Source organism: Metopolophium dirhodum, chromosome 1 (assembly GCF_019925205.1).
Source record: "Metopolophium dirhodum isolate CAU chromosome 1, ASM1992520v1, whole genome shotgun sequence".
Classification (NCBI taxonomy): Eukaryota; Metazoa; Arthropoda; class Insecta; order Hemiptera; family Aphididae; genus Metopolophium; species Metopolophium dirhodum.
The window spans coordinates 25,146,869-25,218,957 of NC_083560.1; the positions used below are offsets into that span (position 1 = coordinate 25,146,869).

Consider the following 72,089-nt stretch of genomic DNA (forward strand, 5'->3'; position numbering starts at 1 on the left):
CTTCTTCGTCTTCTTCTTTCTCTGTATCTGTGTCACATAAAATCAGCGATTTGACATCATCTGACAGCTCACTTATTTGTTTTTTTGGTAGTGTTCATATTGAGGACAAGTATGGGTCAGAAGCTACCAAAAGCATATGGATTAAATCTTCATTTATACTAGCATGTACATTTTTTTGGGTGTGGTGTTCTCTGAACTTTTTATATTCTTTATTATTTGCTAAAATATTCGCAGATTTTTTTTGCCACTTATCGAATATTTTTATATTGTTTTACACTCATTTTGTTGTCAATTAAAATAGCTAAACTTTCTTCGGCAGTATATTTTTCTACTTTTTTTCAGTTTCATAAGCTCTTTTAACTCTGCGTATTGATTTTGGTGTTGATGTTATAGTTTTTTAAATTATTTTTGATGCAGTTCATTTTCCGGACTTATACATTCTCATATGAGTAGCAAATACCATTTCTGGAGTTGTGTTCCCGGGTGCTAAATATTCAATTTTTCGTTTTTTAGAACGTTCGGAACATTCAGAAAATAGTTTTTTTGGACGACCCCTACCAGAAATAGTTGATGGTTGTAGTATATTTTCAATTTTTCCAAATATATTAAAACTTAGCTCTAGCCAGTTATTGTTTTTTATTTGAAATCTCGTTAGACTCTTACCTGCACCAGTCCACTTTTTATGAAGAGTGGTAACAAAACCTTTTAACCTATATTTAATGATATTTCAAACTTGTCAGCCATTGTAGCTTGTTTATTACCAATTATTTCACAGACATACGAAAAATTTGCTTCAAAACACTCGATCGAATTTGAAATATTCATTGATTTGCTTCTCAACATTTCAAAAATGTTTTAATTTTTGAGTAATATACTATTATCTAATACATTTTAAAATGTATAATAATCCAATAAATATATAATTATGCTTGAATTAAAGTTAATTTTTTTATCATTTGGTTTTATTGTGAAATATAATTTTTTGACGAATTTGAAAAATATAATATTTTTTTAAATTTAATAAGTGCTATGTATTGTGCAGCAACTTGCTGCAACCAAATTATATAATATCGTTTAGAGAACAAGTTAAGCTAATAGAAAACACTGAGTTCAAACCTCTACTATCCACTACTTTTTTTTCTGCATCCTTAAAAATCAAAAAAAAAATAATGTTTTTTACATATTTAAATATTTCTATATATATTACTTAAATTGTAAATGCAAAACTTAATAAAAAAAAAATAAAAATGTATACATACCACTAGTGTATCCATGATATTGAAGATAAATAAACGAACTAACTTCATTCAACGAACGACGCTAATTATATAATAACTAAACAATTTGATTTGTTATTGAAAATTTTATCACAGACTATTAGTACAATCAGTACACTATTATAACTCTACGCAACAGCGTAAAGATTTAAGAACCTAAATTATATAATCAGTCACTGATATCCAAAAATTAAATTCAGTCGTATGCTCAATTATTGACTATGAAAATTCTAATTTTGTCCCCCTAAATCAACTTTCTGGAACACTGTGAGCCGTAGTGGAATGGATGGACACGACAGAACTTTCACTGACAGTTGAAAAGACGGAGGCCATCATTCTTACAAACAAAAGAGAATATGCGTTGCCTGAATTCAAAATACGTGGCACGAGTATCCAGGAAAGGATCAGATCAAATACTTAGGAGTGGAACTTCACAAAGTTCTCGGTTTCCGCGCACACCTTGGAACAGCAGATTCAAGGGCGCAGAGCCCAGTGCAGGCATTATGGAGAGAAATGCTGAACGTAGGAGGCTCCAGCCAAAAAAAGAGGCGCCTACTAGCTACAGCCCTAATAAGTAAGAAAATGTACGCAGCACCAGTCTGGTCGGCGACCCTAGAGTTCAAGAGAACGTCCGAACCATCCTGAGGCCTCAAAGGACTATTATGCTGAGGACAAAGATGGCATACATATATAGGTTTCAAAGTGGTGATCATGGTTGTGGCTGGGATCATACCTAGGGAAATCAGAAGTGAACCTCATAAAGAGTCAATGAAGAAGGAAATACGCGATGAGGTATTCAGCAAATGGCAGTCAGAATGGAACCAGAAACAAGACACGGGAAAATGGACCTGGAGACTTTATTAGGGATGTGAAAACCTGGTTTGACCGAAAGCCGGTACCGTCGACTTCCACCTCACACAAGTGCTAACAGGAAACAGTTGTATTAGGCAGTATTTCCATCGGATGGGGAAACTGGACCACTCGAGTAACACTACGATGGCACCCGCGTTTTTGTTTTGAATTTGGTAGTGTTTGGAAGGTTGTACAAATTAAAATGTTGTGGTTAAAAACCTGTACAAATGATTTAGCAATAGTTAACGCAGATTTCAGGTTAATGAGGTAAATAAATAAAAAAGCGGGTACTAAGGAAACATTACGCGTGCACTCAAGATATTGTTATGGATGTTGTGGTGTTTTAAAGGTTGTACAAATTAAAATTTCGTGGTTTAAACCTGTACAAATGATATAACTAGCTTTGAAGCAGATTTCAGGTTGTTTATTTAATTAACTAAAAAAACGGGTGCTGGTGTTACGTTATGCGTGTACCCAAGTTTTTGTTATGGATTTTTTGGTGTTTGAGAGGTTGTACCAATTAAAATTTCGTGGTTACAACCCTGCACAAATGATTGAAGAGTTGTTGACGTAGATTTCGGGTCAATAAGTAAAATAATTAAAAAAGCTGGGTGCTGGTGTAACGTTATGCGTGCACTCTAGTTTTTGTTATGGATTTTGTGGTGTTTGAGAGGTTGTACAAATTAAAATTTCGTGGTTACAACCCTGTAAAAATAATATAACAACAATTGACGCAAATTTTGGATGTTTAAGTTAAATAATTAAAAAAGCGGGTGCTGGTATAATATTACGCGAGCATCCCAGTTTTTGTTATGGATTTTGTGGTGTTGTGGAGGTTGTACAATTACAAATGTTGTAGTTTGTAGCCAAACATTATTAAAATGTTGTGGTTATAAAACTGCACAAATGATTTAACAGTCGTAGACGTAGATTTCGGGTAAATAAGTTAAATAATTAAAAACGCGTGTGCTGGTGGAACCTTACGCATGAGTTCATGTTAATGTAAAGGATTTTGTAGTGTTTGGAAGGTCATACAAATTAAAATGTTGTGGTTTCAAACCTGTATAAATGATATAGCAATCGTTGACGCAGATTCTGGTTCAATAGGTTAAATAATTAAAAACGTGGATGCTGGTGGAACGTTACGCATGCATCCTCGTTTTTGTTATGGATTTTGTGGTGTTTTAGAGGTTGTACAAATTAAAATTTTGTGATTACTAACATGCTCAAAAGATTTTACAATCGTTGACGCACATTTCTAGTCAATGAATTAAATAATTAAAAACCGTGTTCTGGTGATGACGTAACGTTACGCTGGCACCCACGTTTTTGTTATGGATTTTGTGGTGTTTGGGAGGTTGTACAGTTTACAATGTTGTAGTTTGTAGCCAAACATTATTAAAATTTCGTAGTTATAAAACTTCACAAATGATTTAACAGTCGTAGACGTAGATTTCGGGTAAATAAGTTAAATTATTATAAACATGGATGCTGGTGGAACGTTACGCATGCATCCGCGTTTTTGTTATGGATTTTGTGGTGTTTAAGAGGTTGTACAGATTAAAATATCGTGGTTACGAACCTGCACAAATAATATAACATTAACTGACGCACATTTTGGATGTTTAAGTTAAATAATTATATAGTTAGTGCTTTAGTAAAGTTACGCTGGCAACAACGTTTTGGTTATGGATTTTGTGGTGTTTGGGAGGTTGTACAAATTAAAATCTTGTGGTTAAAAAACTGCACAAATGATTTTACAGTCGTATACGTAGATTTCGGGTAAATAAGTTGGACTAACGTTACGCATGCATCCGCGTTTTTGTAAAGGATTTTGTAGTGTTTGGATGGTTGTACAAATTAAAATGTTGTGGTTAAAAACCTGCACAAATGATTTAGCAATAGTTGACGCAGATTTCCGGTTAATGAGGTAAATAAATAAAAAAGCGGGTGCTAAGGAAACATTACGCGTGCACTCAAGTTTTTGCTATGGATTTTGTGGTGTTTTAGAGGTTGTAAAATTAAAATTTCGTGGTTACAAACCTGCACAAATGATTGAAGAGTTGTTGACGTAGATTTCGGGTCAAGAAGTAAAATAATTAAAAAAGCTGGGTGCTCGTGTAACGTTATTCGTGCACTCTAGTTTTTGTTATGGATTTTGTGGTGTTTGAGAGATTGTACAAATTTAAATTTCATAGTTACAAACCTCTTAAAATAAGATAACAACAATTGACGCAAATTTTGGATGTTTAAGTTAAATAATTAAAAAAGCCTGTTGCTGGTGATGGCGTAACGTTAGAATTCAGGTCAAGGAGTTAAATTTTTAAAAACGCGGGTGCTGGTGGAACGTTACCCATGCATCCACGTTTTTATTATGGATTTTGTGGTGTTTGAGGTTGTACAAATTAAAATATCGTGGTTACGAACCTGCACAAATGATTTTCGGGTTTTCAGGTCGGAAACACTTTTGTTGTGTAAAAACAAACATAAATAAAACACTTAGCAAATTCAGATCGCCTAGCCGGTTAGGTTACGATCGGCGTTTCACACGCACGAATCACTCAGCGACAACAGGGGGGCTGTGCCTTCGCGTACGGCGGTGTTATATAGAAAATATTATCGTCGCCTCAGCACATATTGCTTCGCTGGCCTGACCTATGTCAATAATTTACAATTTGAAATATTCCCACCTATATTACATATATATTAAATAATATTATTTTGACGACTGTCTACAATATACGACAGGTGTTTGGGAGGTTGTACAATTTAAAATGTTGTAGTTTGTAGCCAAACATTATTCGTAAATTATAAATTTCATAGTTATAAAACTGCACAAATGATTTAACAGTCGTAGACGTAGATTTCGGGTAAATAAGTTAAACAATTAAAAAGGTGGGTGCTGGTTTAAAATTACACGTGCACTCAAGTTTTTTTGTTATGGATTTTGTGGTGTTTTAGAGATTGTACAAATTAAAATTTCGTAGTTACAAACCTGCACAAATGATTTAGCAATCGTTGATGCAGATTTCGGGTAAATGAGGTAAATGATTAAAAAAGCGGGTGCTAGCGCATTATTACGCTGGCACCTACGTTTTTGTTATGGATTTTGTGGTGTTTGGGAGGTTGTACAATTTACAATGTTGTAGTTTGTAGGCAACCATTATTAAAATTTCGTGGTTATAAAACTGCACAAATGATTTAACAGTCGTAGACGTAGATTTCAGGTAGGTAAATAAGTTAAATTATTAAAAACGTGGGTGCTGGTGGAATGTTACGCATGCATCCGCGTTTTTGTTATGGGTTTTGTGGTGTATTAGAGGTTGTACAGATTAAAATTTCGTGGTTTCAAACCTGCACAAATGATTTAACAATCGTTGACGTAGAATTCGGGTCAATGAGTTAAACAATTAAAAAAGCGCGTTCTGGTACAATATTACGTGAGCACCCAAGTTTTTGTTATGGATTTTGTGGTGTTTGGGAGGTTGTACGATTACAAATGTTGTAGTTTGTAGCCAAAGATTATTAAAATTTCGTGGTTATAAAACTGCACAATTGATTTAACAGTCGTAGACGTAGATTTCGGGTAAATAAGTTAAATAATTAAAAAAGAGGGTGCTTGGATTTTGTGGTGTTTGGAGGTTGTACAAATTAAAATGTTATTGTTAGTAGTTGGTAGTAGTTGGTAGTTATATTTCCACCAAATTTCCAAAATAGTTTGTTAGGTTAACACTGTGATAGCTATCTATAGTTGGTAACATGGCTAAATAATTTTGAAAACTTGATACCTATGTGCATTTGCCCTTAAATGTTGTACTTTTAAACTACTTAAACTACCTTTTTTTACCATTTTAAATTATAAAGCTATGATGATTAAAAAGTATGGAAACCGAATTTACTCAATGTTGATTAAATAAACTTAATTCAATAAGCACGCAAGCAACTGGCTTATAATGAAAAAAAATGATTCACTATTAAATAAAAAAATATTAATGATTTTTTTACATAGAAAATGACATAGACATAAAAACTCTTCTCTTCTTAAAAGAAGAAAATATGATCAAAGAACTTATTTCTCCGGTTGGTCATAGAGCTCGCTTTATATCAAACTTGGAAGATTGAAGAGCAATTATATTAGGAATGCCGTATACCTCAAGCGTCTCAAACATAGTTATAATTTCATTTCATTTTTTCTATTTCTCAACTAAACCAGTACCACCCTCCGCACATTTTTACAAATACATGGGTACAAACTAATCACTTATTATTAAATTAGTAATTGCTTTTATTGCTTTGGCACTAATTAAAATGTAATAATATAACTGTTATAGCACCTAAATAGATATACACCTAATAGATTTAATTTTAAGATTTGTTTATTAATTTAGATACCTAAAGTTTTACATTTCCTTTTTTTTAAGAAATTATATCTTGTTGATTAAATCTTAAAATGTATATCTTAAGGTTACTGATTCAAAAACATCTAGTGGTCGTTTAGCTAACAGTAGGTACTGTAACAGTTGAAGACAATTGCAGCTTCCAAACAATAGGCAACAGTGGTTTATCTCAGGTATGTTAGCTTTTGTCAGAAAATTCCTACTAAATTATATTTATTTTATACAAAAATGTCTAGCTCTGACAGTACAAAACACTTCTAAAGAAAGTATTTTGCATTGTTCTATACATACTAAGGTTCTATTCATATCCTTATATTGATTTAGTTAATAGCTAAATTAAATTATTGAAATAATATTTGCCAATAATTTAATTTAATATTTTTAAAGTTTATTAGGCATTGCCATTTTTCTTTACTTCGTTTTTTTTCTAAATTTTTCCAAATTTTTCCAAATTTAGTCTAATTTTGATCAAAGATTTTATTTAATGGGGAATATACACATTTAAAGTGTACCTATTTAGTTTTTCACAGTAACTTATGTATCGTTACACTTTAAATACATTGTTTTATTATTATTATTATTTACTAAATTTAACTTAAATTTTTACATTGATCAAGAATAATATACTCGACTTGTTAGTGTTGTTTTTAAAATGTATTACTAAGAATCGAATTAATGTAATTTTTTTTTAGATAGCTAACTGTAGTTTACAATTTTATCCTTAGATTTTTTCACCGCAATCTCTTGAAGATAATACGTTCAGCAATACAGTATATCTTCAACTTGATGAATTACCTATCAAAGAAGATAGTAGTAGATCTCAAGATGTATCTGAACTGAGCCATTCAACTCAGTAAGTAAAAATTGTAATCTAAATTATCAAGTATACAATGTATTCAATTTACTATATGCATTTAATCAAGTAAATTTTCAATACTTTAAACTCGTGCATTATTACTTAAAACTTAAATTTTAAGTTAATGTAGACTATTGTTTGAAATTCTGTTAAACTTTCTCATTTTGGATTATATTTTTTAATTTAAATAAAACTTAACTTTCAAATTAGTGATAATTCTATTTATTTTTTTTCTCAGGAGCTATTAGATTTGGTCAAGAGTGCAAATGCTGGTAGAGCGTTACTGGCAACTTACTCACAAAGTGGACTACTTGATAGTATTGGCCGAAAGCGTCTATGTAATATAATAATCAACAAAGAACTTCAAGATGATGTTAATCGCAAAGTACCATCATCAAGATTACAAGATTTGGCATACCAAATAACGACAATTTTTAATAATGAACATACTGCCACATATTTCATACCATATATATCTTATGGGCCAGGACTTAAAAGAGCAGCGAAAGGGAAACTACTCGATTGTCTTTATAATAAAAGAAGAGATCACCATAAATCTGGATTAATCAGTCCATCTAGAAACAGTACTTTATCTTCATCAGGACATTCATCTCCCATTCTGTTACCAGAATCATTACGCTCATTAGATGACAAAACAGAAAATAATGAAGCATTAATTGAAGACAACTTGAATTGGTTGCACAACTCAAACGATCCGTGGAATATTGTTGAAAACAACTGGATCATTACTGCTAATACTCGACTAAAGAAATTTTATTAATGTCTCAAGATGGTCCAACTATTGCTGAGTATATGGCGGAATTTCCATCTTTAAGAAAACCTGCTGGGTATACTCTTGTGAGTATGGGAAATATTTTAAATATGTTAGTGTCTTTTATCATGAAAATAAAACATTTTTTTCAGATTTTGAAGGACTTTGATGTGGCTTATCCTGGATTTAGTGATCGATTGTATCAAACTTTACCTCCGTGCAAAAATTAAATTTTCGAATTGGCAACAGAGAAATTTAATAAATTCAAGGACCTTTCAACCAAACAACTTTTGAAGGAGTATGTGCAGTTGAGCTCTGAAGGTACATTGTAAAAAACAAATTGTTTTTAATGTTAATCGTAAATAATCATTTTTGTTTTAATCTGATTTTAGAAAAAAATATAAATTATCAAATTATAGGTAGGTATTCAAAAAAATGGTTTTTAAATGTTCTCAGTAGGTAGTTTGTTTTAAAGGTTAAAAATATAATAGTATAAAAAATAGTTAATGTTTCTTGGTTTTTGTTTGACAATTTCTGTTTTAAAATAATAATAATACTTTAAAAAGTAAAATTTAAAGAATCCATAAATGATTAAAATGATTAATAGGCATTTTTTAAAAAAATTATTACTTTAAAGTAACTATTAAAACTTGTATTTATTTTTTTTAGAAAACGAGGAAATTTCAAATCTTGCTGTGTTACTGTGTCTACCATTTCTAATTGGCATATCCATTTCTAAAGGGAAAAAAGCAAAACTGCAATGCAGACCATCGAAAGTAGAGATGAGGGATGGTTTCATAACACACGTGTTGAGTAGTGCTGAAGTAAAAGAAACAATATCAAGAAGAAGAGATAAATTGGTCGGATTAGGCCAAACTTTACAGCCGTTTGTATTAATAGTGGGTTCTTCTTTAAAAGAGATTTCTAATTACTTTGTGATAGTTGATAATACATTTTATCGTTTAAGTTCAATACTTCCAGCAGTCGATTGCTGTTTCAAAATTATAATCACACTTAACGCTAAATATCCATCAGAGAGTGAAGCTATTTGGTATTTTATTCAAAAAGGGTTATACAAATTAAATACACCGTTAGATAAAATCTTTACGCAGTAAATGCTTTTTTATCAGATGTTGAAAAAACTATTTAAAACTGTATATTTTCATTTTTTAAATTTAAAGAATTCTCTGCTTCAAATTACATAGTTATTATTTATAATTTTTATATTTAAAGTTTTGTAAAACAATATGTTTACGTGTTTTTTATGTAAAAAAACTTTTATTAATACTAATACTCTTAAGACATTTTGATTTTCAACATTCTGATCATACATTTGATGTGTATAATTGTGCTGAAGGAGAATGTAGTAGGTCATTTTACTTAAAAAATTCATATACCAAACATTTAATAAAACATAGAAAAGATTTAGTACAGATTTCATTACATTCACAAGTATTACTCGAAGACAATACTCTCTTAGAGTCTACAGCAACTACTAACGCTAATTCTGATTTTTTGCCTCCATCTAATGTGAGTAGTAATAGCAAATTTACCATAGAACCAGTCGAAATTTTGAACCAAACATTAAGTACATTTCTAGCATGTTTGTATGCAAATCCTATAATGCCCAGAAATGCTGATCAAATTGTTGTTGATGGCATGGAAACAGTACTTTCAGAAGGTATTGGTGTTTTTGTTAAAAGTAGTGCACAAAAATTGTTGTCTGAAGGTAAAATGTCAAAAAAATGTTTTGGTTCTTTTTTTAATGTTGTAAAAGATATTGAAAGTGCATTAATCAATTTTAAAACTGAACATAAAAGGTTTTCGTATTTTAAGAAGCAAGGTTCTTTTATAGAACCAAAAGAAATGGTTATAGGTCAAAGACTCAATAAAGTTGTTAAAAGTGGTATATCCATTCTAGAACCTTCTACCTGTACACAACAATTTATACCACTACGAAATGTTCTAAAAAAACATTTTTTCATTACAAAATGTACTTTCTGAAACATTAGACCATATGAAAACTTTAAAATCAGATAATAAAATTATTCAAAACTTTATTCAAGGCACATATTGGCAATGTAGAGCTGTTAGTCATGGGTAACGTGTTGTCTTTCCACTTTTTATTTTTTTTGACGATTTTTTTCATTATCGTATTAACCTGAAAACAATAAACCGTGTGCACTTACAGAAGATTATATTAAACAAGGAAATATTAGATAATCTGCTTTCGAAATGTTGACGTTAATTAGGTACTTTGGTCTACTAGTTGGTAATTTTGTACCCTCAGAAGAACCAGTTTTGGGTCTATATATTGCTATGCAGAGAGTTATAGATGTTATATTATTAACATCACTTGAATTAGACAGTTGTTCAAGGCTTCAGACCTTGGTTGCTAAAATGAATGTACTGTATTTAAACTATAGAAAAAAACGTTTAAAACCAAAATTTCCTTTTTTAACGCACTATCACTCATTTATTAAAAAATTTGGACCTGTAATTCACTTATGATCTATGAGATATGAAGCAAAGCATAAAGTATCAAAAATTTCGGCTAGGTCTTCATTCAATAGGCGTAACATTTGCAAGACTTTGGCAATCAAACATCAACTTAAATTGAATGAAACATTTATTAATGGTAAATTATGTAATAATATTAATGTAGGACCTCAAACAGAATTAGACTCTATAAAACAGCATCAAATTCTAAATAAACTAAATCTGAATATAGACGAAAAACTAATTCAAGTAAATTGGGCTGAAGTGGGAGGAACTCGTTACAAACCTAAAACTATATTGACATCCTCTTATTTGCAATTATAAATAATTTTTTTCTTTATGCGCAAAACAGGGTAAATTTTGAGTGCAACATTTTAATAACAATAGGTTTCGATTAACATGTTTACTGTTATGAAATAACATTACCAGAAACCAATAATATTAGTTATGTATTTCAGGATTTACTTCCTTCTCATGTACCAAATACTTTAAATATTGTATCAAATGGAACAAAATATATAACTCTAAGAAGTCCTTTATAAATTATATTGTTGCTTTATTTATATAACAAATGTATTTTATGTACCTACTTAGGTAAAACATTAAAATACCTAAAACTTATTTGTTAAAAAAATTTGTTTTAAAATATATGTAAAATAAACAGTATAAGAAAAACAAATTTGGCGGTTGTTATTTTATTTCAATAGTTCTTCACCTAATAAAAACTATTATGCTTACAGTATCAGTGCTCAAACTGGAAAAATGAAAATATGGGGATGAATTTAAATAAAAAGTAAGTATTGATCAAATTTTCCTTTACCTGATCATAAAGGCAATTAGGAAAAAAATTTGAGGGGTAGTGCTTACATATTTTGGAAAAGGGGGCTGTGATTCCGTTGGTAGGTACCCCCCCCCCCCCCCCCACAAAATTGAGCACTGTACCCACTGAAAATTTAGTAATTGTAACAGAAATAAAATTTGTATACCATTGTCTGTTTTGTAGAGATAACAGATCTTAACAACAACGTTAACTAAATTGCATTGTTGTATTAATCATTGAGTATGTACTTACTACAAAAGAATTCTGTATTGGTATCAAAATAACTTGTAGACCAACAAGAACTTCCATTGTCATAGTAACTTATATCGAACAAATTTAAAAACCAGAAACCACGAAATTTTAATTTATACTACCTCCCAAACACCACAAAATCCATAACAATAACGCAGGTGCAAGCGTAATTATGTGGCAGGAACCACTTTTTCTTTTATTTAACTTATTAGCCCAAAATGTACGTCTACAACTGTAAAACTGTTTGTGGGTGCCAGTGTAATGGAGCGCTAGCAACTGCTTTTTTATTTATTTACCTCATTAACCTGAAATTTACTTCAACGATTGTTAAATCATTTGTGCAGGTTTGTAACCACGAAATTTTAATTTGTACAACCTAAATCACCACAAAATCCATACCAAAAACGTAGGTGCAAGTGTAATTTCGGGCCAGGAACCACTTTTTAATTTATTTTACTTATGGACCCAAAATATACGTCTACAACTGTAAAACAGTTTGTGCAGGATTGTAACCACGAAATTTTAATTATTTTTGGTTAAAAAAACATAACAAATTAATTTGTGCAACCTCGAAACACCACAAAAACCGTAACAAAAACTTGAGTGCACGCGCAATGTTTCCTTAGCACCCACTTTCTTAATTGTGTAACTTATTGACCCAAATTTTACGTCTACAACTGAAAAAAAAACGTGGGCGCCAGCGTAATGGTGCGCTAGCACCCGCTTTTTTATTTATTTACCTCATTAACACGAAATCTGCTTCAACGATTGTCAAATCATTTGTGCAGATTTGTAACCACGTAATTTTAATAATTTTTGGTTACGAACGATGACATTTTAATTTGTACAACCTCTAAAACACCACAAAATCCATACTAAAAACGTGGGTGCCAGCGTAATGGTGCGTTACCATCCGCTTTTTTATTTATTTACCTCATTAACCCAAAATCTGCTTCAACGATTGTTAAATCATTTGTGCGGGTTTGTAACCACGAAATTTTCATTTGTACAACCTCCCAAACAAAACAAAATCCACAATAAAAATACGGGTGCAAGCGTAATTATGCGGCAGCAACCACTTTTTCATTTATTTAACTTAATGGGCCAAAATGTATGTCTACAACTGTAAAACTGTTTGTGCAGGTTTGTAACTACAAAATTTTAATTTGTACAACCTAAAACACCACAAAATCCATAAAAAAAAACTTGAGTGCACGCGTTATGTTCCTTAGCATTCACTTATTTAATTGTTTTATTGGTTGATCTGAATTCTACGTCTACAACTGTAAAACTGTTTGTGCAGGTTTGTAACCACGAAACTTTAATTTTTCAACCTCCAAACACTCAAAATACATAACAAAATCTTGAGTGCACGCGTTATGTTTCCTTAGCACTCACTTATTTAATTGTTGAACTTATTGACCCGAATTCTACGTCAACGACAGTTAAATCATTTTAGCAGGTTTGTAATCATAAAACATTAATAAATTTTGGTTACCAACCATAATATTTTAATTTGTACAACATACCAAACACCACAAAATCCATAACAAAAACAGGGGTCGAAGCGTAATTAGACACCAGCAACCACTTTTTAATTTAATTTAACTATTGACCCAAAATATACGTCTACAACTGTAAAACAGTTTGTGCAGGATTGTAACCACGAAATTTTAATAATTTTTGGTTACTAACATAACATATTAATTTGTACAACCTCGAAACACCACATAAACCGTAACAAAAACTTTAGTGCACGCACAATGTTTCCTTAGCACCCACTTTCTTAATTATTTAACTTATTGATCTGAATTCTACTCAATGACTGTTAAATCATTTGTGCAGATTTGTAACCGCGAAATTTTAATAATTTTTGGTTACAATCTATGACATTTTAATTTGTACAACCTCTAAACACCATAAAATCCACATTAAAAACGCGGGTGCAAGCGTAATTATGCGGCAGCAACCACTTTTTCATTTATATAACTTAATGTGCCAAAATGTATGTCTACAACTGTAAAACTGTTTGTGACGGTTTGTAATCATAAAACTTTAATAAATGTTGGTTACCAACCATAATATTTAAATTTGTAAAACATACCAAACACCACAAAATCCATAACAAAAACTTGAGTGCGCGCGCAATGTTTCCTTAGCACCCACTTTCTTAATTGTTTAACTTATTGTTCTGAATTCTACGTCAACGACTGTTAAATCATTTGTGCAAATTTGTAACCACGAAGTTTTAATAATTTTTGGTTACAAACTATGACATTTTAATTTGTACAACCTCTAAACACCACAAAAACCATAACAAATACACAGGTGCAAGCGTAACCATGCGCTAGTGGCTGTTTTTTTATTTATTTAACTTATTGACCCAAAATCTGCATCCATGGCTGTTAAATCATTTGAGCAGGTTTATAATCACAAAATTTTAATTAGTACAACCTGCCTATCACCACAAAACCCATAACAAAAACTTTAAGGGCACGCATAACGTTCCACCCGCGCTCGCTTTTTTAATTATTTTACTTATTGACACAAAATCTGAGTCAACGATTGCTAAATTATTTGTACAGGTTTGTAATCACAACATTTTAATTTATACAAGCTTCCAAACTCTACAAAAACCTCAATGACTGTTAAATAATTTGAGTAGGTTTGTAACCACGAAACTTTTAATTTTTGTACAATCTCTAAAACACCACAAAATCCATACTAAAAACGTGGGTGCCAGCGTAATGGTGCGTTAGCATCCGCTTTTTTATTTATTTACCTCATTAACCCGAAATCTGCTTAAACCGCTGTTAAATCATTTGTGCAGATTTGTAACCACGAAATTTTCATTTGTACAACCTCCCAAACAAAACAAAATCCATAACAAAAACAGGGGTGCAAGCGTAATTAGGCGCCAGCAACCACTTTTTTATTTATTTACCTCATTGACCCAAAATGTACGTCTACAACTGTAAAACAGTTTGTGCAGGTTTTTATCCACGAAATGTTAATTTGTACAACCTAAAACACCACAATATTCATAACAAAAACCTGAGTGCCAGCGTAATGGTGCGCTAGCATCCGCTTTATTATTTATTTACCTCATTAACCCGAAATCTGCTTCAACGACAGTTAAATCATTTTAGCAGATTTGTAATCTTAAAACTTTAATAAATTTTGGTTACCAACCATAATATTTAAATTTGTACAACCTCCCAAACAAAACAAAATCCACAATAAAAACCCGGGTGCAAGCATAACTAGGCGCCAGCAACCACTTTTTAATTTATTTTACTTATTGACCCAAAATATACGTCTACAACTGTTAAACAGTTTGTGCAGGATTGTAACCACGAAATTTTAATAATTTTTGGTTACAAACTATGACATATTAATTTGTACAACCTCGAAACACCACAAAAACTGTAACAAAAACTTGAGTGCGCGCGCAATGTTTCCTTAGCACCCACTTTCTTAATTGTTTAACTTATTGACCTGAATTCTACGTCAACGACTGTTAAATCATTTGTGCAGATTTGTAACCACGAAATTTTAATTTGTACAACATCTTAAACACCACAAAATCCATAACAAAAACGGAGGTGCAAGCGTAATTATGCGCCAGCAACAACTTATTTATTTATTCAGCTTATTGACACAAAATGTACGTCTACAACTGTAAATAGTTTGTTCAGATTTGTAACCACGAAACAACCTCCAAACACCACAAAATCCATACCAAAAACTTTGGTGCACGCATTTTTCTTATGGATCCAAAATCTGCACCCATTAACTCGATTTATTTACCTCATTAACCAGAAATCTGTGTCAACGATTGTTATACCATTTGTTCAGGTTTTTAACCACAAAATTTTAATTCGTACAACCACTTGAGTGGTTTTCTAACAAAAACTTGAGTGCGCGCAATATGTTTCCTTAGCACCCACTTTCTTAATTGTATAACTTATTGATCTGAATTCTACGTCAACGACTGTTAAATCATTTTAGCAGGTTTGTAATCATAAAACTTTAATACATTTTGGTTACCAACCATAATATTTTAATTTGTACAACATACCAAACACCACAAAATCCATACCAAAAACGTGGGTGCCAGCGTAATGGTGAGTTAGCATCCGCTTTTTTATTTATTTACCTCATTAACCCGAAATCTGCTTAAACGATTGTTAAATCATTTGTGCAGGATTGTAACCACGAAATTTTATTAATTTTTGGTTACAAACATAACATATTAATTTGTACAACCTCGAAACACCAAAAAAACCTTAACAAAAACTTGAGTGCACGCGTAATTTTTCCTTATCACCCACTTTCTTAATTGTTTAACTTATTGATCTGAATTCTACGTCAACGACTGTTAAATCATTTGTGCAGATTTGTAACCACGAAATTTTAATAATTTTTGGTTACAAACTATGACATTTTAATTTGGACAACCTCTAAACACCACAAAAACCATAACAAATACACAGGTGCAAGCGTAACGATGCGCTAGTGGCTGTTTTTTTATTTATTTAACTTATTGACCCAAAATCTGTGTCCATGGCTGTTAAATCATTTGAGCAGGTATATAATCAAAAAATTTTAATTAGTACAAACTGCCTATCACCACAAAACCCATAACAAAAACTTTGGGGCACGCATAACGTTCCGCCCGCGCTCCCTTTTTTAATTATTTTACTTATTGACACAAAATCTGAGTCCACGATTGCTAAATTATTTGTACAGGTTTGTAATCACAACATTTTAATTTATACAATCTTCCAAGCTCTACAAAAACCTCAATGACTGTTTAATTATTTGAGCAGGTTTGTAACCACGAAACTTTTAATTTTTGTACAATCTCTAAAACACCACAAAATCCATACTATAAACGTGGGTGCCAGCGTAATGGTGCATTAGCATCCGCTTTTTTATTTATTTACCTCATTAACCCGAAATCTGCTTAAACGATTGTTAAATCATTTGTGCAGGTTTGTAACCACGAAATTTTCATTTGTACAACCTAAAACACCACAAAATCCATAAAAAAAACTTGAGTGCACGCGAAATGATTCCTTAGCACCTATTTTCTTAATTGTTTAACTTATTGACCCAATTTTTAAGTCTACAACTGAAAAATAAACGTGGGTGCCAGCGTAATGGTGCGCAAGCACCCGCTTTTTTTATTTATTTACCTCATTAACACGAAATCTGCTTCAACGATTGTTAAATCATTTGTGCAGGTTTTTAACCACGAAATTTTAATTTGTACAACCTCCCAAACACCACAAAATCCATAACAAAAACGCGGTTAAAAGTGTAATTAGGCGCCTGGAACCACTTTTTCATTTACTTACCTCATTGACCCAAACTCTACGTCGACGATTGTTAAATCATTTGTGCAGGTTTGTAACTAAGAAATTCTAATTCGTACAACCTCTAAAACACCACGAAATCCATAACAAATACGCGGGTTCAAGTGTAATTATGCACCAGCAACCACTTTTTCATTTATTTACCTCATTGACCCAAACTCTACGTCGACGATTGTTAAATCATTTTTGCAGATTTGTTATCACAAAATTTTAAATTGTACAACCTGCCAAACACAACAAAATCCATAACAAAAACTTGAGTGCACGCGTTATGTTTGCTTAGCACCCAACTTTAATTTGTAAAACCTGCTTACAATATTAACCATATTTAACTAAAACATATTAACCATAAACCTTATTAAGGGGCAGCATCCACTTTTTCATTTACTTAACTTACTGACCCAAAATGTACCTCTACAACTGTAAAACAGTTTGTGCAGGATTGTAACCATAACATTTTAATTTATTTATTTAACTTATTGAAATCTGCGTCAACGATTGTTAATTAATTTGTGCAGATTTGTATCCACGAAATTTTAGTTTGTACAACCCGCCAAATACCACAAAATCCATAACAAAAACTTGTGTGCACGCTCTATGTTTCTTGAGCACCCACTTATTTAATTGTTCAACTTATTAAACCGAATTCTACATCAACGACTGTTAAATAATTTGAGGAGGTTTGTTATCACAAAATTTTAAATTTTACAACCTGCAAAACACAACAAAATTCATAACAAAAACCTTGGTGCACGCATAACGTTCCACCCGCACCCGCTTTTTTAATTATTTTACGTATTGACCAAAAATCTGCGTCTACGATTTCTAAATTATTTGTATAGGTTTGTAATCACAACATTTTAATTAAACATAAAACCACGTGTAACCACATGTAACCACGAATATTTAAGTTGTACAATCTCCAATCACCACAAAATCAATACCAAAAACGTGGGTGCCAGCGTAATGGTGCGCTAGTACGCGCTTTGTCTATTTATTTACCTCATTTACCCGAAATCTGCTTCAACGATGTTAAATCATTTTTGGAGGTTTGTAACCACGAATTTTTAATAATTTATTAGATACAAACCATAACATTTTAATTTATACAACCTTCCAAATACTACAAAACGTCAATGACTGTTAAATCATTTGTGCAGGATTGTAACTACGAAATTCTAATTTGTACAACCTCTAAAACACCACATTAATCCATAACAAAAACTTTGGTGCACACGTAACGTTCCACCCGTGCCCGCTTTTTTAATTGTTTTACTTAATGAACCAAAATCTGCCTGTACGATTGCTTAATTATTTGTATAGGTTTGTAATCACAACATTTTAATTTATACAAGCTTCCAAACTCTACAAAAACCTAAACGACTGTTAAATAATTTGAGCAGGTTTGTAATGACAAAATTTTAAATTGTACGACCTGCCAAACACAACAATATCCATACCAAAAACTTGAGTGCACGCGTAATGTTTCCTTAGCAGTACCCACTTTCTTAATTGTGTAACTTATTGACCCAAATTGTACGTCTACAACAAGCGTAATTATGCGGCAGCAACCACTTTTTCATTTATTTAACTTAATGGGCCAAAATGTATAACTACAACTGTAAAACAGTTTGTGCAGGTTTGTAACCACGAAATTTCAATTCTTATAACTTTCAAACACCACAAAATCCATAACAAAAACTTTGGTGTACGCATTTTTCTTATGGATCCAAATTCTGCATCCACGTTTGCTAAATTATTTGTACACGTTTGTAATCAGAACATTTTAATTTATACAACCTTCCAAACACTACAAAAACGTCAACGACTGTTAAATCATTTGAGCAGGTTTATAATCACAAAATTTTAATTTGTTCAACCCCCAAACACCACAAAATCCATACCAAGAACGTGGGTGCCAGCGTAATGGTGCGCTAGTATTTGCTTTTTTATTTATTTACCTCATTAACCCGAAATCTGCATCAACGATTGTTAAATCATTTGGGCAGGTTTGAAACTACGAAATTCTAATTTGTTCAACCTCTAATACACCACAAAATCCATAACAATAACGCAGGTGCAAGCGTAATTTTTTGGCAGCAACCACTTTTTCATTTATTTAACTTATTGACCCAAAATGTACGTCTACAACTGTAAAACAGTTTGTGCAGGTTTATAACCACGAATTCTTAATTTGTACAACCTCTAAAAAACCACAAAATCCATAACAATAACATGGGTGCCAGCGTAATGGTGCGTTAGCATCCGCTTTTTTATTTATTTACCTCTTTAACCCGAAATCTGCTTAAACGATTGTTAAATTATTTGTGCAGGTTTGTAACCACGAAATTTTCATTTGTACAACCTCCCAAACAAAACAAAATCCACAATAAAAACGCGGGTGCAAGCGTAATTATGCGGCAGCAACCACTTTTTCATTTATTTAACTTAATGGGCCAAAATGTATGTCTACAACTGTAAAACAGTTTGTGCAGGTTTGTAACCACGAAATTTCAATCCTTATAACTTTCAAACACCACAAAATCCATAACAAAAACTTTGGTGTACGCATTTTTCTTATGGATCAAAAATCTGCATCCACGTTTGCTAAATAATTTGTACATGTTTGTAATCAGAACATTTTAATTTATACAACCTTCCAAACACTACAAAAATGTCAACGACTGTTAAACCATTTCAGCAGGTTTATAATCACAAAATTTTAATTTGTTCAACCTCCAAACACCACAAAATCCATACCAAGAACGTGGGTGACAGCGTAATGGTGCGCCAGCACCCGCTTTTTTATTTATTTACCTCATTAACCCGAAATCTGCATCAACGATTGTTAAATCATTTGGGCAGGTTTGAAACTACGAAATTCTAATTTGTTCCACCTCTAATACACCACAAAATATATAACAATAACGCAGGTGAAAGCGTAATTTTTTGGCAGCAACCACTTTCTCATTTATTTAACTCATTGACCCGAACTCTACGTCAACGATTGTTAAATCATTTGTGCAGGTTTGTAACTACGAAATTCTAATTTGTTCAACCTCTAAGACACCACAAAATCCATAACAATAACGCAGGTGAAAGCGTAATTTTTTGGCAGCAACCACTTATTCATTTATTTAAATTATTGACCCAAAATGTGACTGTTAATTCATTTGAGCAGGTTTATAATCACAAAATTTTAATTTGTACAACGTGCAAAACACCACAATATCCATAACAAAAACGGGGGTGCTAGCGTAAATATGCAGCAGCAACAACTTTTTCATTTATTTACCTCATTGACCCAAACTCTACGTCAACGATTGTTAAATCATTTGTGCAGGATTGAAACTACGAAATTCTAATTCGTACAACCTCTAAAAACCACAAAATCCATAACAATAACGTGGGTGCAAGCGTAATTTGCGCCAGGAACCACTTTTTCATTTATTTACCTCATTGTTTACCTACCAAAAACGTGGGTGCCAGCGTTATGGTGCGCTAGCACCCCCTTTTTTTATTTATTTACCTCATTAACCCGAAATCTGCGTCAACGATTGTTAATTCATTTGTGCAGATTTGTATCCACGAAATTTTAATTTGTACAACCTGCCAAATACCACAAAATCCATAACAAAATATTGAGTTAACGCGTTATGTTTCCTAAGCAACCACTTATTTAATTGTTAAATTATTTGTGCAGATTTGTAACCACGAAATTTTAATTTGTACAACATCTTAAACACCACAAAATCCATAACAAAAACGGAGGTGCAAGCGTAATTATGCGCCAGCAACAACTTTTTTATTTATTCAACTTATTGACCCAAATGTACGTCTACAACTGTAAATAGTTTGTTCAGATTTGTAACCACGAAATTCTAATTTTTTTCAACCTCTAATACACCACAAAGTCCATAACAATAACGTGGTGCAAGCATAATTAAGCGCCAGCAACCACTTTCTCATTTATTTAACTCATTGACCCGAACTCTACGTCAACGATTGTTAAATCATTTGTGGAGGTTTGTAACTACGAAATTCTTATTTGTTCAACCTCTAAGACACCACAAAATCCATAAAAATAACGCAGGTGCAAGCTGTCGTATATTGCAGACAGTCGTCAAAATAATATTATTTAATATATATGTAATATAGGTGGGAATATTTCAAATTGTAAATTATTGACATAGGTCAGGCCAGCGAAGCAATATTTGCTGAGGCGACAATAATATTTTCTATATAACACCGCCGTACGCGCAGGCACGGCCCCCCGTTGTCGCTGAGTGATTCGGCGAGGACGTAGCTACGACGTGCGTGTGAAACGCCGATCGTAGTACGGGCTAGGCGATCTGAATTTGCTAAGTGTTTTATTTATGTTTGTTTTAAATACAATAAAAGTGTTTCCGACCTGAAAACCCGAGTTAAACATTATTTTAGTCATTCTTACGTTCTTACCTTTTACAGGAACAGCGCCGGGATATACGTACTATGTGTCAATGAAGTTTTATTAAACTGAATAGTGCCAAGGTATATGTAATCTTTGAGTCATTTCAACTAGATAGGAACGAACTAAGAATTGACAAGCGCCTACCATCGTACCTCAACGAGTTAACAGTGCCATTCTAATTAACTTTAGAGAGTGTCATTAACTAGAGAATACGAGGGTAAGGCGTATAGTTGGTTTACCGCGTTTTGTCTAATACGGGTTATACCATAGAGTGGCGCCCAACGGGGTTCTTATTCACGGGCGGAGACATTTTTTTTCTGTGCGTATGCCCTGGTACCTCAACCTTGACACGTTTAATTTTTCGAAGTGTTTATGTACGAGAAGTACAACAGTTTTTACGTGTGGTCTGGGAAAAATTCTCTTGGCACACCAATTTTTTTTGTACAAGTGAAGTGCGACAATTGTGTACGTTTTGGGTAGTAAAACCCGGAGCAAGTTTAATGTTTTTACCTGTTAAAGTAAAATATACTTTTTGTGTATGTTTTGGGGTGCAGTAGTCACCCAGAACGCAATTTTGTGCGTGTGTATACCGAGTGAGTAACACATACGCGTTCGATAAATTTTTCTTACGGAAAAAGAAACGCTTGTACCTCGTGAGTACACCAATATATAATTTTTGTTTTTTTTTTGTACAAGTGAAGTGCGATTAATTGTACATTTCTGGTAGTGTAACCGGGAGCAAATTTTTAGTGCTTTACAAGTTAAAATAACAGTTATAAGAGTTTTGGGTACAGTAGAAATCCAGAACGCAATTGTGTGCGTGTATACCGATTAACTAACAAATACGCGTTCGATTTTTGTCTTACCGACAAGACAACGTTTGTGCCGCGTGAGTACAATTTTGCTAACCGTGCGTCTACACATATACGCCAAGGTGAGCAACGTTTTGTAATATACTTAAATATTAATATTAGGATTGTAGATTAGTTTTTTTAATAATTTAAATAATTGTTTATTAGTTTAATTTTCGTTCGCCCTTCAAAATTGTATTTAGTTTATTTCAAAAAAAAAAAAATATATATTTTAATTTTAATTCTTAAATTATTCAAAAATTAAGTAGTTATTGTTAAGTATAAATATATTAATAAAAATCAACTTCTTTCATTACAAAATTTTTCTTAATTCAATTAAATCTTAATATGATATGAATGACGAAGAGCTTATAGCCTTGCCTTAGGTTCAAAAATTACTAAATTAACAGATATTTATTCACACAAAAAATCAGAACTTATTGAAGTATGCAAATCTAAACAATTAAAAAGCGTAGGAACCGTAGATAATCTAAGGGCTAGATTATCAAAATATTATAAAGGGATCACAGAATTAGACGACATTGAAGAAACCTTAAACGAATTACAAAAACACGAAGTTCAAAAAAAAATCCATAACACAAAATGGAAAAAATGATAATTAAACCAGATAGTTTTTCCGGACAAGGAGACATCAAAACATTTCTTAGACAGTACGAAAAAGCAGCAAAAATAAACAATTGGGACGACAATGAAAAAATGAAATTCTTATCAATATTTCTGAAAGATACTGCCAACAAATTTTTACAAAACTTGGAAAACAAAGGAAGAAACTGGTCATGGGAAAATCTAAAAAGCGAGTTCATAAACGAATTTCAACCAATAGGATACTCTATAATACTGAAAGACAAATTAGAAAATAGGAAACAAAACGACTTAGAGTCAATTTCTAGTTTTGTTACGGAAATAGAATATTTATGTAGTCAAGTAGACAAGGATATGAAAGAGGAAGATATTTGTGTTTACATACTAAAAGGTATAAGGGAACCTATATTACACGCAATTTCACTTCACGACAACAGTAACTTAAAAAAGTTAAAAGAAAATTTAAAAAAATATGAACTTATGCAATTTAGAATTAATTCAAGAAGCTCAGGACTTAGCGAATACACAGAAATTTTGAACAAACAAGTAATGCAATTAAATACCGAAACAAAAGACAGCAACCAAGAAATTAAACGTTTAAATACAAAATTAGAAGGAATAGACAGTTATTACAAAAACAAAATTGATCAACTATGTACCGAAATGAACAATTTAAAAAAATACGACAATCCAGTAAATTTTGAAGATAGACCACGCAACAGAGACAAAAGTCCATATCCACACAAATCAGATTACAAAGGCAAGAGCAATTATAGGGAAAAAAGTCCTTATCCCGATAGGTACAACGACTATAAGTTCAGAGAAAGTAGTAAAGATAGATATAATAACCATAAATACAGAGATAACAGCAGAGAAATTAGCAATAATAGAGATAGGTCTTATTCTAGGGATAGGAAAAACTCCTACGACAGGTCCAGAGATACAAGCAGAAATAGATATAACAACAGAAATCGTGGAGATGACGCAAATAGAAAACAGCACAGTAGGGACAACAGCAGAGAAAGATACTCAACACCGGAAAAATTTAATGGAAGAGAAAACATAATATGCTACAAATGCAATGAAAAGGGACATTATGCAAACGATTGCAATTTTTCAAAAAACGAATAGCACCCGAGTTAAGAGAAAAATCGGAATATCTACCTCGGGGAACAAATAATATTAATTTAAAAATCGACACCTCTAAATTTAACAGAGAAAAAAAAATTGAAAAAAATAATTATATTCATTTTGTAGAAAATTGGTACAAATCAAAAAATTCAAATAAACTAATAACTAATGAAGTAAACGACGATGACGAAAAAGCTGTAGAAAACATCGTAACAATAAGTAGTTTGAACCCACTAAACGAATTTCAAAAATTCCTACTCAGCAATAACGATAGAACCGACTTCCTATGCGATTACAGTGAACAGACGGTAAATATTTTATCATTACGAAATGATATCGCAATCAGCCATTGCACAAGTCAATGCCTTACTATGTCGAAGAGGATCGCATTACAATTTAGAAATAAATTTAACAACGTTCAAAATTTAATAGACCAAAGAAAAAAAATAACCGAAATTGCTTATTTGAAAAACGGAAGACAATGGGTTCTATATCTCATAACAAAAAAATGAATATTACGACAAACCAGCGTACACTAACATTTTTAGAACACTAGCTAACACTAGGAAATTTTGTATTGAGAATAATATTACTACTTTAGCATTACCCAAAATTTGCACTGGACGAGACAAAAAGAATTGGAACATTATTTCTACTATGATTAAGTTTATTTTTCAAGACACGCAAATAAAAATTTTAATATGCCTACTACCAAACAATGACGATGAAAAACAAAATAAATATTTTAAAAACAATGGTTCACAAACTAGTAATATAATCACGTAAGGGAAAAATTTCAATGACACAATTAACGATAAATTAAAAAATGAAATCTCACAAATCGCGGGTTCATTCATAAAAACGGAAAATGTACCCGGAGACGGTGACTGTGGCGCCCACGCACTACGAATATGCCTTAAACAACATGGTATATATAGAAAGACAGTAGAATTATTAAATATGCTCGGCATTCCTAATTGCAAATCTGGCTACTATCTTAAAGATGACGATCTAGCGTTTATCTGTGACCAATTCAATTTCAACTTATATTTAATACACGAAAATTCCGAATATACAAATGCCATAATTTACTGGAAATTAAATAGGAAAAATATAGGGATATTCAATAAAAATTGACATTGGACACCAGGAATCATAACAGATACATATAACCCTCGTCATTTCAATAACATAACAATAAACACAGTTTTTCCTGACTTTCATACTATAGAAGAAAATGTAGACCATTTCTTACACGACTGTTTCGATCGCTTAAAATTATCCCAACAAAACCCTATAGAGAAAAATAAAACCGACAATAATTTTAAAACAGACAAATCCACAATATGGTACTCAACATTTTGTCAAGACTGCGAATATTTTTCCACATCCAAGGACATACTAGACGACCAAGATGACAGAGAACAGTATTGGAGCGAGGGGGGGAAACGTTATGTTTTGCGAAATATGCGGAAACTACATAAGGGAATATCGGAACCGGCCTATACAAGAAGACGAGAAAGCCATAGAAACCAAAAACCAGCTAATTCAACACAAAAATGAAATCAAAATCAACAATCAAAATATAAGCGTAGATTCAGATACTGAACGAAAACAAAGAGTGCTACCCATAAAAATAAAATTAGACGGTAACGAACAAAATGCAATTATAGACACAGGCTCAAATATATCATGTATAGATTATTCCCTAATAAAAAATAAACAAGTCACTAAACCCAAAGAACAAATAACTATAACAGGCGCTGGCAACAACGAACTGATACAAATAGGAACAACAGAATTAATAATTACAATCAACACACGCCAATATCAAATCAAAGTATACGTCGTTGAAGGACTAAATTGTAAATTACTATTAGGAAACGATTTTAATATTAGATACAACCTAATAGTCGATTTTAAAAACAAAAACATACAAATCGATAATAATTCTATAAAAATGGACGAAATATGGTACGAACATAATGTAAATCACAACTTAAACATTTATACAACTGAAAGCATCACAAGTGCAACCAACATTAATAAAAATAAAATTAAAATTATATCTAACGAAAATATTTCCATTGCTCCAAAGACTAGGTCAAAATTAAAAGTGTCCACAAAAATGCAAGACAAGCAAATACAATATATAATAAAACCAACTGAGCGCCTACAAAATAATAAAAAAATAACTTTAGAAACTACATTATTAAATAGTGATGACGAAGTCATATTATACAATTTCTCCAATACCTATAGTAATATACCAAGAAACATAGTTATAGCAATTGCCACTGAATTAAATACGATTAAACGCGATAAATACGAAATAAAAAATATTAATTCAGACAATAAAATTATTAATAAAGAAAAAATAATATAGTAACAAAAATAACAAAAGTAACGGATAAACAAGGTACAATAATACAAATACCTAACGAACTTAGCTATGAACAACGTATAAAGACAAACACCAATAAACAAATTCAAGCGTTTATTCACCTCAGACCCTTTAGACTTAGGATGCACACAAGTAGAACCATGTGAAATTAAATTTAAAACAGACAAATCGACATTTCAACCACCGTAATTTATTAAAGAAATCCGGGAAGGTTTCGAAAATCTTATAAATTTTATCAAGTCCCTTGAATAATTTTTCTGAATATTACATTTAACAAAAACACAAGATTTAATATAACTGTACAAATTTAACTTTCCTCAAGATTTTATAACATGTAATACCTTTTACCTACCACTCAACAAGCCACCGTCGGAGACCAGCAGACCGCTCCGGCCGCCAACGTTCTTTCATTCGATTTCTACGGATTCATCATCAACCATCATTTTCCATTACGCCCGGACCTGCAAATAGCAACACTATCCACGACGAAAATTTTTCACGCAACCTCACCAACCTCATGTTTAGTATCATCTTTTATTCGTTTTCACGAAACTGAATTTTCTTTTCGGTTGTTGTGTACGACTATAAGATGAGGACACCGCCATGGGCCACCGATGGCCGAAGGGCCAATCCACTGTACACACTACCACTTTAAGTCAACTTCTCAAGCCGGCTGTCACCCACGTTATCGTTATATAATATATTGTTTATATATATGCATTATATAATGATTTTAAATCAACGAACAAATTTAATTTAACTACCTTAAATATTTAATATTTCTACCTTTAATATTCCTCCAGAATTTTATAATATGTAATACCCTTTTAAGAACAAATATGTAATTTAGCACCAGATTAGTAAAATCAATAGCAAGACATTAGCAGATTTTATACTAACTAAACTATTGTAATATTATAATAAAACAAATTACATTTAAGGAAAAATAATAAAATATTAAAAACATGTTACAAAAGTAAAAAAACAAAAGAATAGAATGTATTTTCAGCATAATCAAAAATTCACGAGTCAACGAGTAGCAACAATCTTCTGAGACAAAGGGCGAATATAATATTTTCAAAGTAGACAATAAGCATTAAACCAAAAATTATAGAAACAATAGCAAATAAAATTGTTCCATACGAAGACACGAAAAAGACACAGTCCAAACAGAAATTTGAAATGCAGAAATATAGATATAAGAATAAAAATTACAAATCAAATTCGACAAAACGAAAACAAGCAAGATAATATTCAAATACTTACCTTATGAAATACAAGAAGAGAAGAAGAATTAACTACCACAGAATCAAAGAATGAAATACCATAGAAAAACAACGAAAATTATTGTTATTTGTTGAAATAAAAATATTATACTTCAAACTGTGAACAATCTCTAAGAAAACATTTTTCCACAAAAGGACCAATCAATACATTTTTATAACCTTATATTTATATTTATTTTTTTTTTTAGGCACGCATTATATAATTAACTATTAAAGTAGTAAGATTAAATTATCATTTAAGCATAATTTTATAGTCAACGACGCGAATAAGCCGAGACAGTAACCTAGTAATATTATAAGTTTAGTATTTAATTTAGTAATAAGACATTTTTATGTAGCAATAGCATTAAAAAATGAGGGCATTTTTTCCAAAAAACAACGGGGACTGTCGTATATTGCAGACAGTCGTCAAAATAATATTATTTAATATATATGTAATAAAGGTGGGAATATTTCAAATTGTAAATTATTGACATAGGTCAGGCCAGCGAAGCAATATGTGCTGAGGCGACAATAATATTTTCTATATAACACCGCCGTACGCGCAGGCACGGCCCCCCGTTGTCGCTGAGTGATTCGGCGAGGACGTAGCTACGACGTGCGTGTGAAACGCCGATCGTAGTACGGGCTAGGCGATCTGAATTTGCTAAGTGTTTTATTTATGTTTGTTTTAAATACAATAAAAGTGTTTCCGACCTGAAAACCCGAGTTAAACATTATTTTAGTCATTCTTACGTTCTTACCTTTTATAGGAACAGCGCCGGGATATACGTACTATGTGTTAATGAAGTTTTATTAAACTGAATAGTGCCAAGGTATATGTAATCTTTGAGTCATTTCAACTAGATAGGAACGAACTAAGAATTGACAAGCGCCTACCATCGTACCTCAACGAGTTAACAGTGCCATTCTAATTAACTTTAGAGAGTGTCATTAACTAGAGAATACGGGAGTAAGGCGATAGTTGGTTTACCGCGTATTGTCTAATACGGGTGATACCACAAAGCGTAATTTTTTGGCAGCAACCTCTTTTTCATTTATTTAACTTATTGACCCAAAATGAACGTCTACAACTGTAAAAAAGTTTGTGCAGGTTTATAACCACGAATTCTTAATTTGTACAACCTCTAAAAAACCACAAAATCCATAACAATAACGTGGGTGACAGCGTAATGGTGCGCCAGCACCCGCTTTTTTATTTATTTACCTCATTAACCCGAAATCTGCATCAATGATTGTTAAATCATTTGGGTAGGTTTGAAACTACGAAATTCTAATTTGTTCAACCTCTAATACACCACAAAATCCATATCAATAACGCAGGTGCAAGCGTAATTTTTTGGCAGCAACCACTTATTCGTTTATTTAAATTATTGACCCAAAATGTGACTGTTAATTCATTTGAGCAGGTTTATAATCACAAAATTTTAATTTGTACAACGTACAAAACACCACAATATCCATAACAAAAACGGGGGTGCTAGCGTAAATATGCAGCAGCAACAACTTTTTCATTTATTTACCTCATTGACCCAAACTCTACGTCAACGATTGTTAAATCATTTGTGCAGGATTGAAACTACGAAATTCTAATTCGTACAACCTCTAAAAACCACAAAATCCATAACAATAACGTGGGTGCAAGCGTAATTTGCGCCAGGTACCACTTTTTCATTTATTTACCTCATTAACCCGAAATCTGCGTCAACGATTGTTAATTCATTTGTGCAGATTTGTATCCACGAAATTTTAATTTGTACAACCTGCCAAATACCACAAAATCCATAACAAAATCTTGAGTTAACGCGTTATGTTTCCTAAGCAACCACTTAATTAATTGTTAAATTATTTGTGCAGATTTGTAACCACGAAATTTTAATTTGTACAACATCTTAAACACCACAAAATCCATAACAAAAACGGAGGTGCAAGCGTAATTATGCGCCAGCAACAACTTTTTTATATATTCAACTTATTGACCCAAATGTACGTCTACAACTGTAAATAGTTTGTTCAGATTTGTAACCACGAAATTCTAATTTTTTTCAACCTCTAATACACCACAAAGTCCATAACAATAACGTGGGTGCAAGCATAATTAGGCGGCAGCAACCACTATTTCATTTATTTAACTTAATGGGCCAAAATGTATGTCTACAACTGTAAAACAGTTTGTGCAGGTTTGTAACCATGAAATTTCAATTCTTACAACTTTCAAACACCACAAAATCCATAACAAATACTTTGGTGTACGCATTTTTCTTATGGATCCAAAATCTGCATCCACGTTTGCTAAATAATTTGTACACGTTTGTAATCAGAACATTTTAATTTATACAACCTTCCAAACACTACAAAAATGTCAACGACTGTTAAAACATTTCAGCAGGTTTATAATCACAAAATTTTAATTTGTTCAACCTCCAAACACCACAAAATCCATAACAATAACGTGGGTGCAAGCATAATTAAGCGCCAGCAACCACTTTCTCATTTATTTAACTCATTGACCCGAACTCTACGTCAACGATTGTTAAATCATTTGTGCAGGTGTGTAACTACGAAATTCTAATTTGTTCAACCTCTAAGACACCACAAAATCCATAAAAATAACGCAGGTGCAAGCGTACTTTTTGGCAGCAACCACTTTTTCATTTATTTAACTTATTGACCCAAAATGTACGTCTACAACTGTAAAACAGTTTGTGCAGGTTTATAACCACGAATTCTTAATTTGTACAACCTCTAAAAAACCACAAAATCCATAACAATAACATAGGTGCCAGCGTAATGGTGCGTTAGCATCCGCTTTTTTATTTATTTACCTCTTTAACCCGAAATCTGCTTAAACGATTGTTAAATCATTTGTGCAGGTTTGTAACCACGAAATTTTCATTTGTACAACCTCCCAAACAAAACAAAATCCACAATAAAAACGCGGGTGCAAGCGTAATTATGCGGCAGCAACCACTTTTTCATTTATTTAACTTAATGGGCCAAAATGTATAACTACAACTGTAAAACAGTTTGTGCAGGTTTGTAACCACGAAATTTCAATTCTTATAACTTTCAAACACCACAAAATCCATAACAAAAACTTTGGTGTACGCATTTTTCTTATGGATCCAAAATCTGCATCCACGTTTGCTAAATAATTTGTACAAGTTTGTAATCAGAACATTTTAATTTATACAACCTTCCAAACACTACAAAAATGTCAACGACTGTTAAACCATTTCAGCAGGTTTATAATCACAAAATTTTAATTTGTTCAACCTCCAAACACCACAAAATCTATACCAAGAACGTGGGTGACAGCGTAATGGTGCGCCAGCACCCGCTTTTTTATTTATTTACCTCATTAACCCGAAATCTGCATCAACGATTGTTAAATCATTTGGGCAGGTTTGAAACTACGAAATTCTAATTTGTTCAACCTCTAATACACCACAAAATCCATAACAATAACGCAGGTGCAAGCGTAATTTTTTGGCAGCAACCACTTTTTCATTTATTTAACTTATTGACCCAAAATGTACGTCTACAACTGTAAAACAGTTTGTGCAGTTTTATAACCACAAATTCTTAATTTGTACAACCTCTAAAAAACCACAAAATCCATAACAATAACATTGGTGCCAGCGTAATGGTGCGTTAGCATCCGCTTTTTTATTTATTTACCTCTTTAACCCGAAATCTGCTTAAACGATTGTTAAATCATTTGTGCAGGTTTGTAACCACGAAATTTTCATTTGTACAACCTCCCAAACAAAACAAAATCCACAATAAAAACGCTGGTGCAAGCGTAATTATGCGGCAGCAACCACTTTTTCATTTATTTAACTTAATGGGCCAAAATGTATGTCTACAACTGTAAAACAGTTTATGCAGGTTTGTAACCACGAAATTTCAATTCTTATAACTTTCAAACACCACAAAATCCATAACAAAAACTTTGGTGTACGCATTTTTCTTATGGATCCAAAATCTGCATCCACGTTTGCTAAATAATTTGTACATGTTTGTTATCAGAACATTTTAATTTATAGAACCTTCCAAACACTACAAAAATGTCAACGACTGTTAAACCATTTCAGCAGGTTTATAATCACAAAATTTTAATTTGTTCAATCTCCAAACACCACAAAATCCATACCAAGAACGTGGGTGACAGCGTAATGGTGCGCCAGCACCCGCTTTTTTATTTATTTACCTCATTAACCTGAAATCTGCATCAACGATTGTTAAATCATTTGGTCAGGTTTGAAACTACGAAATTCTAAATTGTTCAACCTCTAATACACCACAAAATCCATAACAATAACGCAGGTGCAAGCGTAATTTTTTGGCAGCAACCACTTTTTCATTTATTTAACTTATTGACCCAAAATGTGACTGTTAATTCATTTGAGCAGGTTTATAATCACAAAATTTTAATTTGTACAACGTACAAAACACCACAATATCCATAACAAAAACGGGGTTGCTAGCGTAAATATGCAGCAGCAACAACTTTTTCATTTATTTACCTCATTTACCCAAACTCTACGTCAACGATTGTTAAATCATTTGTGCAGGATTGAAACTACGAAATTCTAATTCGCACAACCTCTAAAAACCACAAAATCCATAACAATAACGTGGATGCAAGCGTAATTATGCGCCAGCAACAACTTTTTTATTTATTCAACTTATTGACCCAAATGTACGTCTACAACTGTAAATAGTTTGTTCAGATTTGTAACCACGAAATTCTAATTTTTTTCAACCTCTAATACACCACAAAGTCCATAACAATAACGTGGGTGCAAGCATAATCAGGCGGCAGCAACCACTTTCTCATTTATTTAACTCATTGACCCGAACTCAACGTCAACAATTGTTAAATCATTTGTGCAGGTTTGAAACTACGATATTCTAATTTGTTCAACCTCTAAGACACCACAAAATCCATAATAATAACGCAGGTCCAAGCATTATTTTTTGGCAGCAACCACTTTTTCATTTATTTAACTTATTGACCCAAAATGTACGTCTACAACTGTAAAACAGTTTGTGCAGGTTTGTAACTACGAAATTCTAATTTGTACAACCTCTAAAAAACCACAAAATCCATAACAATAACGTGGGTGCCAGCGTAATGGTGCGTTAGCATCCGCTTTTTTATTTATTTACCTCATTAACCCGAAATCTGCTTAAACGATTGTTAAATCATTTGTGCAGGTTTGTAACCACGAAATTTTTATTTGTACAACCTCCCAAACAAAACAAAATCCACAATAAAACGCGGGTGCAAGTGTAATTATGCGGCAGCAACCACTTTTTCATTTATTTAACTTAATGGGCCAAAATGTATGTCTACAACTGTAAAAAAATTTGTGCATGTTTGTAACCACGAAATTTCAATTCTTACAACTTTCAAACACCACAAAATCCATAACAAAAACTTTGGTGTATGCATTTTTCTTATGGATCCAAAATCTGCATCCACGATTGCTAAATAATTTGTACACGTTTGTAATCAGAACATTTTAATTAATACAACCTTCCAAACACTACAAAAATGTCAACGACTGTTAAACCATTTCAGCAGGTTTATAATCACAAAATTTTAATTTGTTCAACCTCCAAACACCACAAAATCCATACCAAGAACTTGGGTGACAGCGTAATGGTGCGCCAGCACCCGCTTTTTTATTTATTTACCTCATTAACCCGAAATCTGCATCAACGATTGTTAAATCATTTGGGCAGTTTTGAAACTACGAAATTCTAATTTGTTCAACCTCTAATACACCACAAAATCCATAACAATAACGCAGGTGCAAGCGTAATTTTTTGGCAGCAACCACTTATTCATTTATTTAAATTATAGACCCAAAATGTGACTGTTAATTCATTTGAGCAGGTTTATAATCACAAAATTTTAATTTGTGCAACGTGCAAAACACCACAATCTCCATAACAAAAACGGGGGTGCTAGCGTAAATATGCAGCAGCAACAACTTTTTCATTTATTTACCTCATTGACCCAAACTCTACGTCAACGATTGTTAAATCATTTGTGCAGGATTGAAACTACGAAATTCTAATTCGTACAACCTCTAAAAACCACAAAATCCATAACAATAACGTGGATGCAAGCGTAATTTGCGCCAGGAACCACTTTTTCATTTATTTACCTCATTGTTTACCTACCAAAAACGTGGGTGCCAGCGTTATGGTGCGCTAGCACCCCCTTTTTTATTTATTTACCTCATTAACCCGAAATCTGCGTCAACGATTGTTAATTCATTTGTGCAGATTCGTATCCACGAAATTTTAATTTGTACAACCTGCCAAATACCACAAAATCCATAACAAAATCTTGAGTTAACGCGTTATGTTTCCTAAGCAACCACTTAATTAATTGTTAAATCATTTGTGCAGATTTGTAACCACGAAATTTTAATTTGTACAACATCTTAAACTAAACACAATCCATAACAAAAACGGAGGTGCAAGCGTAATTATGCGCCAGCAACAACTTTTTTATTTATTCAACTTATTGACCCAAATGTACGTCTACAACTGTAAATAGTTTGTTCAGATTTGTAACCACGAAATTCTAATTTTTTTCAACCTCTAATACACCACAAAGTCCATAACAATAACGTGGGTGCAAGCATAATCAGGCGGCAGCAACCACTTTCTCATTTATTTAACTCATTGACCCGAACTCAACGTCAACAATTGTTAAATCATTTGTGCAGGTTTGAAACTACGATATTCTAATTTGTTCAACCTTTAAGACACCACAAAATCCATAATAATAACGCAGGTCCAAGCATTATTTTTTGGCAGCAACCACTTTTTCATTTATTTAACTTATTGACCCAAAATGTACGTCTACAACTGTAAAACAGTTTGTGCAGGTTTGTAACTACGAAATTCTAATTTGTACAACCTCTAAAAAACCACAAAATCCATAACAATAACGTGGGTGCCAGCGTAATGGTGCGTTAGCATCCGCTTTTTTATTTATTTACCTCATTAACCCGAAATCTGCTTAAACGATTGTTAAATCATTTGTGCAGGTTTGTAACCACGAAATTTTTATTTGTACAACCTCCCAAACAAAACAAAATCCACAATAAAACGCGGGTGCAAGTGTAATTATGCGGCAGCAACCACTTTTTCATTTATTTAACTTAATGGGCCAAAATGTATGTCTACAACTGTAAAAAAATTTGTGCATGTTTGTAACCACGAAATTTCAATTCTTACAACTTTCAAACACCACAAAATCCATAACAAAAACTTTGGTGTATGCATTTTTCTTATGGATCCAAAATCTGCATCCACGATTGCTAAATAATTTGTACACGTTTGTAATCAGAACATTTTAATTAATACAACCTTCTAAACACTACAAAAATGTCAACGACTGTTAAACCATTTCAGCAGGTTTATAATCACAAAATTTTAATTTGTTCAACCTCCAAACACCACAAAATCCATACCAAGAACTTGGGTGACAGCGTAATGGTGCGCCAGCACCCGCTTTTTTATTTATTTACCTCATTAACCCGAAATCTGCATCAACGATTGTTAAATCATTTGGGCAGTTTTGAAACTACGAAATTCTAATTTGTTCAACCTCTAATACACCACAAAATCCATAACAATAACGCAGGTGCAAGCGTAATTTTTTGGCAGCAACCACTTATTCATTTATTTAAATTATAGACCCAAAATGTGACTGTTAATTCATTTGAGCAGGTTTATAATCACAAAATTTTAATTTGTGCAACGTGCAAAACACCACAATCTCCATAACAAAAACGGGGGTGCTAGCGTAAATATGCAGCAGCAACAACTTTTTCATTTATTTACCTCATTGACCCAAACTCTACGTCAACGATTGTTAAATCATTTGTGCAGGATTGAAACTACGAAATTCTAATTCGTACAACCTCTAAAAACCACAAAATCCATAACAATAACGTGGATGCAAGCGTAATTTGCGCCAGGAACCACTTTTTCATTTATTTACCTCATTGTTTACCTACCAAAAACGTGGGTGCCAGCGTTATGGTGCGCTAGCACCCCCTTTTTTATTTATTTACCTCATTAACCCGAAATCTGCGTCAACGATTGTTAATTCATTTGTGCAGATTCGTATCCACGAAATTTTAATTTGTACAACCTGCCAAATACCACAAAATCCATAACAAAATCTTGAGTTAACGCGTTATGTTTCCTAAGCAACCACTTAATTAATTGTTAAATCATTTGTGCAGATTTGTAACCACGAAATTTTAATTTGTACAACATCTTAAACACCACAAAATCCATAACAAAAACGGAGGTGCAAGCGTAATTATGCGCCAGCAACCACTTTTTCATTTATTTAACTTAATGGGCCAAAATGTATGTCTACAACTGTAAAAAAAATTTGTGCATGTTTGTAACCACGAAATTTCAATTCTTACAACTTTCAAACACCACAAAATCCATAACAAAAACTTTGGTGTATGCATTTTTCTTATGGATCCAAAATCTGCATCCACGATTGCTAAATAATTTGTACACGTTTGTAATCAGAACATTTTAATTAATACAACTTTCCAAACACTACAAAAATGTCAACGACTGTTAAACCATTTCAGCAGGTTTATAATCACAAAATTTTAATTTGTTCAACCTCCAAACACCACAAAATCCATACCAAGAACTTGGGTGACAGCGTAATGGTGCGCCAGCACCCGCTTTTTTATTTATTTACCTCATTAACCCGAAATCTGCATCAACGATTGTTAAATCATTTGGGCAGGTTTGAAACTACGAAATTCTAATTTGTTCAACCTCTAATACACCACAAAATCCATAAAAATAACGCAGGTGCAAGCGTAATTTTTTGGCAGCAACCACTTATTCATTTATTTAAATTATTGACCCAAAATGTGACTGTTAATTCATTTGAGCAGGTTTATAATCACAAAATTTTAATTTGTACAACGTGCAAAACACCACAATATCCATAACAAAAACGGGGGTGCTAGCGTAAATATGTAGCAGCAACATCTTTTTCATTTATTTACCTCATTGACCCAAACTCTACGTCAACGATTGTTAAATCATTTGTGCAGGATTGAAACTACGAAATTCTAATTCGTACAACCTCTAAAAACCACAAAATCCATAACAATAACGTGGGTGCAAGCGTAATTTGCGCCAGGAACCACTTTTTCATTTATTTACCTCATTGTTTACCTACCAAAAACGTGGGTGCCAGCGTTATGGTGCGCTAGCACCCCCTTTTTTATTTATTTACCTCATTAACCTGAAATCTGCGACAACGATTGTTAATTCATTTGTGCAGATTTGTATCCACGAAATTTTAATTTGTACAACCTGCCAAATACCACAAAATCCATAACAAAATCTTGAGTTAACGCGTTATGTTTCCTAAGCAACCACTTATTTAATTGTTAAATCATTTGTGCAGATTTGTAACCACGAAATTTTAATTTGTACAACATCTTAAACACCACAAAATCCATAACAAAAACGGAGGTGCAAGCGTAATTATGCGCCAGCAACAACTTTTTTATTTATTCAACTTATTGACCCAAATGTACGTCTACAACTGTAAATAGTTTGTTCAGATTTGTAACCACGAAATTCTAATTTTTTTCAACCTCTAATACACCACAAAGTCCATAACAATAACGTGGGTGCAAGCATAATTAGGCGGCAGCAACCACTTTCTCATTTATTTAACTCATTGACCCGAAATCTGCATCAACGATTGTTAAATCATTTCAGCAGGTTTATAATCACAAAATTTTAATTTGTTCAACCTCCAAACACCACAAAATCCATACTAAGAACGTGGGTGCCAGCGTTATGGTGCGCTAGCACCCGCATTATTATTTATTTACCTCATTAACCCGAAATCTGCGTCAACGATTGTTAAATCATTTGTGCAGGTTTGTAACCATGAAATTTTAATTTGTACAACCACCCATACACCACAAAATCCATACCAAAAACGTGGGTGCCACCGTAATGGTGCGCTAGCGCCCGCTTTTTTATTTATTTACCTCATTAACCCGAAATCTGCGTCAACGGTTGTTAAATCATTTGTGCAGGTTTGTAACCACGAATTCTTAATTTGTACAACCTCTAAAAAACCACAAAATCCATAACAATAACGTGGGTGCAAGCGTTATTATGCGCCAGAAACCACTTTTTCATTTATTTATCTCATTGACCCGAGCTCTACGTCAACGATTGGTAAATCATTTGTGCAGGTTTGTAACTACGAAATTTTAATAAGTACAAACTTCCAAGCACCACAAAATCCATAACAAAAACTTTGGTGCACGCATTTTTCTTATTGATCCAAAATCTGCGTCCACGTTTGCTAAATTATTTGTACACATTTGTAATCAGAACATTTTAATTTATACAACCTTCCAAACACTACAAAAACGTCAACGACTGTTAAATCATTTGAGCAGGTTTATAATCACAAAATTTTAATTTGTTCAACCCCCAAACACCACAAAATCCATACCAAGAACGTGGGTGCCAGCGTAATGGTGCGCTAGTATTTGCTTTTTTATTTATTTACCTCATTAACCCGAAATCTACGTTAAGTAGTATCGAAAAAGATGAATCAACCGAAATGTCAAATGTTAACTTGGTTTTGAATTTTTCATTATAAATAATTATTTGTTTCATAACTCGATGCTTTATATCTTTAATTTCATAACATCCCTCTTCATGTTTAATAAAACATCACATAAGTTCATTAATATTATTATTATGGTCAACTACTTCTATAGCAAATTTATCATTATCTTTGTTGATATTCGGGAGTGAATTAAATATCTGCAAACATAAAAAAGCTATTTCTGAGTCTTTCGTAAAGGTTCATAGACGGAAAATAATTTGCGGATAATATGGTTTCGTCCCCGGTCAAACTTTAAGTAAGCGACTCGTACATCCTGATACTTGAGATACAAATTTAATAATAAGACTCGTGACGTTTAATATGCAGAACAACTGTTAATGTCTCATTGAAGTTATCGATAGGATAATTGTTTTGATCAACTAACTGTACAGTTATTGAATCAATATCTGTTTTGTTTAATCTGTAATATGTAAGGTTTAGCGGAGATTGAATAACCTTTGTTCCTGTTCTCCCACTCGGGAAAAACTCGTATATTGAATGACTTTGAAGTTGGTTGCTGAATGACCCATGTGCTATTGTTGTGAACCCCTGTCTGTATGCTATACGCAGTATGAGATATAGTAATAGTATGATATATGATAGTGTGGAAGCATATTAATATGTGAACAGGCAGAGTCACACAGTCTAAGGGAATTCGCTGTGTGGACAGTTTTGAGCCCGAGCGAGCCCCTACCGTGTCTCGCCGTCTGTATAAGAGTTAGTGTAGTACTGTCAGACCATCGAGCAGAACCTCTGTTAGTCTTATAAGTCTTGTAAGTCTAATAAGTATTCTGTACAACTAAATTTCTTTTAAAATTGATTATATTAATAAAGTATTAGTGGTAACTCATACACTGCGTATTTCTTTATTAACGAACAAACTCGGGTTTGGAGACGTCCATAACACTATATTACACATTACTTTTATAGAGTTAATTGTGTTTAAATTAGCAGCTTTTCCCGACCGAAGTGCTTCATGCATTGGTTTGTAGGTTCTCTTTTCAAAACCAAAAACAGATGCTATACTGTTTGGAATATTTAACATTAGTTTTCCATTGCATTTAATGTATGTTCTAAAATCGATGGGATCAATAGATACGTTGAATGTTAGCTGTGTTCTACATTCATTATTAAAGTGAAATAACTCTTTCGTAATTTTGTTGTTAATATCTTCAATTTCATAACAGCCTTCTTCCAAAATAAATATAAACGTTTTTACTTGAGGTGTATGATTTAATAATGGAATTACTTCTATCTCCAATCGGTTATTAGCTGAATTTATATTTGGAAAATTGTATGTTTGCAAACATAACAAAGCTATTTCTGAATCCTCGTAAACGTTTGGAGATGGAAAATAATTTGTAGATAATATAGTTGAATTTCCAGTCAAACTTAATGTAACAGATTCAAACATTGTAAAAATTCAAGACATAAATGACCACAGTTAAATGTATTGAAATCTTGATAGTTAGAATAGTTATATACTATTTTAATCTCATAAAAATAAAGTTGCAATTCAATTGGTGGAGGTAAATTGCCAAAGCTATCAAAATATACAACTTTATCTTTATTTTTATGGAACGCTACCCAATGACTTCTATCACCTGGAGATATGTCTAAGTTTAATATACCACATTCAATTGCATGCGATTTCTTAGGTAAGTAAGTTATCACGTGAAAAGACTCCACGGAAATGATTGCTTTCTAACATTGTAACATATTTTATAATATCTTGGGATGAAAGTGGTCTGTCAGGTAGCGTGATAATCAGTTTTTTTTTTTTTACCCCTTATTGTTTAAATATAAGCCGTTACCTTTTTTTCTTTTTGAATTTTGTATTGCATTATACACACTGCTACCACCAGACATCAAACTACCAAGTGCTGACAATCCTGCAAATATAGGAATTAAGGGAATTACACCTCCTATCTGTCTTGGTGATGAAATCATTCTTTTACCACCATTCTTTTTCTTTATAGATCTTTTTTTTTTTTTGCTGCTAGTATACCATTTTTTTTTTTGTAGTATGTTACCATTTACCTTTACAACCCATACCTATTTTTCTTGTAGCTTTCATTGCGTTTGTTACTGCGTATGCAACTCATTTCTCTTTTCTAGGAATATTTTTTTCTTTAAATCTTTCCCAAGCTCGTTTTTCTAGCACTTTATCGGCTTTATGTCTATCGTTTGAATTTGAACTCGATGCATACGCAATATCATGATCTCTATAAGCAGTACCCAATGGGTTTATTCCTTTGTCACCGTGATCTAGTCTCTTTTTTAATTTTGTACCAGGACCGCAATACTGATAACCTGAAATATGTGCTTCAAACGGAAGACTATTTATAAGGGAGTTAAGAAATCCTTTACCAGTCTTGTTCGATTTGTACATACGAGTTGAACGCGCCATATATAACTGGTTATAAATTGATATTTCTAGAGTATTTATAAGAAAAAAATGGATTTGATTGAGCAGAAAGATAAATTAGATATAATAAATGTAGATGTTCAGTTGGTAGAAAAACCATCGAGACATGGTTCGTTATTACCTGATACTATACGTGCTATACTAGTTGGTCCCAGTGGTTCAGGAAAAACAAATATAATGTATAATCTCATCACTCACGAAAACGGGTTAAGATTTGAAAATATTTATTTATACTCAAAAACCTCTAATCAGGAAAAATATGTTTTATTAAAAAAAATAATAGATGATATACAAGGTGCTAATCTTTTCATATATACAAGCGCTGATAAAGTCATAAAACCCAACTTGACTAAGAAAAATTCAATTATAATTTTTGATGATGTAATATGCGGTCCACAATCTGTAATCAGAGATTACTTCAGCATCGGCAGGCATTCAGGTGCTAGATCTGCATTTTATTTAGCACAAACATATTCTAAAATATCAAAACAGTTAGTAAGAGACAATTCAAACTTCCTAATAATATTGAAACAAGATGATACAAATTTACGTCATATAATCAATGATCATTCGTCTGCAGATATGGATTTCTCGGAATTTAGGAAAATTTCACATTTATGTTGGAATAATAGTGATTACGGTTTTATGGTTATCGATAAAACTCGAGAAATGAATGAAGGATGATATAGATGTGGATTTCATACGTTTATTAAAATAAATTAGTATTGTATAATATGAACAATATAAAAAATATTTTTTATAATATATAAATATATATATATATATATACCATGACACTTATATTATCTACATAATGTTAACAATAGTCGTACGATACAGTTATATTAAGTTTATTATTTACAATGAATACAGAGAAAGTTTTGTTACAAAATTTAATAGCGTCAAAAAAAAATATTAAACGAAAAATAATGGAAATGAAACGTGGTGTTATAGATTCCGACAATTATTTTCGTGAAGCATTTAAACCAATAATTGAACCATTAAATACACATACAGAACAAAATGCTATATGTAACACACAGTCGACTGAACTAAAAAATAAATCAGAAACCTCATACACTAGTGAAGAAGATGATAACGATGAATTAAATTCACCATATGAATTTTTTTTAAATAACCGTCCTAAATCAACACGTTATGATAAATCCTATGGTTTGCATTATGATAAAGATAGTAATTTATATAAAATAGGAAAATATTCTGTAACTTTTAGTCACAGCAAATTACTGTTGCTTAATAAATACTATGAATATACACCAGGACTATGGTCTTTATTTGCGTCAACGATTGCTTAATCATTTGTACAGGTTTGTAACCACGAAATTTTAATTTGTACAACCTCTCAAACACCAAAAAGTCCATAACAAAAACTTTGGTGCACGCATAGCGTTACACCAGCACCTGCTTTTTTAATTATTTTACTTATTGACCCAAAATCTGCGTCAACGATTGTTAAACCATTTGTGCAGGTTTGTAACCACGAAATTTTAATAATTTTTGGTTACAAACAATAACATTTCAATTTGTATACAACCTCCAAACACCACAAAACTCATACCAAAAACGTGGGTGCCAGCGTAATTATGCGCCAGCAACCACTTTTTCATTTATTTAACTTATTGACCAAAACGTACGTCTACGACTGTAAAACAGTTTGTTGCAGTTTGTAACCACGAAATTTTAATTTGTACAACCTCCCAAACACCTCAAAGTCCATACCAAAAACTTGAGTGCACACGCAATGTTTCCTTAGCACCCACTTTCTTAATTGTGTAACTTATTGACCCAAAATGTATGTCTACAACTGTAAAACAGTTTGTGCAGGTTTGTAACCACGAATTTTTAATTTGTACAACCTCTCAAACACCACAAAGTCAATAACAAAAACTTTGGTGCAAGCATAACGTTACACCTGCACTCGCTTTTTTAATTATTTTACTCATTGACCCAAAATCTGCGTCAACGATTGTTAAACCATTTGTGCAGGTTTGTAACCACGAAATTTTAATAATTTTAGTTTAAAAAACATAACATTTTGATTCGTACAAACTCTAAACACCACAAAAACCATAACAAAAACGCGGGTGCAAGCATAATGATTCGCTAGCGACCAATTTTTTATTTATTTAACTTATTGACACAAAATGTACGTCAACGACTGTAAAACCGTTTGTGCAGGTTTGTAACCACGAATTTTAATTTGTACAACCTCTCAAACACCACTACGTTATGCGTGCACTAAAGTTTTTGTTATGGATTTTGTGGTGTTTGAGAGGTTGTACAAATTAAAATGTTATGGTTTGTAACCAAAAATTATTTAAATGTTGTGGTTACAAACCTGCTTAAACGGTATTACAGTCGTAGACGTAGAATTTGGGTCAATAAGTTAAACAATTAAAAAAGTGGGTGCTAAGGAAACATTACGCGTGCACTCGAGTTTTTGTTATGGATTTTGTGGTGTTTGGGAGGTTGTACAAATTAAAATTTCATGGTTACGAACCTGCACAAATGATTTAGCAATCTTGGACGCAGATTTCGGGTTAATTAGATAAATAATTCAAAAGTGGGTGCTTGTGGAACGTTACGCGTGCACCCACATTTTCGTAAAAGATTTTTTAGTGTTTGGAAGTTTGTACAAATTAAAATTATATGGTTACGAACGTGCTCAAATGATTTAGCAATCATTGACGCCGATGTTGGGTTAATGAGGTAAATAAATAAAAAGCGGGTGCTAGCGCATCATTACGCAGGCAACCTCGTTTTTTTTTATGGATTTTGTGGTGTTTGAAAGCTTGTACAAATTTAAATTTCGTGGTTAAAAGCTGCACAAATGATATAATAGTTTTTGACGTAGATTTCGGGTCAATAAGTAAAATAATTAAAAGTGGGTGCTGGTGTAATGAGTCTTCTATGAATTTAATTTGTTTTTAGTTTTTTAGATGGTTTAGAAATTTTTTTGGATGGTATTGTTAATAATATTTTGTGTATATTCCGCGTTGATATAAATATCGTATAAAATAAAATAAATGCAGTTCAGTTACTTACCTTAATATTCTAAGTTATTATGGATTTAAATCTTGCATAAATGAAGACACCAGAGTAAATATTATGAGTGGGTCTTCAACTTGTATTGATCACATTTTTTTAAATAATGTTAATGATTTTGATAATTTAATTGGGTACGTATTTAACTGACCAGTATAGTTCAGTGCTATCTTTAAATAAAATCGTTTTAGTTATACAAATTATTTATATCCCTAATATAAAAAAATTGATATACTTTTTGATAAACTTAAATTTATTTGGGCAGTGAAAATTGGATCAACGTGTTAAACTCGACAAATGTAGATACTGCAGTCAGACTTTCTTTTTCTAAGATAGAAAATTAAATAAAAATCTGTAAATTAACTAAATGTATATGTTTATCTAAATCTAAAATTAAAATTAAGAAATGTAATACATCTGGTATAGTGATATTAATAAGACATAGATAAATTAAAAGAACATCCTTTCAATTCTGAACTTAAAATCAAATATAGAAAATATAGAAATTTATTAACAAAAGTTATTAAATGTGCTAGAGATATGTTCTTCAAAAATAATATTAATATGTCTAAATGCGATCCCAAACTTCTTTGGAATATAATAAATAAATATGATATAATATAATATTAAATTCTTTGTATGATAAAGCAATTAACAACAAAAAATGTAAACATTTCTTCGATTTCTGATTCCGATAGTAAAATAATGACTGATGATGCTGATATTGCTAATGAATTTAATACATTTTTTGCTACAGTTGGTGAAAACATTGCGGAGAAAATTTAAACCCATAACCCGCCTATTAATTATAAATCCAAAATTAAAGTTAACACAAACTTTGCTTTAGCAATATAATTAAGGGAGAAATTAAAAAAACATATTCTCAGCTGCAAAGATATTTTGCAAAGATATCCGTTTATAATTGTTACTTGTCAAATCATAAACTGAAATAATTAGTAGACTATATTTTAAACCCTTTGAGTATATTTTTAATTTTTCTCTTTCTTTAGGAATTTTCCCAAATTTCTTTAAACATACTTTAGTTATACTTCTTTCAAGATTAACATTTTTCTCGGTTTACAATAGGTACTAACAGGTGTCTCTTAACTTGTACCGCTGTACCTAACTTTTTTATACAGGCAAAATAGGTATCCCAAGGCATGAAGTATGTATGCTAGGTAGTAGATATCGATTTCAAATGACTATTTTATTTGTTTGACAGGTTACAAAATACAAATTGACTAAAATTTTTTGCTCAATAGCTACTATATAGGTAGGTAGCAGTAACCCAGACAGCATTCGATAATGATAATATTATAATATTATTAAAATAACTTAATACTAATATTAATCGTGATTATAACGTTATAATAATATTTTTAAACAAAAAATTGCTGTCTGGGAAGTAGGTAATTACAAAATAATATTTTTTGAATCGACCTAATTCCAAATTGATAGTCAATATTAGTCATTATTGTTTGCAAACGGGCTTGAAAAAATTAAATCAAATCTTTATATATGTTACAAAGAGTTCAATTTCTGAGTACATACCAATTTTTTAAGCTATAACAATTTGTGTGTTTTATTTCATTATTGTTGTAGGAAAAGTATATTTCCACCTTTATTGTGTCATTAGTCATTACATCTAGGCTGTATAAATAATAGTTGCCAATTTTATTATTATCATAAATATACAATACATTAGATTGAATAGGTAACAGTAAGTTTTAAAGAATAGGAATAATACATATAATATATTAAGTTTATGGTTAACAGTTTACCTCATTAATATCTCGCTTTCATAAACACTTAATTTCATCGCACTCATTTTAATTATCCTAAAAGCCTTAGTTAAGATAATGCTTATAAAATGATGGTTAGCTTTTATACTGTGATATTCATATTATTCAAAAATAGATGATGCATACGCCATTTTCTTAATCAATGTTAATTTTTATTACCAGAAACTTATAGTTATTTATTGCTAAGTTGTTCATTAATTTTAAATTGTAAAATATTGGTTCAATAATTTTACAAAAGAATAATGGTAGGTACCTATAAAAATATGTACTGCATTTATGTCATGCACATGGAAAATCATTCTGTTTTGTTTTAGCCTAATCAGGCGTTCAGCCAATCCATTTGATCCACGTCGTGATACTCAAATATTGCATTGATTTATGACATGCTGTAAGTCTTAATTGTATAATTATTAATTTTGTTGTATAATATATTAGTTTGATAAATGAAATATTGTTTTATTATTTTAGGATTTAATTTATGATTCCAAAAATGAAGTAAACGGAAAGATTAGAGATCTGGTTGAAGGACTCATGACACCTGCTTATGAAGTTCTTGCCAAAGAAATTCACAATGATAATTGATTTGATGATATTCGCACAACTGAAGAAACAATAGTTGAAATCGTGGCTTGGCGTGGCGCGTTGGCTGCTACCAGTCACGGGATGCGACTGGGAGTAAGTAACGGCCACAGCTACTAGCTCCCGGATGGGTGACCACCCGGGTTCATAGTAGTTAAAAACCTTGCCACACATACACGTGTTTGCTACCTACCGTAACAACCGTTAAAACAATCGTAAAATCAACCTACCGTACCAACCTTACCCCTACCACAGTTCATAACCCCTATAACAGCTAATGGCCATAGTCGTCGGGCTTAAGTTCAATAAAAAAAAAAAAAAAATAGTTGACCTAGCCTAACCTATGCACTGGTTCTAATGCTGAGATTAAGAACATTAAAATGGCTTGCCATTAATGTAGGTTAAATTTAGTTTATATTAAAATGTTTTGTATTAATAGAATACAAGTGGGTGTCGCTCTGCTGTACAGTTTGTTACAAGTGGGTCACTGTAATTAATGGTGTTAAATTTGAATTCAATGATATAATATCAGTGTATAACGATTCTGAGCGAAGACGGTCAGTCAGCCTATGATATTACTCAGTATATTTTATGATATTATTGTAAATAAAATAATTTATATATAACCTATTTACGTGGAACCTTGTTTTAAATTTTCAATCCTTAGATATAAAAGTTGAACATTTTATAAAAGACAGAATTTGGCAGTTGGACTTAGTTTTGAAGTTTTAGCTATTTAAAGTCCAAGGTGGTTTTACATAGCAAGTCGAGGGATGTTTCCGATTTTAATCGTCCGAGCTAGTGCAGCAAACAAGTGACCACGCCTTGTGTATATTATGTGCTTTAAATAATTTTGTTTTAACTCCTAAGTCTACCCAAGTTAGTTATAAAAAACAAGTCAGGACATATTTTCAATTTTAATTGTCTGATAGAGCGCATCGAGCGAGTGATCAGTGGCGTATGTAGGAATTATTTTCAGTATGGGCCAATTATTTACCATTGGTCGAGCATAGCACGCTAATATAGCCTCAAATAGATATTTTTTAGGAAGCTAAGTGGTTAGATATAACTATAAAATAAACAATAGAAAATAGAGATTGCGCAATTTTATTTTATTAATATTATGTAAAATTATTTTTTATATATTATACTTATTTAAAAAAAAAAATATTGTAAATTTCTTCTACAATTAATGTTATGCATCATCAAAAATTAAAGTGATAATCTAAAATGGCAATATTGATTCCTCAAAAATGTTTTTAATCAACCTATAGTGTTGACAGATTCCTGTAAAACAGTGTAAATACAACAGTGAACGGAAATCAATTTCTAAAAAATAGAACGCATAATCGACGTAATGTATACAAACATAACTCTTAAGCATTGATGTTTATCATTTATCAGCAAGTATACTTGTATATTTACAGTTTAAATTTCAATTTTCATAATTCATATAGACAAAAATCAAATATCAAAAACAAACGGGCCACGGGGTATTTAATATAATATTATTTATAATATTTATAATATTATTTAATATATTATTATTATATGCATACAATTTTTGAATTGAACCTGTGAATTCGATGGTGTATTTAAGATTTTGCTGCCCTAGGAACACATTTTTTTAACGCTTTCTCCTCCCCGCTTTTTTTTAAAGTAGCAATTTTTCTCATCCATAAAAAACTTACAACACATGTGATATTGTAATAGTATCAAGCAGTATAAATATCTATTAAGTGCCCGTGATAACAAAATAATCAAAGCAAATTGTAAAATATATTCATTTATAAAATAGTACGTAAACATATAAAAAATAATATTTCTTGAAAAAGACATCAATAAAAACCGCATAATTATGGTATACAGCCATCTCGCATTAAAATCCATATAAAAAACGAGCAGAAAACGACCAAAGCGTCCACCGATAAAATGTATTATAATTTATAATTTAAAATTTAAAAAAGATATGTAAATACAGTAATTTTTTTTTTTACCAAACAATTAAACTCAATTTTGTCAACAGCTTGTGTCTTGCGTAAAATTTCTGTTTTTCCTCAATTTTTTTTTTGTTTTTATCGCCGCTTTTGAAAACTACTGGTAAATTTCTAATTTTGAGTTCTTTAAAGTACCTACCTTAATTAAAGTACTTAAATATTTTTCAACTTCCTTTGTGGCAATATATTAGAAGCTTTGTTGTAAATTTTCGAGCTTTTTGACTTAACGAATACAATTTTAAAGACCTTTTTAGAAAAAAAACTAAAAAAAATTGGATACTGAAAATTTCCATAAGCAGCTCAAAGCAGGTCAAAATATTTTGAAAATTTTATTTTTTATAATATACGATGCTACGATGAACGTTCAGTGAAAATGTCATGTATTTACGGTCATTTGTTTATGAGTTACACTTAAAACCAAGATCGATTTTTTCAAAAACCTATTTGCGTAAAAATACCCGTTTTTCCTTAATTTTAGATTCTGAGTGAAACGATGAATGTATTGATTTTACAATGATGTGTGTTTTTTTTTTTATTTTTTTATTTTTGTGTCTGTGTACACGATAAGTAGTCGAAATAATGCTTCGACTTCAGTATCTTGTTCGATGGGAAAGTGAATATCGTTGGTGCATTGGAGAGGTCAAAATTTTAATTTCCCAGTAGTTTTCAAAAGCGATGTGAAAAACAAAAGAAAAATTAAGGAAAAACGGGAATTTTTACGCTAAATCGATTTTTAACAAAATCGATTTTGGTTATTGGTGTAACTCTAAAACAAATGACCGTAGATGCATGAAATTTTCACTGGTTGTTTATATTAGCATTTTCTATACACCATAAAATTTTCCAAATATTTTGACTCTTTTTGAGCTGTTTACAGCCATTGTCAGTTTTCAATTTTTTTAGTTTTTTTTTCTATAAATACCAATAAAATTTTATCTATTGAGTAAAAAAGCTTGAAAATTTAATAGAAGGCTCCTAGTTTATTGTTTCAAAGGCAGATGAAAAAAATTAAAAATCCTTAGTCACAGTTTTTAATTATAAGCATTTAAAGTTCAAATTTTGACAAAATACGGAAAAATCACGAAAAATAGCAAATTATTTTGATGAGAATTCATAAAAATTTTTCTTTTTAAATCTAAGATTTGAAAATGTAATATAAGATTACTCATAAGTTTGTCTACCTTTATCAAAAAAAAAATGTCTAGAAGAAACTTAAATTAAATTTTTATGAGCGTCTGAAATTTATATTTTTACAACATTTGATATTTACTCGATTTCTCATGTAACGATTTTTTTATTTTATTGTAATTAAAAAACGAATGACTGTAGATACTTGAAAATTTCACTGAATGTTTATATTAGCATTTTCTATACACCATACAATTTTGAAAATATTTTGACTCTATTTGAGCTGTTTACGGACATTGTCAGTTTTCAATTTTTTTAGTTTTTTTTTTCTATAAATATCAATAAATTTTTATTTGTTGGGTAAAAAAGCGTGAAAATTTAATATTAGACTCCTGATATATCGTTTTAATAGCAGTTGAAAAATATTAAAAATATATTTGCACAATTTTTTTTTATAAGCATTTAAAGTTCAAATTTTGACAACATTTATCAAATTTTTAATTTATTAATTATTTTGTGGTTAAAAATTTATAAAATGTTTAACTTTTATGGCTAAGGATTGAAAATTTAAAACAAGGCTCCACGTTAATAGGTTATATATAAATTACTTTATTCACAATAATATCATCAAATATACTTGGTAATATCATAGGGTGACTGACCGTTTTCGCTCAGAATCGTTTTTCTTATACAATGATATTATATCATTGAATTCAAATTTAACACCATCCATTACAGTGACCCACTTGTAACCTACCGTACAGCAGAGCGACATCCACTTATCCACCTTTTTTTTTTTTGATTTTCCCGTTGAAAACTACTGGGAGTTTTAAAAATGATATATAATATTGTAACAAAATTCAATAGGTACACTATAAATCAAATTTTACCTTTAATTATTTAAGGGGCAGTTTCTATTCTAGTCAAAGTCACCTGGGATCCACGTGTTAATGATTATCAGAGTGAGGGGGGTTCAATGAATGCCGATCGTGTACATGATATATGCACAAGTCAATAACTCTATTTCAATATAAAATTCACTTTATGAACTTTACAGCAACTTACTTATTGACTATTGTTTTAACGAAATTAATGTTATTAACGTTGTCCAATTTTAGTTTTTAAAAAAAATATAGTTATGGCTCACAAATTTTAAGTAGTTACAATATAATAGAAAGATAGGTAGGTACCTTTAACTTTATGGTGTATACTATTTTTTTATCATATGAGTAGGTAAGTACATTTTTGGTAACAAAAAAAAACATATTGATAAGAATTGGTAAAATTACTTAATTTATTGAGTCTTGTAATCATAATCCCCAACAAAAACCTAACGGTGAAAAAAGGCCAAATTCCAAACTCCCTCCCAAAAAAGTAGTGAAATCTACATTGTGGCCAAGTCTGCTATTTTTTAATTCATAACCTCACTGCACTTCTACATTAAAGAGCAACACTCCTCTTTTATTAGTATTGTTTAACACTTGGCCAACATTGTCAAAACAGTCAAAGATAGCCAAGTATGATCTTTTATTTTTCGTCATCGAGACTTTTTAGATAATATAATAGTTGTTAAGTCTGGCCTATACAAATTTCTTAGACGGTTAAATTCAACAATGGAACTATCCTTGGCTTTCAGCCAAACTAATTAAAACTAATTAAAAAACTCCCTGGAGGCTTGTCACCCTGGAGAGGGCCACGTATGCTTGACCACACAAAAATGTTGAGTTGCTAACATCTAACAAATCACACAAACACGATGCGTCGCGATACGGTCCTGGCTAATTCGGTATCTCTTTTTTGTATTATACAAATTAATGATAGGTTATTCAGTGATAATAATTCCATTAAATTCATAAGAGTATGCAATTTTTCATCAATGTTTTCTTGTGACGTTATCACGTAAAATTATCGTCCGTAAACCGACGAATATTATTAAAATATTCTGTATTTGAATAATTATATTATATTTTGTATTTGAATAAAATAAATTTACGAAAACATTATTATATTTTATAAATATATATATATAAGTCAACTACAAACAATTTTTTATTAGTTATTACCATATTGTAACGCTGTTTGAAAGAAAATGTTTACAGTAAGCACGCCACTTCATACATTTAGAAATACGCTCTGTCACTCTCTAAAGTGGCATACATTTTGAAAAAATTTCGATTTTAGATTTTTCCCTTTATTTACACCGTAAATCCTACCTTTGTGCCAAATTGCATGTTTCTACCTATACGGGAAGTGTCTTATAATTTTGATGATAAGTGAGTGAGTCAGTCAGTAACAATATTGCAAATTTTGAAATCATCCCATTTTGAAATGGCACAATATTAAGGGCTCATTTTCTTACAGCGTCCTAACCTACTAGAGATTAATCTGTGTTTCAAGTTTCAAAAGTTTATCTAAAGAAGAAACAGGGATATATGGGTTAGAAAAACTGGGTGAATTGGTTCGTGTAAAAATACACTGGCATTGCTGGATCTTGGCCTGGCGAACAGCCATGCGCTCAGATTATAGTAACAAACTTTTATAACTATTCATTTTTTACAAAGACGTACATATCAACCACATGTAGACGTTTGTGCCTGGGTACAACTGTACAAGTTAACTAAAAGACCAGCATAGTCGGCACAAGATACGCAACATACTGAAGTATAACTTTGTCAACGGCTCTTGTCTGCGGAACAACCATAACAATTTAATACGTTCAATGCATAGTCGACAAAAACTGCATTTTCCCGGACGCCGCTGTCGACACGTAGTCGCCAAATTAGTTATTGACTTTAATGTCTCGTTATTTTGCTGGAGTAGTATGATTGTATTGGATTTTTCTTCTGGCCATTTGTGATTACATTACTAATTGAATGGTGTATATGGTTTTATGTTTGGTCTAAAAATACATCTGTTATTTCAACTTTTCCCGGAATGTAGATACAGAGCTCCTTTTATTACTATTAGTATAATACTAACATATATATTTATATTGCCCATTGTCGTCTAATAAAGTAATAAATATAATTTCACGTCCTTAATTTATGATATTATAAATCAATTTAATTTTTCCCAGAATGTTGATACGGTGCTGCTTTTATTATTATTATAGTATAATAATTCTAACGAATCGCGGTAAAAAAGTCCGAGTGAAAAAGTCCGTGGTTAAAAAGTCCGAGGTCTAAAAAGTCCGTGGTGAAAAAGTCCGAAGTCTAAAAAGTCCGTGGTGAAAAAGTCCGAGGTCTAAAAAGTCCGAGGTGAAAAAGTCCGAGGTGAAGAAGTCCGGTACATATAATATTAGGTAAAAGAAAAATACGCGATGTGATGCACAATCAAACTTCCATTTAGTATTAATATAATTGGCTTACCTTAAAACAATTGTTTCTTCTGAAGGAGAAGATCTTTTAAATTATTTTGACGCAACCTACGTAAATGGACCAGTTAGAAAAGTAGGGGCTGATACCAAATTCAAATTAAAAAAAATAAGTCCACTTTTTCCTCGAATACTTGGAATGTACATAAAACAACGATTAATGGTGACCACCGAACGAAAAATGTATGCGAATCGTGGAATAACAGATTTAGTCATTTAGTTGGCCACAGTCATCCGACTATTTGGACACTAATCCAAAAAATGAGATTAGAAGTAGCGGCAGATAATGCGAAAGTAGCTATCAACAGCATGGGAGAGCCGGTAAAAAAGAAACAAAATTCAACACAGTTCCGACTAGTTACTTTATGCCAAAGAATAGATCAAGAAATCATTCGATACCATTGAAGAATTTTTAGAAAAAGTTGGCCATAATATCAGAACAAGGCCTAGATAAACATTAAAATTTTTTTTTAACATATTATATTTTATGTGACGTATTATGTATATTTTTTTGAATTAATAATATTTTCGATTTTTGTATATATAGGTAATAAATAACGATATAGTAAGTACATAATTATTGCACTTTTATAATTTATATAATTACAATTTATATTAATACCAACTGGAAGTTTTTTTTACCTAATTATATGATTCGGACTTTTTCACCTCGGACTTTTTAGACCTCGGATTTTTTCACCGCGGACTTTTTAGACCTTGGACTTTTTCACCGCGGACTTTTTAGACCTCGGATATTTTAACCATGGACTTTTTTACTCGGACTTTTTTTCCTAGGACTTTTTTACCACGGACTTTTTGGTAGTATACCAATTCTAACATATATATATATATATATATTGCATATTATCGTCTAATAATTATTATTAGATGTTATGATATATTATTTATAAATTAATATTATAAAAAAATATATGTTTAGGTTCTACATATAAAAATAATAATAAAACAGAGCGCCGGTGGCCGATGTCGACACGTAGTCGACCGGGCGTAAATTCATTGCGGCGACGCGGTATCGGAACCGAAAATTGTTAAAAAAAACCAAAATTTCAACAAAGACAGAAAGGGAGTTAGATAATTAATATAAAAATATATATCTTGGTGTAGACTATTTTCTTTTATATACGTTAATTGGCATGTTATGATGAAATCACCAACCATTCCCACCCTACCAAATATATATAATATTATATATACGTATATATATATACGTATTACGTATATATTATATAACATATAAACATGTGTGTGGGCACATATAAAGACTCTTATTAATATTATGTTACTACGATAGATGGATGCATAAACATATTGACTGTATTATGTCAGTGTCTCAGGTTTTTAAAACATAACCTTGTATTATTAAAAACAAAATTCAACGGTATAAAAATCTGAATATTTTGTAATAATCTATAATTAACTACATACCCTTACTGATGTAATAAATTTAGTTAATTGTTTTTCGCTTAGTAAAAAAGCTTGAAAATTCAATCCAAGGTTCCTTATAAATTATATTAATAATAGTTCAAAAATATTATAAAGACACTCAAGCATAATTATTTTTATGTGCATTTAAAGTTTTTAAAAGCAATAATTATTTATAAGTTGTTTATGCTATTATTTTTTAAACAATTCATATTATGTTTGCTTACCTATAGTGCATTTTAGACTGTATTTTTTGAAACATTTAATGTACATTTAAAAAAATACAGGATATATGAAATACAGTTGAACTTTTAAAGATTTATTAATATTTTAAGAAACAATTGAATAATTTATTTTGCGGGGCTATTACAAGTTTGGGAGGGAAGAGGGCTAAGCTATAACAAAAACAAGTACCATATTATTATAATATTCTGCAATTGGTCATTGGTGTGAAAGGTCAGCCACATTTCCGGGTAATGTTGTTGTGGTTTCCAAATACATTGAACCTTGATAACTCAAATATCTATGAGTCAAATTTATGATGTCTCGAAGGAATTTCTTAGGCTAGGTATGCATTTCAATGCAGAAAAATGTCCATAGATCGTATTCGGACGTAGATGCATAGTAGTGGTAAGTGGTAAGCATTACGTAGTAGTAGGTGATAATTGATACCTACCTAAATAATAATAGTAATCCCACTTCAACAAAATGTAATCTCATTTAATTTTAAACTGTAATTGAAAACTTGAAAAAACGGCCTATCGTTGTTGTAATTAAACCAAAAATTAAAAATATAAAATGTTCCGTACGATATATAGACATTTTTCTGCTAATTCAAATCTTTTAACAGATTTAAAATCATGCTACGTTTATTTGGTAACTTTGATTTTGTCAAAACAATAATTATTGTGTTGCAGTAAAATTTATATAGTGAATTAAAAATTATAATATAATGATATCGAGTTATTGACAAGTGCATATAACCTACGAGATTGTAATTCAGCGGCAGGTACTCACATTGAACCCAACCCACACTTATAATTTGGGCTAGAATTTATAGTACTTATACAATAAGAAAATTGTAAAATATGCATTTTAATTATCTGAAAATATGCAAAAATATGTAAAAAATTATATTTTTTATTATTTCTACATAAAATTTAGTATTTATTTACATAAAAATCGGAAACTTTAAATTAATAATTGATTATTATTTATTACAAGTAGGTAGTTATTATAAAATTTAATATTGCTGTAATGATAAGTTTTTTTCAAATTTTGAACCGTGATTAAGATCAATGACTTATTTTGCTGTGTGACTGTCACAATTAAAGACATACCGGTTACACATCGCCCTATAATAAACAGCTTTCACATTGATTTACAAAGTGACTGCATTAAACAACTAAAAGAATTAACTTCTTGATGTCAACACTCAACCATGTTGCTGTTAATTATACACTTATGTGTCTATAATCGGTTAATTGTAATACTGCCACTTGGAACACTACTGGTTAACTTTTGCTAGTCATTTCATGCACGCCTTATCAGATGCCGATGGGCAACCTGTATATCTTTAATTGTGGTGCCTATGTTCCTAGTGGGATAGGGGTACTTGTCCCGAAATATCATGGGAGAAAAAAAAAATAAAAAATAAAAAAAAAAATGATAAACCAACTTAGCCAACCTCAAATAAGTTCAAATTTTTCAATACAGAATTTAGTATTCATAAATTCACCACCTTGAAGTTCAATATCAATTATGTATTTAATAATTCCCGCCTTTTTATTATTCTATTGTTGTGTTTTGTAACGGTTTTTGAGAGACGTTTTTCCCAGTTTCCCACCGCCTAGCCACCTCCCACCATCACGATTATCGAAGGATGTGCTACCGCACTAAGTCGAAATGATTGAACAACGACTCGCCCTCGAACTCTACGTCTACGGAATTATTTCGCTTCTATACACGCACGACGCACCACCGTTAGCTGTTTAAGTTGTTCGTTTGTTCTTTGAAACGTTGACATACTCGATTCTGCCGACTTTGTTTGTGCTTTCGCACGTCACTCTTTAAAACTTTGACCATAGATCATACCTAACTCCGCGGACTGTTCGTGCTTTCGCACGTCATTTTTGAAATATTGACCATCGGTCATACCCGTCATTGACTTGTTCGTGCTTTGATTGTACGTCGCTCTTTAAAACTTTGACCATCGGTCATACCCGATTCCGTCGACTTTGTGCTATCACTTGTCTATTCAGTAGTAATTTGAATAATTTTATTTTGTTTGTATTTTCTGTGTTTCGTTATTCGTTGTAAACTGCCTACCTGCTATTCATCTGATATTATTTGTTATAATTAATTAAAAACAATTACTTTTTTTTATCTTTATTTGTGTATTTACTTTAGCATATAGGTTTGTAATAATGATGAACAACGAAGAAATCGTCGCTCTTCCAGATCATTTGGTGGACCATGACTACTTTTTGCCAGTTGTGTATGAAGATGATCATATACTGCATGAAGAAGAAGAGGAACTAGAAGATGAAGAAGATGAAGAGATTGTCGTTGTAGGAGTGTCTGAAACTTATTCTATAATTCCTGGAGTTCAAAGCCGATCAAGGATTTATGTGGACAATTTAGGATTTAAGTACTACAAACGTGAAGCTCGAGGAGGCCGCGTGTATGTATAATAGTATTATTTTTTAATTTGTATATAGTACCTATTCAATTTAATTATTAATTACGTATAATATAGGTATATTTGTTAAATTTATAGGTATTTAGTATGCGAACGGCAGAAGAAGCGGAACCAGTACTGTCATTCCACTGCAACTGTAAGTACAGATTTGAGGGATAATAGGATTCATCTACAGAACTACCACGATCACCAACCTGCAGAGATTGACCTGAATGTGCCGTTTTTGAGAGAAGCCATTGGTGAAAGAGGAATTGATCCAGCAGTTACAACTTCATTTATGAGAACATTGTATAATAATGAAATTATCAAGTGAGTCATATTCAAACTTATCTATATAATCATATTCATATTATTTATTATTTGTTAGTACTTATAAATAATGAACAATATAAATTAATTTTTAACTACTTTGTTGGTATTTTTTAATTATGTCTGTTAGCCACCCAGAAGCAGCTCCCAACTACACATTCCTTCAAGCTCAAGAACGAGTGAAAAAGATGAGACGTAGAAGATTCCCACTACAACCACTTGACATAGGACAACTTGCTGTTGCGCTGAATGAAGAACGTAATGCCATTTATGCTTCTACAGTTCAAAATCCCCCATCTAGGTAAATGAAATTGTTTGTAATAAGCTTATAACTAATAAACTATTTTATTATAATTAGTCACATACATTTAATATATTAACAATATAATATCAATATGTGAAATGTATATTTTATTCAATTTTAAATTAACAATTACTGATAAAAAAATGTCTAGTAATTTAAATTGAGATTAATAATTGGACCTCCAGGTAGATGCTTATATTTTTATCAAAACCTTTAATAATATTTTATGCCTTTATGGACACATTTGTGGTTATTTTTTTCCCATATCTATGAATAGTATTTTTGTGTATTTAATCTCTATTTATCATCAAGTAGTTAAAATATTGCTTTTAAAGGACATTGTCTGTTTATAATAATTATTAATATGATAAGCATTCTATACTTAATGCTGTTGACATAATTATCTCTTAAACAATTTCACTGTAAATTTACAAATTTTAAGTTATCAAATTTAATATTTGACTCATTAATTATTATTCACAGTTATAAAAAACAAAATTATATCAAGGTATTTGTAGTTGTGAATACATCATGTTTAACCTTACAATGACAAATTGAATAATACATTAAATTATTTTCAGTTAGAATGTTCAAAATTATTACTTTTTATTTTAAAAATTGGTATTAGGTTCTTTCAACAAGCATTAGTGGTCAATGGAAGGAGTGTTGGACTGATCTTTGCAAATATGGCTGCAATTGAAAAATACCGAGAAGACTTGGCCACGGTGACATTGGTTGGGATTGATGGAACTTTCAAGACTGTGCCTCGTGTTCCAGCAGATTTAAAATGTTTCCTAACAGTCCAGGTGGTTTTCAGAAGTGTAGTAAGTGTTTTATAATTTTTATTATGTATACATAACCAACATTATTTTTCTTGATATATTTCTCATAAATTTTTTTTCTTTTTTTTAGTCGTTTCCAATGGTCTATGCTCTACTGGGGAGTATGACTGAAGAAGTTTATTCGGCTCTGTTTGATATTGTACGAAATATTTTACCATTAAATTATGAACTTGTTTGTTTTATTACAGATTATGAAAAAGCTTTGATGTCAGCTGTTCAGCAATCATTTCCAGAAAGCCAATTAAGATGTTGTTGGTTCCATTTTACTCAAGTAACTATGTTATAAAGTGTGTGTAATAAGTGATCATTGTATTTTAAAAAAATTGTTTTTTTTTTTTAGTCAATTGTACGTTATTGTCACCGAAGGATGAATAGTGTTTTGGACTTGGTTCGTACAAACCCGGTAGCAGCTCGAGTTCTCAGAATGGTAAATAAGTTTGATATTTTTATTAAATTATGTATTTTGTATTTCTCTTTCATACTTCTCTATTGTATTATTAGGTTTTGGCATTACCTCATCTACCCGCTACTAGGAATGACCCACGCTGTCCACAATTTTCCATGACTGATGGTTTCAGGGCTATCATTCATTACACTAGACAATTTCCTGAGATTGAACGAGGCATGAGAAACTTTTTAATTGGCTATGTAGAATCTTTTTGGTTGTTACAGGTCGGTCCAGATTTAATCAGTGTTTTTGGAGAAGAATATAGAACCAACAACTACTTGGAGTCTTTCCACGCTACACTTCTTGTTCAAATGCAAAGACACCCTAATGTTTGGAATTTCCTTCGTGAGTTTTTTTAGCACATAGTGTGTTCATGTTGCATCCCCTTGTCTTTGTTTTTATATATGTATTATATAATGTTGTATTTTATGTTTCATGTTTAACCTAATAAGAAGTAGTACTTCCAAGATGTGTTGCTTGTCTTATATGTTTGTGTTTATGTATAACTATATGTGTTTCATGTGTAACCTAACAAAAAGAAGTTATTGGTTAGTAATTGGTAAGTAAATGCGTAGTTTAAAATTTGATTTTCAATTAAAATGTTTGATTTTTATCTTTGGGTTTGGTATTTTTATTACATGTGTCTTATTAAAATAGATATTAAATATTGCAATTATTTATTTCATACTGATCAATAACTTTACTTACAGAGAAACTGACTATCATTGAAAATCAATATTTCATTGAATTTGAACAAGCCAGAAGAAACCTCAGGGTGATTATTAATTTTTAATTATTTTTTTTAACTTAATTATATACCTAATAATTACATTTCAGATTAGAGATGGTGCATCAAGAAGGGAACGAGAGAACACCACAAATATCTTAGCTGGTCATGTGGAGCAACTGAACCAAGATGGGGACCTCATAGGATTTTTGAGAAGGGCTGGACATCGCAATGATGGATATGTACAAGGCATAATCGGGCCATATCCACAGGTAAAAATATTTTTTAATTTTAATTAACTTTGTAAATTACTTAATATGATTTTTTTGTTTTTACATAGGTTTGATAAGTTGTATCTTTTACAATCAGCCCGAGATTCTATGGTCAACTATAATTAATTTCATTGTTAATTATATTTATAATATATTTTAAGTTTTTATAAACGTTGATCGTTCTAAAATATTATAACACTTGTTTTATTTTGTTTTATCCATTAATCCTAACAAATTGTTCTACGGTAATTTTGTATTTATTATTTTAAACAAATAATTATTAAATGTTCTAATTAAAATATAATGTTAATTGTATGTGGGCAACAAAACCCTAAATATAAGTTAATTTAGTTTTGTATTAATTATAATATAAATATTCATAATTTTAATAGTTTTTGTATAAAAAATACAGTGAAACCTCCACTAACGGACACCTCCCAATAGCGGACGTTTTTTGGGGAACGGATGAATAAATTTCAAATATGTAACCCCTCTGAATAACGGACAAAATTTTGGTGACCGAGAGTGTCTGCTATTCGGAGGTTTCACTATATAATTAATGTTTTGATTCAATAACTACTATTATGTTAAGCTTGTTTTTTTCTCTACTAGTAATTTATATTATAATAGCTATATTGTTCTATTATTATGTAACATTTCAATTTTAAATTTATTATATGTATACTATCAACGTTGTTCTATTACCATTACTTACTGTTATTTTTCATATAGATTTTATTTGACTACTTTCCTAACTTTCTTTTTAGCACAAGCTTTGCTTTTGAAAAGAGAACCAAAAGTTTTAACCTTTATATTGTACATATTTATATTATTTATTATTTTATAAAACTTGCAGGGTATTATATAATTTAAAATAAAAATTTTCATTTAATGTAATTCAAACGAATAATGTAAAACAACTCGTAAGAGAGACATTACCAATTTAATTAAAACCAAGTGGATAATTCAATTTTTTTATTTTTTACATTCTTTAATCAAATTTTTTTTTTTCTTAGAAAAATCACAACTCGAGAAAATAATAAAATATGCTTTTTTATGAACAATAATTGAATATATTCGAAAATATGACAAATAGGCTAAATATTCTATTATATCCAAAATATTCTAGAATATGCAAAATAAATGTTTTCCTACAAACTCTATGATGGATAAATCGTCCACATTTTTCATCCTCGTTAAGCTGCATAAAGCCAATAAAAATATGTAAAAACCTAAAGATCCACGCTCTAGTTATAACAAACAATTTGAACCATTCCACATGACTCACCATTTAACAAGAGGCTAACGCTGGGTAAGCGTTGCACAGGTCGAATGAGAAGTTCTTGTAGACTCTGTCGACAACATTCGGGTCTTGTCTGACCGACCTTGAGGAAAGCATGAAAACGAGGTTTTGTTTGATCACACTGCAATAACATCTCTCTTGTTTTTTCAAAAAAATTCACAAACGGTGGATAAGCTTTCACTAATTCACTGGACTACAACATAATTAAAATATTAAAAAATGTATTTTGATTGCAAAATCCAGTGTCAAATGTGTGGTATTACATATTAGAGAAAAACACTGCCTATACTACTATCTTCTTGCCATGATGTAGCAAGGCATTTGAGCTCTTCTAACATTTCTTGATGCACTTGATAAATAGGTAAAACATTTCCAAAAATAATTTTAATTTCAGTATTATTAAGCAAACAGTCTTCTTTGTCTATCATTTCTTCTAATGGTTCTTTGTACACCTATGAAAAAAATGAAAAACTGAATAATTAGGTGAATGAAGGATAGAAAATAACTGTGGTACAATGAAAATTGAAAAAATAAAATATATATATATTATGAATTATGAATTAAGAAAAAGTTCTCACAGTAATTATTGTCTTTAACACTCCCACATAGTTAATCTCAGTCTGTAATAATTCAGAGAAAACTTGATATCGTGGACTAAATGGTTTATCTTTTATAACTATATCTGGATCTGGAAAAGATACATTCAATCTAAATTCAAACACACTGTTATTATAATATTATCATTACAAAACACTAACCTTTTGGGAGTTTAAAAGGTGATGGATGATCTGGGCTGTTTGTGAAATTTAAAAATGATCCACATGACAACCTTAGGCCATCAAGGGTGTTGGCAGCTGATGACCGTCGTTTTGACGGCCCTGAACTATTGGTTGGTGATGTTTCTCCAATAGTTGCTACAGGTGTTGGACTAGGCCTTAGCAAAGAACCCAAACGGTCTAAATGCCTTTTTCTTTTGCGTGCACGAGAAGAAGAACTTAGTGTCAACGTAGATGACATTACACGAGCAGAGGTAGGTGTGTTGGTCACATTTAACTAAACCAATTGAAGTTGCATAAGTATAAAACAAATTACATATTGAGAAATATTAAAATTAGTTCTTACATTGGTTAATAAATATTCTTTTGTTAAGGCGCAACTCTGATATTGCATAGATGTCCAGAACCATGCTTCTTTCAGAATTTTAGCATTATTTTTCTTGACAGGAGGAATCGAATCTAATGAAGATTCATTAACAACCTAAAATAAATAAAATGTTATAAATAACACATTGAATATGCTGACTATCAAAAATAGATTTTATTATTATTGGAGAACGTTTTTTTTTTATTTATTAATTATAGAACAAAATAAAGTTAAATACTTTTAAAAATAATTAAGTTTTTATATTTTTTATTTATCTTTAATATTTGAAGTTTTTTTAAACTTTTATCTCAAAATTGAACTAACAAAATGTTCTCTTTTTGCCTCCTACAATGAACTCAAATACACACACACATTTCAATTTTTCAACCATAAATATTTTATACAGAATTAATGATTTTTAAAGACAACTTTGTTATGGATACAACATACAATATATCTCTGTTATTAGGTATTATTTTTAACAAAATTTGAATTTTCATAATTGTTTAAATAAATGTAATTTAAAACATTTTTATTATTTTTTTAAATTTGTATACATTTATGTTAATGATGCGCCTTCCGTCTTTGGCCCCAATAACAATTTTTATTGTCAAAAAAAATAATAATGATCATAATTCAAATTTACCGTTTTGGGTAGAAAAAACCAATAACCTAAAAAATTCAATTCAGAAAAATGGATTTAAGTTCCCCCAAACTTTTAAAAAATACGCCTATAGTAATTATTGATTTAATAAATAGGCTAGGGACACCGCTGTCTTAATGATAGGCATATGCAAACAAGTGTTAACGGTTTACAGGATTTTATTGAATGATTTTTAATAATAATAATTGAGAAAAACACAATATGTTTCTCAATTATAATATCAGATATCAGATATTTACAAAATATTAAAAGAAAAACGGTTAGCAAATAAAAATGTTTTAATGAAAAACTACATAAAATGTTAATTTGTGTATGTCATATAATATACACCTATTCAGAAAGAATTAATTTTAATTTTGTGTTAAACTGTAAATGTAATTCAAACGAATAATGTAAAACAACTCGTAAGAGAGATTTTCAAAATTTCGAAATTTCCAATTTTCATTTGCGTTTTGTCCAGAATCCGAAGGTGCTACGAAGATTTCCCTCAGAGATCAAATTGATCTCATCAGCATTCTTTAGTAAGTCTAGCTTTTCGTTTTTCCGAAATGTTGATATTTGATATTTTTGGTTTTTAAAAATCTTGACTACTTGTATCGATGTCTAAAAAATCTTAAATTTTGATATTTTCGAAAATCCAAAAAATACGTTTTGTGGACAGTGGTACGAGGAATAAATCAACTCATATGCTTAATGGCCTAAAACCGTACAGTTTCCGCGTAAAACAACTCGTAAGAGAGATTTTCAAAATTTCAAAATTTCCTATTTTCATTTGCGTTTTGTCCAGAATCCGAAGGTGCTACGAAGATTTCCTTCAGAGATCAAATTGATCTCATCAGCATTCTTTAGTATGTCTAGCTTTTCGTTTTTCCGAAATGTTGATATTTGATATTTTTGGTTTTTAAAAATCTTGACTACCTACTTGTATCGATGTCTAAAAAATCTTAAATTTTGATATTTTCGAAAATCCAAAATATACGTTTTGTGGACAGTGGTACGAGGAATAAATCAACTCATATGCTTAATGGCCTAAAACCGTACAGTTTCCGCGTAAAACAACTCGTAAGAGAGATTTTCAAAATTTCAAAATTTCCTATTTTCATTTGCGTTTTGTCCAGAATCCGAAGGTGCTACGAAGATTTCCCTCAGAGATCAAATTGATCTCATCAGCATTCTTTAGTAAGTCTAGCTTTTCGTTTTTCCGAAATGTTGATATTTGATATTTTTGGTTTTTAAAAATCTTGACTACTTGTATCGATGTCTAAAAAATCTTAAATTTTGATATTTTCGAAAATCCAAAATATACGTTTTGTGGACAGTGGTACGAGGAATAAATCAACTCATATGCTTAATGGCCTAAAACCGTACAGTTTCCGCGTAAAACAACTCGTAAGAGAGATTTTCAAAATTTCAAAATTTCCTATTTTCATTTGCGTTTTGTCCAGAATCCGAAGGTGCTACGAAGATTTCCCTCAGAGATCAAATTGATCTCATCAGCATTCTTTAGTATGTCTAGCTTTTCGTTTTTCCGAAATGTTGATATTTGATATTTTTGGTTTTTAAAAATCTTGACTACCTACTTGTATCGATGTCTAAAAAATCTTAAATTTTGATATTTTCGAAAATCCAAAATATACATTTTGTGGACAGTGGTACGAGGAATAAATCAACTCATATGCTTAATGGCCTAAAACCGTACAGTTTCCGCGTAAAACAACTCGTAAGAGAGATTTTCAAAATTTCAAAATTTCCTATTTTCATTTGCGTTTTGTCCAGAATCCGAAGGTGCTACGAAGATTTCCCTCAGAGATCAAATTGATCTCATCAGCATTCTTTAGTATGTCTAGCTTTTCGTTTTTCCGAAATGTTGATATTTGATATTTTTGGTTTTTAAAAATCTTGACTACTTGTATCGATGACTAAAAAATCTTAAATTTTGATATTTTCGAAAATCCAAAATATACGTTTTGTGGACAGTGGTACGAGGAATAAATCAACTCATATGCTTAATGGCCTAAAACCGTACAGTTTCCGCGTAAAACAACTCGTAAGAGAGATTTTCAAAATTTCAAAATTTCCTATTTTCATTTGCGTTTTGTCCAGAATCCGAAGGTGCTACGAAGATTTCCTTCAGAGATCAAATTGATCTCATCAGCATTCTTTAGTATGTCTAGCTTTTCGTTTTTCCGAAATGTTGATATTTGATATTTTTGGTTTTTAAAAATCTTGACTACCTACTTGTATCGATGTCTAAAAAATCTTAAATTTTGATATTTTCGAAAATCCAAAATATACGTTTTGTGGACAGTGGTACGAGGAATAAATCAACTCATATGCTTAATGGCCTAAAACCGTACCGTTTCCGCGTAAAACAACTCGTAAGAGAGATTTTCAAAATTTCAAAATTTCCTATTTTCATTTGCGTTTTGTCCAGAATCCGAAGGTGCTACGAAGATTTCCTTCAGAGATCAAATTGATCTCATCAGCATTCTTTAGTTTGTCTAGCTTTTCGTTTTTCCGAAATGTTGATATTTGATATTTTTGGTTTTTAAAAATCTTGACTACCTACTTGTATCGATGTCTAAAAAATCTTAAATTTTGATATTTTCGAAAATCCAAAATATACGTTTTGTGGACAGTGGTACGAGGAATAAATCAACTCATATGCTTAATGGCCTAAAACCGTACAGTTTCCGCGTAAAACAACTCGTAAGAGAGATTTTCAAAATTTCAAAATTTCCTATTTTCATTTGCGTTTTGTCCAGAATCCGAAGGTGCTACGAAGATTTCCCTCAGAGATCAAATTGATCTCATCAGCATTCTTTAGTATGTCTAGCTTTTCGTTTTTCCGAAATGTTGATATTTGATATTTTTGGTTTTTAAAAATCTTGACTACTTGTATCGATGACTAAAAAATCTTAAATTTTGATATTTTCGAAAATCCAAAATATACGTTTTGTGGACAGTGGTACGAGGAATAAATCAACTCATATGCTTAATGGCCTAAAACCGTACAGTTTCCGCGTAAAACAACTCGTAAGAGAGATTTTCAAAATTTCAAAATTTCCTATTTTCATTTGCGTTTTGTCCAGAATCCGAAGGTGCTACGAAGATTTCCTTCAGAGATCAAATTGATCTCATCAGCATTCTTTAGTATGTCTAGCTTTTCGTTTTTCCGAAATGTTGATATTTGATATTTTTGGTTTTTAAAAATCTTGACTACCTACTTGTATCGATGTCTAAAAAATCTTAAATTTTGATATTTTCGAAAATCCAAAATATACGTTTTGTGGACAGTGGTACGAGGAATAAATCAACTCATATGCTTAATGGCCTAAAACCGTACAGTTTCCGCGTAAAACAACTCGTAAGAGAGATTTTCAAAATTTCAAAATTTCCTATTTTCATTTGCGTTTTGTCCAGAATCCGAAGGTGCTACGAAGATTTCCCTCAGAGATCAAATTGATCTCATCAGCATTCTTTAGTATGTCTAGCTTTTCGTTTTTCCGAAATGTTGATATTTGATATTTTTGGTTTTTAAAAATCTTGACTACCTACTTGTATCGATGTCTAAAAAATCTTAAATTTTGATATTTTCGAAAATCCAAAATATACGTTTTGTGGACAGTGGTACGAGGAATAAATCAACTCATATGCTTAATGGCCTAAAACCGTACCGTTTCCGCGTAAAACAACTCGTAAGAGAGATTTTCAAAATTTCAAAATTTCCTATTTTCATTTGCGTTTTGTCCAGAATCCGAAGGTGCTACGAAGATTTCCCTCAGAGATCAAATTGATCTCATCAGCATTCTTTAGTAAGTCTGGCTCTTCGTTTTTCCGAAATGTTGATATTTGATATTTTTGGTTTTTAAAAATCTTGACTACCTACTTGTATCGATGTCTAAAAAATCTTAAATTTTGATATTTTCGAAAATCCAAAATATACGTTTTGTGGACAGTGGTACGAGGAATAAATCAACTCATATGCTTAATGGCCTAAAACCGTACAGTTTCCGCGTAAAACAACTCGTAAGAGAGATTTTCAAAATTTCAAAATTTCCTATTTTCATTTGCGTTTTGTCCAGAATCCGAAGGTGCTACGAAGATTTCCCTCAGAGATCAAATTGATCTCATCAGCATTCTTTAGTAAGTCTAGCTTTTCGTTTTTCCGAAATGTTGATATTTGATATTTTTGGTTTTTAAAAATCTTGACTACCTACTTGTATCGATGTCTAAAAAATCTTAAATTTTGATATTTTCGAAAATCCAAAATATACGTTTTGTGGAAAGTGGTAGGAGGAATAAATCAACTCATATGCTTAATGGCCTAAAACCGTACAGTTTCCGCGTAAAACAACTCGTAAGAGAGATTTTCAAAATTTCAAAATTTCCTATTTTCATTTGCGTTTTGTCCAGAATCCGAAGGTGCTACGAAGATTTCCTTCAGAGATCAAATTGATCTCATCAGCATTCTTTAGTATGTCTAGCTTTTCGTTTTTCCCGAAATGTTGATATTTGATATTTTTGGTTTTTAAAAATCTTGACTACCTACTTGTATCGATGTCTAAAAAATCTTAAATTTTGATATTTTCGAAAATCCAAAATATACGTTTTGTGGACAGTGGTACGAGGAATAAATCAACTCATATGCTTAATGGCCTAAAACCGTACAGTTTCCGCGTAAAACAACTCGTAAGAGAGATTTTCAAAATTTCAAAATTTCCTATTTTCATTTGCGTTTTGTCCAGAATCCGAAGGTGCTACGAAGATTTCCCTCAGAGATCAAATTGATCTCATCAGCATTCTTTAGTATGTCTAGCTTTTCGTTTTTCCGAAATGTTGATATTTGATATTTTTGGTTTTTAAAAATCTTGACTACCTACTTGTATCGATGTCTAAAAAATCTTAAATTTTGATATTTTCGAAAATCCAAAATATACGTTTTGTGGACAGTGGTACGAGGAATAAATCAACTCATATGCTTAATGGCCTAAAACCGTACCGTTTCCGCGTAAAACAACTCGTAAGAGAGATTTTCAAAATTTCAAAATTTCCTATTTTCATTTGCGTTTTGTCCAGAATCCGAAGGTGCTACGAAGATTTCCCTCAGAGATCAAATTGATCTCATCAGCATTCTTTAGTAAGTCTGGCTCTTCGTTTTTCCGAAATGTTGATATTTGATATTTTTGGTTTTTAAAAATCTTGACTACCTACTTGTATCGATGTCTAAAAAATCTTAAATTTTGATATTTTCGAAAATCCAAAATATACGTTTTGTGGACAGTGGTACGAGGAATAAATCAACTCATATGCTTAATGGCCTAAAACCGTACAGTTTCCGCGTAAAACAACTCGTAAGAGAGATTTTCAAAATTTCAAAATTTCCTATTTTCATTTGCGTTTTGTCCAGAATCCGAAGGTGCTACGAAGATTTCCCTCAGAGATCAAATTGATCTCATCAGCATTCTTTAGTAAGTCTAGCTTTTCGTTTTTCCGAAATGTTGATATTTGATATTTTTGGTTTTTAAAAATCTTGACTACCTACTTGTATCGATGTCTAAAAAATCTTAAATTTTGATATTTTCGAAAATCCAAAATATACGTTTTGTGGAAAGTGGTAGGAGGAATAAATCAACTCATATGCTTAATGGCCTAAAACCGTACAGTTTCCGCGTAAAACAACTCGTAAGAGAGATTTTCAAAATTTCAAAATTTCCTATTTTCATTTGCGTTTTGTCCAGAATCCGAAGGTGCTACGAAGATTTCCTTCAGAGATCAAATTGATCTCATCAGCATTCTTTAGTATGTCTAGCTTTTCGTTTTTCCCGAAATGTTGATATTTGATATTTTTGGTTTTTAAAAATCTTGACTACCTACTTGTATCGATGTCTAAAAAATCTTAAATTTTGATATTTTCGAAAATCCAAAATATACGTTTTGTGGACAGTGGTACGAGGAATAAATCAACTCATATGCTTAATGGCCTAAAACCGTACCGTTTCCGCGTAAAACAACTCGTAAGAGAGATTTTCAAAATTTCAAAATTTCCTATTTTCATTTGCGTTTTGTCCAGAATCCGAAGGTGCTACGAAGATTTCCCTCAGAGATCAAATTGATCTCATCAGCATTCTTTAGTAAGTCTAGCTTTTCGTTTTTCCGAAATGTTGATATTTGATATTTTTGGTTTTTAAAAATCTTGACTACTTGTATCGATGTCTAAAAAATCTTAAATTTTGATATTTTCGAAAATCCAAAATATACGTTTTGTGGACAGTGGTACGAGGAATAAATCAACTCATATGCTTAATGGCCTAAAACCGTACCGTTTCCGCGTAAAACAACTCGTAAGAGAGATTTTCAAAATTTCAAAATTTCCTATTTTCATTTGCGTTTTGTCCAGAATCCGAAGGTGCTACGAAGATTTCCTTCAGAGATCAAATTGATCTCATCAGCATTCTTTAGTATGTCTAGCTTTTCGTTTTTCCGAAATGTTGATATTTGATATTTTTGGTTTTTAAAAATCTTGACTACCTACTTGTATCGATGTCTAAAAAATCTTAAATTTTGATATTTTCGAAAATCCAAAATATACGTTTTGTGGACAGTGATACGAGGAATAAATCAACTCATATGCTTAATGGCCTAAAACCGTACAGTTTCCGCGTAAAACAACTCGTAAGAGAGATTTTCAAAATTTCAAAATTTCCTATTTTCATTTGCGTTTTGTCCAGAATCCGAAGGTGCTACGAAGATTTCCCTCAGAGATCAAATTGATCTCATCAGCATTCTTTAGTAAGTCTAGCTTTTCGTTTTTCCGAAATGTTGATATTTGATATTTTTGGTTTTTAAAAATCTTGACTACTTGTATTGATGACTAAAAAATTTTAAATTTTGATATTTTCGAAAATCCAAAATATACGTTTTGTGGACAGTGGTACGAGGAATAAATCAACTCATATGCTTAATGGCCTAAAACCGTACAGTTTCCGCGTAAAACAACTCGTAAGAGAGATTTTCAAAATTTCAAAATTTCCTATTTTCATTTGCGTTTTGTCCAGAATCCGAAGGTGCTACGAAGATTTCCTTCAGAGATCAAATTGATCTCATCAGCATTCTTTAGTATGTCTAGCTTTTCGTTTTTCCGAAATGTTGATATTTGATATTTTTGGTTTTTAAAAATCTTGACTACCTACTTGTATCGATGTCTAAAAAATCTTAAATTTTGATATTTTCGAAAATCCAAAATATACGTTTTGTGGACAGTGGTACGAGGAATAAATCAACTCATATGCTTAATGGCCTAAAACCGTACCGTTTCCGCGTAAAACAACTCGTAAGAGAGATTTTCAAAATTTCAAAATTTCCTATTTTCATTTGCGTTTTGTCCAGAATCCGAAGGTGCTACGAAGATTTCCCTCAGAGATCAAATTGATCTCATCAGCATTCTTTAGTATGTCTAGCTTTTCGTTTTTCCGAAATGTTGATATTTGATATTTTTGGTTTTTAAAAATCTTGACTACCTACTTGTATCGATGTCTAAAAAATCTTAAATTTTGATATTTTCGAAAATCCAAAATATACGTTTTGTGGACAGTGGTACGAGGAATAAATCAACTCATATGCTTAATGGCCTAAAACCGTACCGTTTCCGCGTAAAACAACTCGTAAGAGAGATTTTCAAAATTTCAAAATTTCCTATTTTCATTTGCGTTTTGTCCAGAATCCGAAGGTGCTACGAAGATTTCCTTCAGAGATAAAATTGATCTCATCAGCATTCTTTAGTATGTCTAGCTTTTCGTTTTTCCGAAATGTTGATATTTGATATTTTTGGTTTTTAAAAATCTTGACTACCTACTTGTATCGATGTCTAAAAAATCTTAAATTTTGATATTTTCGAAAATCCAAAATATACGTTTTGTGGACAGTGATACGAGGAATAAATCAACTCATATGCTTAATGGCCTAAAACCGTACAGTTTCCGCGTAAAACAACTCGTAAGAGAGATTTTCAAAATTTCAAAATTTCCTATTTTCATTTGCGTTTTGTCCAGAATCCGAAGGTGCTACGAAGATTTCCCTCAGAGATCAAATTGATCTCATCAGCATTCTTTAGTAAGTCTAGCTTTTCGTTTTTCCGAAATGTTGATATTTGATATTTTTGGTTTTTAAAAATCTTGACTACTTGTATCGATGACTAAAAAATCTTAAATTTTGATATTTTCGAAAATCCAAAATATACGTTTTGTGGACAGTGGTACGAGGAATAAATCAACTCATATGCTTAATGGCCTAAAACCGTACAGTTTCCGCGTAAAACAACTCGTAAGAGAGATTTTCAAAATTTCAAAATTTCCTATTTTCATTTGCGTTTTGTCCAGAATCCGAAGGTGCTACGAAGATTTCCTTCAGAGATCAAATTGATCTCATCAGCATTCTTTAGTATGTCTAGCTTTTCGTTTTTCCGAAATGTTGATATTTGATATTTTTGGTTTTTAAAAATCTTGACTACCTACTTGTATCGATGTCTAAAAAATCTTAAATTTTGATATTTTCGAAAATCCAAAATATACGTTTTGTGGACAGTGGTACGAGGAATAAATCAACTCATATGCTTAATGGCCTAAAACCGTACAGTTTCCGCGTAAAACAACTCGTAAGAGAGATTTTCAAAATTTCAAAATTTCCTATTTTCATTTGCGTTTTGTCCAGAATCCGAAGGTGCTACGAAGATTTCCCTCAGAGATCAAATTGATCTCATCAGCATTCTTTAGTATGTCTAGCTTTTCGTTTTTCCGAAATGTTGATATTTGATATTTTTGGTTTTTAAAAATCTTGACTACCTACTTGTATCGATGTCTAAAAAATCTTAAATTTTGATATTTTCGAAAATCCAAAATATACGTTTTGTGGACAGTGGTACGAGGAATAAATCAACTCATATGCTTAATGGCCTAAAACCGTACCGTTTCCGCGTAAAACAACTCGTAAGAGAGATTTTCAAAATTT

At 31.3% G+C, this 72,089-nt stretch overlaps 4 protein-coding genes and 1 pseudogene across 7 annotated transcripts; 4 read left to right on the forward strand and 1 right to left on the reverse strand.

The window, feature by feature from the left end:
• The first annotated feature begins 1,988 nt into the window (after window positions 1–1,988).
• LOC132934909 (uncharacterized) lies at window positions 1,989–8,163 on the forward strand. Its single transcript, XM_061001324.1, has 3 exons — window positions 1,989–2,069; window positions 7,252–7,379; window positions 7,593–8,163. Exons 1-3 carry the CDS (start codon window positions 1,989–1,991, stop codon window positions 8,161–8,163), a joined length of 780 nt encoding a protein of 259 aa, XP_060857307.1.
• On the forward strand, window positions 8,163–10,158 carry LOC132934914 (uncharacterized; annotated as a pseudogene).
• A 13,515-nt stretch (window positions 10,159–23,673) lies between these two features.
• LOC132934924 (uncharacterized protein DDB_G0283697-like) lies at window positions 23,674–24,141 on the forward strand. The gene has a single exon (XM_061001346.1). It carries the CDS (start codon window positions 23,674–23,676, stop codon window positions 24,139–24,141), a length of 468 nt encoding a protein of 155 aa, XP_060857329.1.
• Window positions 24,142–56,535: 32,394 nt separating this feature from the next.
• On the forward strand, window positions 56,536–60,994 carry LOC132934900 (uncharacterized). 4 transcript variants are annotated; one of them, XR_009663105.1, is made up of 10 exons: window positions 56,536–57,053; window positions 57,150–57,380; window positions 57,511–57,681; window positions 58,313–58,508; window positions 58,597–58,797; window positions 58,867–58,953; window positions 59,028–59,319; window positions 59,427–59,533; window positions 59,685–59,749; window positions 59,812–59,887. XR_009663105.1 is itself a non-coding variant. In XM_061001308.1 (10 exons), exons 1-10 carry the CDS (start codon window positions 56,797–56,799, stop codon window positions 60,045–60,047), a joined length of 1,668 nt encoding a protein of 555 aa, XP_060857291.1. In that variant the 5' UTR covers window positions 56,536–56,796; the 3' UTR covers window positions 60,048–60,994. The 4 variants fall into 4 exon arrangements, 3 of the variants coding, with proteins under 3 accessions (XP_060857291.1, XP_060857293.1, XP_060857292.1); XM_061001308.1 differs by lacking the exon at window positions 59,427–59,533 and adding an exon at window positions 60,042–60,994 and having other exon boundaries at window positions 59,812–59,973; XM_061001310.1 differs by lacking the exon at window positions 59,427–59,533 and adding an exon at window positions 60,042–60,994 and having other exon boundaries at window positions 59,199–59,319; window positions 59,812–59,973.
• Window positions 60,995–61,538: 544 nt separating this feature from the next.
• LOC132934930 (protein ECT2-like) lies at window positions 61,539–70,858 on the reverse strand. Its single transcript, XM_061001358.1, has 5 exons — window positions 70,820–70,858; window positions 62,399–62,533; window positions 62,035–62,329; window positions 61,855–61,964; window positions 61,539–61,728 (listed from the first exon to the last, which is right to left on the reverse strand). Exons 1-5 carry the CDS (start codon window positions 70,856–70,858, stop codon window positions 61,543–61,545), a joined length of 765 nt encoding a protein of 254 aa, XP_060857341.1. The 3' UTR covers window positions 61,539–61,542.
• Between the last annotated feature and the right edge of the window lie 1,231 nt (window positions 70,859–72,089).

Bases quoted from the DNA above. Each gene is read 5' to 3' on its own strand.
- LOC132934909 (XM_061001324.1), top strand. From the start codon at position 1,989: ATGGTTGTGGCTGGGATCATACCTAGGGAAATCAGAAGTGAACCTCAT. The intron at 2,070-7,251 runs GTATTCAGCAAA...TTTTATCCTTAG, and splicing joins AGAAGGAAATACGCGATGAG to ATTTTTTCACCGCAATCTCT. The intron at 7,380-7,592 runs GTAAGTAAAAAT...CTTTCAAATTAG, and splicing joins GAACTGAGCCATTCAACTCA to TGATAATTCTATTTATTTTT.
- LOC132934924 (XM_061001346.1), top strand. From the start codon at position 23,674: ATGAACAATTTAAAAAAATACGACAATCCAGTAAATTTTGAAGATAGA.
- LOC132934900 (XM_061001308.1), top strand. From the start codon at position 56,797: ATGATGAACAACGAAGAAATCGTCGCTCTTCCAGATCATTTGGTGGAC. The intron at 57,054-57,149 runs GTATGTATAATA...TTAAATTTATAG, and splicing joins GAAGCTCGAGGAGGCCGCGT to GTATTTAGTATGCGAACGGC. The intron at 57,381-57,510 runs GTGAGTCATATT...TATGTCTGTTAG, and splicing joins TATAATAATGAAATTATCAA to CCACCCAGAAGCAGCTCCCA.
- LOC132934930 (XM_061001358.1), bottom strand. From the start codon at position 70,858: ATGCTGATGAGATCAATTTTATCTCTGAAGGAAATCTTC. The intron at 62,330-62,398 runs GTAAGAACTAAT...CAATTGGTTTAG, and splicing joins AAGAATATTTATTAACCAAT to TTAAATGTGACCAACACACC. The intron at 61,729-61,854 runs GTGAGAACTTTT...TTTTTTTCATAG, and splicing joins TGTTAAAGACAATAATTACT to GTGTACAAAGAACCATTAGA.